The following is a 72,089-nucleotide window of genomic DNA, read 5'->3' on the forward strand; positions in this document are numbered from 1 at the left end:
GAGGAGAAGGATAGGGAGGGGGGGTTTGGGAAGACTCGGAAGGTGCTCTGCGGTGACAGAAGCAGACCAACCCCACCACCTTTACGACCGTTGGGCCTGGGTGAGTGGGTCCAGGTGAGACCTCCGTAGGAGAGTGCAGCAGGGGAGGTAGAGTCAGTGGGCTGGATCCAGGTTTCTGTGATCACTAGGAGGTTGAGGGAGCGGGAAACAAAGAGGTCGTGGATGGCGGTAAGCTTGTTGCACACCGATCGGGCGTTCAGGAGTGCACATGAAAACGGGGGGGGGGGAGATTTTAGGGAGCAGGGGGACAGATACTAAGTTGCGGGGGTTGCGGCGAGACGTGGAGGCGGGAGGGTGTTGTGCGGGTGAGGGAGGTGGTGGAGGGCCAGGATTCGGGGAGATGTCCCCCGCGGTTATGAGGAGGAGAAGGGTGAGAAAGGTGGCATGGGAGCGGGATGTGCAGGAGCGTGAGAAACTACTAGTGGAGGTGTTCGGGTCAGTGGGAGAGTGGAGTAATAGGAGGAGATGGTGGGTGCCGTAGAGGGGCGAAGGAAGCAGTGAGGACACAATATACAATTGTTTGGGAGGAGCAGAGGGATATAGTGAATGGATTTTGGGAACGGAGGAGAGGAAAATGAGAAGGAGGAGTGGAAGAGGCATTTTGGGGAGGTGATGAGAGCAGTAGTAGGGAGATGGTAGCAGTGAGGGTGAGATGTACAAGCTATGGGGTGGAGCAGAGGGGTAAAGAAATGAGATTTGGGAACAGAGGATAGTAATATGAAGAGGAGAAGAGGGGTGTATTATATAAAGGTACACAGAGTGGGACTCAGGCATGTAAGAGAAGTTTCCCGGGGTGTTTGCTTGCAGCCTGTCCAGCGTGCAGTAGAGTTTCTTGCTGTTGTTGAGTCTTCCTGCTGCTTAAGTTCTCCGGCTTTAGTTCAACTGCTGTGTTTAACTGCTTGGCACTCCTTCAAGGCAGCACTCAATCAGAAGCAGCACCCCCATCAGAGACTGTGCCCCCCATCAGTGATCTCCCCCCATGACCTGATCTAAATTTATAGGAGTTATTCAACTCCACCCCAATTAGAAGCTGATAAGGATCACATGAATAGTGGGGGATGTTTCATTGGGAACTGGCTACAGTCGTAAACCTGAGTGCAGCTGGAGGTGAGGACTGGTCAACATATACACAAATATAAATACACCATTTGTTCTGAATTTGACAGGAGTCAGTGTTTATCTAGTTAAGAGCAGAGATAGGAGACAGGTGCATTTACCCAGAGAAAAGCAGCAGGAGTCAATGCGTTTATATATAATGTGTTTATATATATTGGAGTATAGTAGCACTCCCACCACTGTCCTATACACTGCCGTATATACTGGACTATAGGAGCACTGCCACTACTGTACTTTACACTGCTGTATATACTGGAGTATAGGAGCACTCCCCTCACTGTCCTTTACACTGCCGTATATACTGGACTATAGGAGCACTCTCACCAGGGTACTCTACACTGCCGTATATACTGGGATATAGGAGCACTCCCAGTACTGTACTGTATGCTGCTGGATATAGTAGACTACGGGAGCACTCCCACCACTGTACATTACACACCCATGTATATACTATAGAGTATAGTAGCACTCCAACCACTGTCCTGTACACTGCCGTGTATACTAGACTATAGGAGCGCTCCCCCTACTGCACTTTACACTGCCGTATATACTGGACTATAGGAGCACTCCCCCTACTGCACTTTACACTGCCGTATATACTGAACTATAGCATTCGGTTTGTTTGCAGGCTGTTTGGCAAGTTGAGCTTGGAATTTTTCTCTTTTGTTGTTTGACATGCATCGCCCTTCCATGTGCTTCTTGATTTTAAGGCCAGTTATAGTTTGGGGCAGTGACCATTATTTGTACTGTTGAATTGTTGGTTAGGGGGCGCTCTGGACACCTTATCTGCTATTGTGCTGCATGCTGGGTGTCCAGTGCACTCCTGTACCTATACTTTGTAGGCTCTGAAAATTTGCAGAGTTAGGCTGGCCATACACTATACAATTTTCTGTCCAATTTCCTTTAGATTTACCTTCAACTATGTAGTGCAAGGGCCTGCCTAATTGGATATAATTGATAGTGTTGTTCAGGTTTGACCTCATATTATATGGTTTTTGGTAAATCTAAAACAAAATTCTCAAAAAAATAGTATAATGTATGGCCAGCCTTAGGAACTACAGAATATCGGGGTGCTGTGACGAGGCTCTGTAGCTTACACATGTATTTGCAAATCTGTGCTAACTAAACCCACGTTTTTATATTCAAAATGTTTTTATTGAGGTTTTCAGATAGCATGACAAACATAACATTGTATAGAAAAAGTCAAGTACAAGGTTCACATTAGGAGATTAACAGTATTTGCAATGCAAAAAGAGGTAACCGACCTCCTGTTACTGGCTGGGAGCCCGATTTTCCGTAATCATGTTTACATGAGAGGTATGCTCATTGGTTTGTGAACCGTACTAAGAGAAAAAACCGTGAAACTTAAGGGACTAGGTAGTAATAGGGAGAGGGAAAAGGGAAAAAAGAAAAAAAAAAGGAGGGGAAAGGAGGGCACCGATGAGCTACAAATATAGGATCCTATAAGAATTATGATTAGCAATCAGGTAACTGAGCAATTGGGGTGTTGCAACCATCGAGACCAGTGTAGTATAAATTTATGGTAGGAAGAGTTTCTGAGGGCCGTTCTGCGTTCCATCTCACATTGTGAGTTGAGATCAGCAACTAGACGGGATAGTAGGGGAGGTGACGTAGTTCGCCATAGTTTTGTAATGTTGGTCTTTGCTGCTACTAGGATGTGTATTATAATGATGCGTGAACGTACGGGAAATTTTTCTATTGTTAAATGAAGGAGTGCTATAGCTGGATTTGGGGGTGTTGGTAAATTTGAGACTGACGAGATTATTTGGAACACCTTATTCCAATACGACTTGAGGGATTTGCATGACCAGAGCAAATGAAAAAGCGAGTCACTTTCGCCACAATGTCTCCAGCAGGATTGTGATTGATGTGGATAGTATAAAGATAATTTGGTAGGGGTTAAATAGCATTGGTGTAGAATTTTCAAATATGCTTCCCAGTGGGAACTACATTTTGAGGCTTTGTATGTGATGGTAAAGGTTGTTTGCCAAGATTGCGGGGTTGTTGGGAGGATCAGAGTCTTCTCCCAGTTAGTTAAGGATGATGTATGGGTTATAAAAAGTGCTTCGGTTAGTAATGTATAGAAGGTAGAGATTCCTTTCTTTGGGTAAATAGTTTTGTGAAAGAAATGGTGCGCAGTAGCAGGGAGGTCAATTTCAAGTGGTATGTTTATTCTATGGAGTAGATGGGATATTCTCATAAAAGTAAATAGCTCCGTATCCGGAAGATGAAATTTCTTCTGCAGAGTTTGGAAAGAATCTGGTGCATGAATGTTGTAGATATCTTGGATATACTGTATGCCAAACGCTCTCCAAGAGGTGAGGTTCAAATGGGGGGATAGGAGCTGCAGAGAAGATATTGGGGTAGGCATTCGTATGTTAGTCTTGTGTGAATGAGTATGTGTTAGGAAATCATGCCAAGCTATCAGAGAGGCCTGGATACAAGGGTGTGTGTGTAGAGGTCCAGTTTGCGTCGTACGTGGCGTAAATAATAGATCTGACAGGGCACCTGACTGGTACATGGAAGCTTCCATGATTGTCCACGTTTTGTCATGGGTAGGGTGCCACCAGTAGAAGAGCTGGTCCAATAAGACCGCTTGGTAATAGGATTTTAAATGCGGGAGGCCGGCTCCTCCTCTGGAAGGAGGACGGATCAGGAGGTTTGTGGAACATCTAGCCCGTTTGGAGTTCCATAGGAATTTATTTAGAATTTTTTGCAGTGTAGAGAAGAAAGAGGAGGGTATAGGAATAGGTAATGTACGGAAGATATATAATATTTTAGGTAATATACACATTTTGATAGCAGCTATTCTGCCTAACATTGATAGAGTGGTTGTACGTAAGTTCTTAATCTCCCGCGGAATTGTGTCAAGTAACGGTTTAAAATTGGCTGCGTAGAGCTGGTTGGTTTTAGGAGTTAGTTTAATTCCCAGATAGGGTATATTATGTGGTTCCTATTTAAAAGGGAATCGTTTTGTAAGCAGGGTTTGGGTCGGGGCAGGTGTGTAGAGGTTTAAGATAGAAGACTTGGGTTCGTTAAGTTTATAATATGAAACATCTGCATAGGCATGTATGTGTGAGCGTATTGAAATAAGCGATTTATAGGGGTTTGTGATCATTAATATAATGTCGTCTGCAAAAAGACTGATTTTGTATTCATGCATGAGAAATTTAATTCCCGAGAAATTGGGGTCATTCCTAAGGTTGGATGCTAGTGGTTCAATGAGTAAAGCGAAGATTATGGGGGAGAGAGGGCAACCCTGTCTAGTGCCGTTAGAGATTTGGAATGGTTGTGAGAGCGTGCCATTGGTGAGGACTCTAGCTGAGGGTTTGGAGTATAAGGATAGAATTGCTGACAGCATCCAGTCTGTGATTCCGAATTTTTGGAGAGTAAGAGTCATAAATTGCCAGTGAATGCGGTCAAATGCTTTTTCTGCGTCAAGTGAAAGGAGGAGTGAGGGTTGGTTGTTTGATTCAAGATGGTGTAATAGTGATATAATTCGTCGAGTTGCGTCAGGAGCTTGTCTACCTGGTATGAATCCCACTTGGTCAGAATGGATTAGCGTGGGAAGGTATGGGAGCAGTCGTTGAGCTATTATCTTGGCATAAATTTTTAGGTCTGTGTTTATTAATGAAATTGGTCTGTAATTCTGAACTAATTGAGGGTCTTTGCCCGGTTTGGGGATAGTGGAGATTATTGATTGTAGCATGTCAGGGGGAAATTGCCCTTTAGAAGCGACATAGTTATAGAGATCAGATAGGTGTGTTTTGAGATTGGACGTGAACGTTTTATAAAATTTATTGGTAAAGCCGTCATTACCCGGTGACTTATTCATGGGAAGTTTCTTAATGGCGTTTTCGATCTCCGTGGGAGAAATTGGCACAGAGATTGAGGCTAATTGAGAAGGCGTAAGATGGGGGAGATCGGTATGACGTAGGAAATGTTCGATCGACGTGTTTGTAGGTTGGGTCGTGTTTGCGTCATCCTTAATATTGTATAGAGACTGGTAGTAGCACGCAAATGCGTTAGCAATATCTTGTGGGTTGGACAATGAAACATTTGAGATTGGGTGTTGAACCTTCGCAATTTTGTTTTTAAGCCGTTTTTTTTTAATGGTTTTGGCAAGGAGAGAGTTTGCTTTGTTACCCAGCGCATAGAATTGGGATTTCGTTTTTTGGAGGTTCGTGTCATAAGTATGTAATAGGATGGAGCGTAGTGTATTCCTATCTCGGTTTAAAGCCGCGGTTGTAGCGGGGTTCGGATTTTGTTTATTAGAATCTGCGTTCTGGCGTATGGAAATTAGGAGTTGGTCAATTTGCTGGGATCGTTGTTTTTTAAGGCGAGAATTTAATTGAATGAGGATACCTCTCATATAAGCTTTATATGTTAACCAAAGTGTAGTAATAGTAATGTCCGGGGTGGTGTTGGTTTCAAAAAAGAGGTGATGGGCATCCAGAATAAATTTCTGGTTTTCCGGATGATTCAAAAGAGTAGAATTTAGTCTCCAGATAGGTGGGATCGCTGATCGTCGGCAATCGTCCAAGGATATGGTGATCGGTGCATGGTCAGACCATGTTATAATTCCAATGCTGGATGATAAAACGTGTTGCAGCGTCCATTTGTCGGCTAGAAACATGTCAATTCTAGAGTACGAGAGATGTGGAGGTGAGAAGTAGGTGTAGTCTCTTTCTGTGCCATGTTGGCATCTCCAGATGTCATATAGATCATGGTCGTGTAAGAAGTGGTTGAGGTCAAGATTAATAGATTTCTTTTTAGAAGAGGAATCCAAGAGTGAATCGCTAAGAACATTGAAGTCTCCGCCAATGATGAGTCTGCCTTGTTTGTGTTGGGAGATAAGGGTGTAGAGTTTATGATAAAATCTTATTTGCTTGTTGTTCGGACCGTAAACATTCACCAAAGTGTAAGTAATCTCATTGATTTGGCATATCAAAATAATATATCGACCTTGTGGGTCGATTACAGTGGAAGTAGGTTGGAAAGAGAGAGCGTCATTAACGGCAATAATTACCCCATTTTTCTTTTTCGTGTTCGTTGCCAAGAATAGCTGTGAGAATCGGTGCAGATAGAGTTTAGGGGTCTTTTCTGTGGCAAAGTGGGATTCTTGTATGAAGATTAGATCTGTTTGAGTCTTTCTAATTTCTTTTGAAAGCATTGATCTCTTGAAAGGGGAATTGAGGCCTCGCACATTAAGAGATGTGATGGTAATCATTTGTAGGCAGGTTTTCTGAGTAGAAACAAATGTGGGAAATTTTTTTGGTGGTAATCAGGATCACAAGGTTGAGATCTTGTGCCAAGGATATATATTTGATGGTGCCAGGGGAAGGAACAGGTGTAACGGAAAGCAAAAACATTAAAAAAACACTTGCTCATAATGCAAGTACGCTATGTAGCCAAGAATGCTACTTCAAAACTGGGGGAGTCAAACCGGTTGTGACCTCTGGGAGGGTCACACCTACACAAAACTGTAAAAGTGGTGGTCAGAGAACGCCACCAGGGAAAACAATTAAGTAGTATAGACGCAGCATGTGCCGCACAGTCTTTCAAGTTGCTTCCATGTTTTGGACGGATCCAGGGTTGTTGTTCTGTGGGTCTGCAGGCAAAATACTCCAGGCCTTAAGGAAGTCCAGACCGGCCTCCAAGCTTTTAATAGTATAGACTCTGCCTTGGTGTCGTACTATTAATTTAGTGGGGAATCCCCACTGATAGGCCATGTTGTGATTTCTGAGCGCTTTCGTAATTGGAATCATTTTTTTTCGATTGGAAAGTGTTGCCTTAGATAAATCGGCGTAGAGACGCAGATTCGCGTGTGAGGATGGAAGTGGAGGTGGATTTCTAGCCGCCAACATAATTTTCTCTTTAATATGGTAGAAGTGTATTCGAACGAGCACATCTCTAGGGACGGATGCTGCTAGGAATGAAGGCTTAGGTAGTCGGTGGGCTCGATCGATTATGGCTTCTACTTCAGAGAGTGTTGGGATTAGAAGTTTGAGGAAATGATGCAAATACGGCACTAATGCGTCATTGGAGACCGTTTCTGGGATCCCCCTAAATTTAATATTATTGCGGCGCGAACGATCCTCCATGTCGGCCAATTTTAGGTTGAGTTGTTCGATATCTGATGCGTGGTCTGTATGAGCATCAATCAAATCATTGTGCGCTTCTACTATGTCTGCTATATTGTTTTCAATATGGCGGATTCTGCGTTCTTGTCTTTGCACCAGTGTGGTAATTTGGGTAAGCGGCGCCGATATATCATTATGCAGAGTTTGGCGCAGTGACGTCAGCATGTTCTTCATGCAGATTTCCGTCAATGGTTGGTCAGAGGCTGGGAATGCGTCAATATCAGTCAAAGTGGCATGTGGTGGCTGAGGTGGAAAGTTTAGGGCCTGGCAGGTGTCATCAGGGTCACTATCTAAGCGTGGCCTTGATTTAACTGGGCTGCAGGTCGTGGGTGAGAGTGGGGGTGAGAACTCACCAGGGTCCCCTGGATAGAGCTGATGCTGTAGCCTGGGATCGACAGGCTGGGACCTGTAGTCCTCCTCCTGGCCTCTGCTTTCTCCCTGTGTGCCTGCATGGCGGCCGCCATCTTGGATTCCCGGCACAACGGCCGGGAAGAAGTTAGTAAGTTTCCCTGGTTGCCCCGGGCTTTTTTTCCTGCGGGGCATGTCTAGTGGACTGCAGGCACCTTCCGGTAAGTGAATTTGTGTGTTTGTTTTCCCTGGGGCCGTAGTGTGCCGCTTCTCTGCTGGCGGGTGGACGGAGCTGTCTCTAAAGCGCGTCCATCCCGTGCCGGCCGCGCATGCGCCCTAAACCCACGTTTTTAACACATACTGTTAGACATGTTAAATTGGTTTGTTCGAAGGCTGTTTGGCAAGTTGAGCCGGGAATTTTTCTCTTTTGTTGCTTGACATGCGTCGCATTTCCATGTGCTTCTTACTGTGAAGGCCAGTTATAGACTGGGGCAGGGGCCATTTTTTGTAATCTCAAACCATGCAGAGCTTATTATGAATATCCATATAAAAGAACATCTAGGTAGCAGCGACCATAACATGATTTCATTTATTGTTAGCTGTACACATCAAGCATATATGGGAAAAATAAAAATGCTCAATTTTAAGAGAGCTAATTTTCCAAGGCTGAGAGCTGCTCTTCAAGACTTACACTGGGAGGGAATATTGGCATCAATGAACACAACACAGAAATGGGAGTTCTTAAAAAACCTGTGTGTGAACACTCTGCAAAGTATATTCCCATGGGCAACACATTTAAAAGGCTAAAAATCAAACCTATGTGGCTTACGGCCAAAGTTAAAAAAGCTATAAATAATTAGAAAAGAACTTTTATTAAATATAAAAATGAAGGAACGTGATCATCGTTTACATATTACAAAGAATATAACAGAATATATAAAAAGGAAGTCAAGGCCGCAACAATTGAAAACGAACGACAGATTGCAAAAGATAGCAGGACGAACCCCAAAAATTCTTTACAAAATTACAAAATAATCTAGGGGGGGTGACTGGGGACAAAGAGGAGGCAAATTTATTAAATCCCTTCTTCAGCTCTGTGTATACAAAGGAGCATGGGGGGGCTCTTGTCCATAATGGGGGGTGGTACTGACACAGCTCCAGATGATTCACATTGGCTCACAACTGATATGATCCAGAAATACTTAGATAGAATAAAGGTGAATAAAGTCCCTGGACCGGATGGCATACACCCACTCTTTAATGACTGGCATAGTACCACTGGATTGGCGTAAGGCCAATGTGGTGCCTATATTTAAAAATATTTTTAAAATATATAAATACATTTAAACAAATGTATAGTTGGGAAGATACTGGAGAGTTTAATAACAGACCACATAGATGAGTTCTTGCTGGAAAAATTTTTTAAGCAACAGACAGCGTGGATTCATGAAAGACAGTAGTTGTCTAACTAATCTGATTTCTTTTTATGAGGAGGTGAGCAAGACCTTGGACCGAGGGGTGGCAGTGAACGTGGTATACTTGGACAGAGGGGTGGTGGTGGACGTGGTATACTTGGACAGAGGGGTGGCGGTGGACGTGGTATACTTGGACAGAGGGGTGGCTGTGGACATGGTATACTTGGACAGAGGGGTGGCTGTGGACGTGGTGTACTTGGACAGAGGGGTGGCGGTGGACGTGGTATACTTGGACAGAGGGGAGGCGGTGGACGTGGTATACTTGGACAGAGGGGTGACGGTGGACGTGGTATACTTGGACAGAGGGGTGGCGGTGGATATGGTATACTTGGACAGAGGGGTGGTGGTGGACGTGGTATACTTGGACAGAGGGGTGGCGGTGGACGTGATATACATGGACAGAGTGGTGGCGGTGGAATACTTGGACAGAGGGGTGGCGGTGGACGTGGTATACTTGGACAGAGAGGAGGCGGTGGACGTGGTATACTTGGACAGAGGGGTGGCAGTGGACGTGGTATACTTGGACAGAGGGGAGGTGGTGGACGTGGTATACTTGGACAGAGGGGTGGCGGTGGACGTGGTATACTTGGACAGAGGGGTGGCGGTGGACGTGGTATACTTGGACAGAGGGGTGACGGTGGACGTGGTATACTTGGACAGAGGGGTGGCGGTGGATATGGTATACTTGGACAGAGGGGTGGTGGTGGACGTGGTATACTTGGACAGAGGGGTGGCGGTGGACGTGATATACATGGACAGAGTGGTGGCGGTGGAATACTTGGACAGAGGGGTGGCGGTGGACGTGGTATACTTGGACAGAGAGGAGGCGGTGGATGTGGTATACTTGGACAGAGGGGTGGCGGTGGACGTGGTATACTTGGACAGAGGGGAGGTGGTGGACGTGGTATACTTGGACAGAGGGGTGGCGGTGGACGTGGTATACTTGGACAGAGGGGTGGCGGTGGACGTGGTATACTTGGACAGAGGGGTGGCGGTGGACGTGATATACTTGGACAGAGGGGAGGCGGTGGACATGGTACACTTGGACAGAGGGGTGGCGGTGGACATGGTATACTTGGACAGAGGGGAGGGGGTGGACATGGTATACTTGGACAGAGAGGGTGGCGTTGTCGGACAGATTGTTATTTTTGTTGTTTTTACAGCAGCAGCAATTATAGCTACAAATACCAGCGAGTTATTATGAGGACCAACAATGGGGCAGAAGGACAGAGCGCACTACACAGGCCCGGTGTTCTTAAATGAAGTGTTTTTGGCCGTGTGTAGCAATCCGAGTGTCAGCTAATGGGTAGTAACGCCAAACCACAAATAACAAAATGTTTTTCACAGCCCAACTTTAGAGTCTATGATGTGTCCAGGACTCCAGCACGGGATTTGTTGTACATCGAAGATCCTGATGAGGTTTGTTCCATAAATATTACAGATTCATTTATAACTCGCTTGTTCCATCTTCTCCATAAACTGGGTTTATCTCCTGAAAATGAACACACGTGTTATTTGTTAAAGTCTCTTGTAACAGAACAGGGTACAAATAGATCTGGTAATCTGGATGGAGGTGTTTGTGTTTTTAATACTGCGCCATTTCTTGTCTGTATTGGGCTAAAGGTGCCTGCTATCCTCTGCTTGTCAATAGTACAATATTGTTCACCTAACGAGGGGCGTTCAAGTCAATCCGGAACTTTTGAGTTTATATAATAAAAGAACAAATTTCATGGAGTGGAATCTGCATTTATTTTTTTTAAATACTCCCCTGCTACATTTATCCCAGTGTGTAACTAATGCCTTGACACCTTCGGTATAGAAAGATTTGTCAGCCTGACCCATCCTAGGACAGCCGGCTTCATTCCTCATCATTATGTTCACCGTTCACACAGAAAGATTCGTCTCTTTATTAATTTTTTTCTTATTTTATTACATTTTTTTTCTTTACGATTATTTTTTAACAGACTGTTAGCAGAGCAATACGGTGTTACCATACCTCTTCACAGAGGAGAAACACCACAAGGACAGTCTATAGGGTGAATATTCACTGTGATAGTTAATCTCAGGCTATCACAGTGATCATGTGATCAGAATCTGGTTCCCCCGGGTCCCCCGCCCCTTGTGACGCCATCATGCGCTGTGATTGACCAAAGCAATGTACAGCTATTCATTATATATATAAAAAGTGTAGTGTAAAAAGTGACAGCAGAGAGTCTTTGACAAATCCTTTATTAAAAACAAAAATCAGCAAAATGTCCCCCGAAGTAGACCCAACGTTAATCACGATGCCCGCCGCCACCGCCGACCGAAAAAAAGGAAAAAAAACCCGCTCCGCTCTCAACGCTGGCTACTGGACGTCTGACAGCTGCAACCCTGATGACAGTTCCTAAATACTGGCATGAGGTCTCAAAGGGGCGGGTTCACACCTGCCCCCTTGTGATGTCATCATGCACGGTGATTGACCAAAGCATGGCACCTGACTTGTGGTCAGGTGCATTGCTTTGGCCAATCACAATGCTTTGTCAGGGTGCAGTGCATTGTGGGGCGCGGCAGGCGAACACACAAATGTTCCACTTGAACATACAGCCTATCCCTACTTGTCACCATCAGAGCTTAATACCTTTCTGGTAGGAATGATGGCCAGGGGTTAGGAGGCACAAGGTTTTCTCGGTGATGTACCCCTTGGGAGTGGTCCCTAAGGGGTGCCAAGAAGACACTTTAGATATTTGCACACCATTGAGTTTTCATTGGCACTTGGTCACATGACTTTATGCTTTTCTTGCACATTTCTCTCTTGCATATGTCTGTGGCTCTCTGCCCCCTGCTGTGCTCTTTGGCCCCCTGTGCTCTCTGAACCCTCTGCTCTCCATCCCAGTACTCTTAGCCCCCCCCCCATTTTCTCCACCCTTCATGCTCTACACTCCCCCCCTTTTCCCCTGCAACTCTGCCGGGTTCCCCCCTTCCCTCTCCCGCTTGCTGCTATGGCGGGGAATCTGTCAGGTTGGAGAGCGGCAAAGAGGCTGGTAAACGTGTCATTTACTGACCCCTTTCTTTTCCGAATGCAGAGCCAATGATTGGTACCGATCTCTGACTCAGTACAGAGCTATTCCTGTTCATTCATTCTATGCAGCTGAGGCTGCGGAGATAGAGATTGAGGACTGTGTCCTCAATCTCCTTTCTCGGTCCCAAAGGTGGAACATCAGGGGTCTGTTTCACCAAAGCCCCCCAATGAGGCTCCTAAAATTGGAATAAATAATTTTTTAAAAATATAATAACAAAAATAAACAAATGTAAAAAATGGTAATAAAGAAATACATAGACAAATAAATAAAATAACCAGGGTCACAAAGGTCGCACTTGCGACCAGGCCTTGGCGTACCGCCACCAGGCTTGGAGGGAAGGGCCCCGACTGAGGATCAGGGGGGCCCTTCATGGTTGCTTGGGCCCTGAAGCTTCTAGTTACGCCACTGAGATGACATGACTTTGGCAACATGACAGTCAAACACAACTGCATCGAATATTGAGGGATTTTCTTTAGATATTATGTTCATAGTGTAAATATTCTTTCACAAACTCCCCCTATAGAAGTATGGGATTGTTTAGGCAAATGTAAAACACAACATTGTAAGTAGTCTTTATTATATAATATCTAAAATATATACAAGTGATTTATAACATTCAACAATGGTGAAGCGCTATGCTTAACATAATTATAAAGTGCAATACGTGATGAATAAATAAAAATAATAATAAATGCACACTATAGTAATGTGTGCAAAATTAATGTGCCACAAAAATACCAGATTAAATTCCCATACTCAAAAATAAATCATATAATATATATACAATAAACATGATATACACAAGTGCAATATAAATAAATAAATAATCATCACAGTGATATAGTGTTGTAAACCCACACTTGTGGTGTTGTGCAAACACTAATTGTATCTGATATGCCAATCAAACAGCTAACCAGACCGATTATGTGAAATAATACAGTGATGTGGCACTCAATCTATTCACACAAAGGGACAGGTGCTCACAATGTATAAAAATATATATTCAAAAATTCAGTCCACAATAAAGTGCAAACAATAATAAATGTGCAAGTATGCAAATGAAGTGCTTCACTTCTCCACTCCACGCTTGATGTCTGCTCAGGTGACACTCTAGTGTATCTATCCTTAAGTGGTTAGAGTGCCTCCTCACCTCCTTAACGCGACCCCTAGGGACCACAGCTCATTTAGGTTATTGGAAGTTCCACCTGGCTCCACATAGACTCCACTGACAGAACTGGTACTCCTCTATATATACAGTCAGGTCCATAAATATTGGGACATGGACACAATTCTAACATTTTTGGCTCTATACACCACAATGGATTTGAAATGAAACAAACAAGATGTGCTTTAACTGCAGACTGTCAGCTTTAATTTGAGGGTATTTACATCCAAATCAGGTGAACGGTGTAGGAATGACAACAGTTTGCATATGTGCCTCCCACTTGTTAAGGGACCAAAAGTAATGGGACAGAATAATAATCATCAAACTTTCACTTTTTAATACTTGGTTGCAAATCCTTTGCAGTCAATGACAGCCTGAAGTGTGGAACGCATAGACATCACCAGACGCTGGGTGTCATCCCTGGTGATGCTCTGCCAGGCCTCTACTGCAACTGTCTTCAGTTCCTGCTTGTTCTTGGGGCATTTTCCCTTCAGTTTTGTCTTCAGCAAGTGAAATGCTCAATCGGATTCAGGTCAGGTGATGGACTTGGCCATTGCAGAACATTCCACTTCTTTGGTTGCTTTTGCAGTCTGCTTTGGGTCATTGTCCATCTGCACTGTGAAGCGTCCAATGAGTTGTGAAGCATTTGGCTGAATATGAGCAGATAATATTCCCGAAACACTTCAGAATTCATCCGGCTGCTTCTGTCAGCAGTCACATCATCAATAAATACAAGAGAACCAGTTCCATTGGCAGCCATACATGCCCACGCCATGACACTACCACCACCATGCTTCACTGATGAGGTGGTATGCTTAGGATCATGAGCAGTTCCTTCTCCATACTCTTCTCTTCCCATCACTCTGGTACAAGTTGATATCGGTCTCATCTGTCCATAGGATGTTGTTCCAGAACTGTGAAGGCTTTTTTACATGTCGTTTGGCAAACTCTAATCTGGCCTTCCTGTGTTTGAGGCTCACCAATGGTTTCCATCTTGTGGTGAACCCTCTGTATTCACTCTGGTGAAGTCTTCTCTTGATTGGTGACTTTGACACACATACACCTCCCTCCTGGAGAGTGTTCTTGATCCGGCCAACTGTTGTGAAGGGTGTTTTCTTCACCAGGGAAAGAATTCTTCGGTCATCCACCACAGTTGTTTTCCGTGGTCTTCCGGGTCTTTTGGTGTTGCTGAGCTCACCAGTGCGTTCCTTCTTTTTAAGAATGTTCCAAACAGTTGTTTTGGCCACGCCTAATGTTTTTGCTATCTCTCTGATGGGTTTGTTTTGTTTTTTCAGCCTAATGATGGCTTCACTGATAGTGACAGCTCTTTGGATCTCATTTTGAGAGTTGACAGCAACAGATTCCAAATGCAAATAGCACACTTGAAATGAACTCTGGACCTTTTATCTGCTCATTGTAATTGGGATAATGAGGGAATAACACACATCTGGCCATGGAACAGCTGAGAAGCCAATTGTCCCATTACTTTTGGTCCCTTAACAAGTGGGAGGCACATATGCAAACTGTTGTAATTCCTACACCGTTCACCTGATTTGGATGTAAATACCCTAAAGCTGACAGTCTGCAGTTAAAGCACATCTTATTCGTTTCATTTCAAATCCATTGTGGTGGTGTATAGAGCCAAAAATGTTAGAATTGTGTCCATGTCCCAATATTTATGGAGCTGTCTGTATGATCAGCGTAGTAGGACTCAAACATATGCGGTGAATACCAAGACCATAACGAGATAGACCTCCATAGTGTAATGCTGCTTATTCCAAATATCAAAAAAACAAAAAACAAAAAAAAAACACGTCAAATAGAACACACATTTAATCAGGTACAGACCAGCGGTTTCCCATGCACATGGTATCACACATGGGAACAATACCATACAGGTCTCTCTCCTGTCAGTATGGACATGCTGCTTTGTATGATGTCTCCCTAGTAACACAGCACACAGTTAACCCTTAGATCGCCTCAGATGTTAACCCCTTCCTGTCCAGTGCCATTAGTACAGTGTCAGTGCTTTTTATTAGCACTGATCACTGTATTGGTGTCACTGGGGATGTCAGTGGCAGTTAGTCAGTTCCTCCCCCCAGTGTCAGAATGCCCGCCGCAGTCCTGCTATAAGTTGCTGATCGCCGCCATTACAATTATAAAAAGAAATGTCAGTATATATACCACCATTTATAGACACTATAACTTTCAGGTAAACCAATGAATTTACACATTTTGGCATAAATTTGTGCTGAAATTTGTTTTTAAATTTTTTTTTTACTGGACGCGTTTAATAGCAAAAAGTCAAAAATATTGTTTTTTTTCAAAATTGTAGGTCTTTTGTTTACAGCAAAAAAAATTAAAAACACAGAGGTGATCAAATACCAAAAGAAAGCTCTATTTGTGGGAAAAAAGGGCATAAAATTCATTTGAATTGCAGCGTTGCATGACCGCGCAATTGTCAGTTAAAGTAACAGCAGCGCTGTATAGCAAAAAATGGCCTGGGCAGGACGGGGGGGGGGAAAACCTCTGGAGGGCGAGGGGTTAATAGTACTCACAGTTCAATCAAGATAAGGAATTGCTGAGAGCAGTATGACCAAATAACACCACATTAGAATCCCCCCCAAAAAAATAAAGGGGTAGGAAGGAAGGGGTCTCCACGTCCCCCCCCCCCCGCCCGGAAATCTCTGCAGGTAAGCACTGGCACCACGTAGAAACCAGCAAAGAGGAGAGAGACAGAAGGTGTGGCTTGTCTATGTCTATTATATATATAAACCACAAACTAATGTATTCATCCCACCGGATTGGATGACAGAAAACGCAAAACACCCAAATAGAGGGGAAAGGATGAAATATTGTACAGTCCTCAGCTGGGTAAGTCTTCCTCACCATACGGCCCCCACAGAAATCTATAAAGAGGTGCAACTCAGCAAAATAATAAATAATCCCATTTCCTCACAAATCGCACACTTATATAGGGGGGTTTGTGGCTGAATTCTGTAATAAGGATGTCGGCAAACATATCGGAAACCTCCCACAATTTCTGCAATAGTTTATATATGATATATACAGAAGATGGTAAATGTTTTGTTTCCTTAGGATGGCTGGATCCCCATTAATCTAATAAATCTCTCCCTATTGATACCCTTACACTCCATATTGTTTGTATAAACTGTCAGACACTTACCTGTAATGAAATCTCTCCAGAAAAATATCCAATATGCAAGCAACATTGATAAAATTAAAATGATGAATAGAAGAGAAAATATCACAATTATCGTTCCTACAAAAGAAAAGCAGAAGAGATGTAATATTAGTCACTCCCCAACATACTGACTATAATAAACCTATTGCTGCAATCACACAGCATTTATTTTACTGCAAGACGACGTTCACACGGAGGAGTTTTTGAAGCATTTTTGCGTTAAAAAAAGCACCTGAAAAAGCTCAAGAAAAATGCTTCTCTATGTGTGTGTGTGTGTGTCTATGTATGTCTGTGTGTGTCATGTCTGTGTCATGTCTGTGTGTGTCATGTCTGTGTCATGTCTGTGTGTGTCATGTCTGTGTGTGTCATGTCTGTGTCATGTCTGTGTGTGTCATGTCTGTGTGTGTCTATGTATGTCTGTGTGTGTCATGTCTGTGTGTGTCTATGTATGTCTGTGTGTGTCATGTCTGTGTGTGTCTATGTATGTCTGTGTGTGTCATGTCTATGTGTGTCTATGTAGGTCTGTGTGTGTCATGTCTGTGTGTGTCTATGTAGGTCTGTGTGTGTCATGTCTGTGTGTGTCTATGTAGGTCTATGTGTGTCTATGTGTGTCTATGTAGGTCTGTGTGTGTATTTGTATGTCTGTGTGTGTCTATGTGTGGGTCTATGTGTGTCTGTGTATGTTTTCCGCTGGGCATGTTTGTTAAAAAAAATCCCCAAAAATCAATGGAAAACGCCTGAAAAATGCCTCCGAGAAGCATTTTTGGTGCAGTTTTTAACCAATTCCGCGCCACCCTAAAGCAGAAATACAGCTACAGGGCAGCACGGGTGCACAAAATCATGCAGATATATGTGATTTTGCAGTTCCAGGTTATGGCCTTGGCTGTCAATCATTGGACCCACCCCGGTGATTTCTCACCAGCATCTGGTGTTCACCCGAGTATCTCCAATGGGGATGAGACCTGTGTATAAACAACACAGATCTCTCCCGTCAGCTCTGGCACACTGCTTTGTATGGCTCTGCATAGCAGCATGCTTACAGTGAAACACACACAGTTAACCCTTTGATCACCCCTTATGTTAACTTTTTCTTGCCCAGTGCCATTAGTACAGTGTTGGTACTTTTTATTTGCACTAATCACTGTATTGGTGTCATTGGGATGTCAGTGACACCAAGTCAGTTCCCCCCCCCCCCCCCCAGTGTCAGAATGTTTTTTTTTCTCAAAATTGTCGGTCTTTTTTTGTTTATAGCACAAACAAAATAAAAAAAAAAAAACACACAGGCGATCAAATACCACCAAAAGGAAGCTCTATTTATGAGAACAAAAGGACATAAATCTAATTTGGGTGCAGCGTTGCATGACTGCACAATTGTCAGTTAAAGTAACGCAGCGCCATATTGCAAAAAAATGGCCGGGTCAGGAGGGGGATGCTCAGGAAGGCAAGTGGTTAAGTCACATGTCCTTTATAGTGAATAGGGGGGAAAGAAAGATATACCTAGAGGAGGCAGGTCTACCGAAATTAAGAGAAACACAACTGAACTCTTTAGAGGAAGAAATAACTTCAGAGGAAATAAAAATTGCCTTAAAAAGCAGGGAAAAGTCCGGGTCCAGACGGATACACAGTTAAATACTATAAAAAATATAGAGAGCTTTTAATACCCAAGATGAAGAGTTATATGAACGCCTTGGGGAATGGGATGGAGATGAGGGGAGAATCGTTACAGGCTAATATAGTATTGATTCAGAAGGAAGATAAAGATCCCTCGCAATGTGTAAGTTATCGACCAATAGCGCTATTGAATGTAGACACTAAAATATTTGCAAAGGTTCTGGCAAATATACTAAAAGAACTGATGCCGGAGTGGATACATAGAGATCAAGTGGGGTTTGTTCCAGGAAGAGAGGGTAGAGACAACGCTCTGAGATCACTGCTGCTTATACAAGAGGGTAAAAAAGGGAAAACCCCAATGATACTGATGTCGATAGATGCCGAGAAGGAATTTGACAGAGTGAGCTGGGGTTTTATGATGGACACCCTGGAAGCGTTAGGAATGGGAGATAGAATAAGAGGGTGGATTGGAGAGTTATATAGAGGGCCTACCGCTACCATAATGGTAAATGGAGGAAGATCTGAGTATTTTAAGATGTCAAATGGTACAAGACAGGGATGTCCATTGTCTCCACTGTTATGTGTGTTATCACTGGAGCCCTTGCTGTCTAGGATCAGGAAGAACATAGACATAAAAGGAATAAAGATAGGAGATAGAGAAAATAAGGTAGCGGCGTATGCGGATGATTTGATGTTCTATGTAGGACATCACATCCAAATCTAATGAAAGCATTGAGAGAGTATGGAGAACTGTCGAATCTGAAAATAAACCCGACAAAGACTGAAATTTTAAATATCAACCTTAAAAATGGTGAAAAGGAAAAACTAAAAGAGGAATTTCCTTTCCTATGGAGAGATAAAGACTTAAAATACTTAGGAATAAAATTATCAGCCTCAACCACGAACTTATATAAAGCCAATTATATAGCACTATTAAATGAGATAAAGGCGGAGCTGAGGAGGGTGGGAAATGGAAATCCATCGTGGATGGCACGCATAAACCTGATAAAGATGATAATTGTCCTTAAAGTATTATACAAATTTCAAATGATCCCAATTAAACTCCCAGAGACATATTTTAAAGAACTCAGGAAAATGATGATAAAATATATATGGAGAAATAAAAAACCTAGAATAGGTTATGAGATATTGACTAGAAGTAAAGAGAGAGGAGGATTGGGAGTACCAGATTTCAGGAGATAATATAGAGCGGGGATCATTGCGAGAATTTTTGACTGGATCCATAATCCGGAGAAAAGTTGGGTTAAAATTGCGAAAGCACTGAGTGGAATAAGTTTAAGTAAAAGTATTTGGGTACCAGCACAATATAGGGAATTAGAGGAGAGCACCAGTAAGTATACTTTGAATGTTTTAAAAGAATGGGATTTACTACACAGACAAAAGGGATGGGTTTTTAATTCACAATTAATACCACTTAGGAACACAAAATATTTCATCCCGGGTATGGAAAGTATAGCAGGGAAATGGATCATAAAACAGGAGGCGCAATTGAGAGATATAATGGTCGGGGAAGAAATTGGGTCATATAAGGATATGGAAGACAGAAAGGGAGAAGTTTTTAACAAGATGGATAGATTAAGATATTACCAACTGAAGTACTTTTTTGAGAGTCTCCCAAAGCCCATAAGAACTAGAAAAGAGTGGAACCCATTTGAGAGATTATTTGAGTCACGGGGAAATGGTAGACACGGAATGGCAAAAATACACAAGATATTATTGGAGATTGACACTGACACAAAATTAATGCACATTGAGAAATGGGAAAGAGACATAGGAAGAAAAATAGAGGAGCAGGAGAAGAGGAAAATGTTCACATTAATTCATGAAAATATTAGTATGAGGGAAGTAGAAATAAATTATAAGTGTTTGAATAGATGGCACATTACCCCTAATATAGAGCACAAGATGAATACGGAGTTGTCACGGATGTGTTGGAGAGGATGTGGCGAGGTTGGCACGTGGTATCACATGTGGTGGGAGTGTTCAGAAATACAGGTGTATTTGCGGAGGATAGTCTATTTAATAAGGAAAATTACTAAAATCAATATAGGATTGGATCCAGAACTATGCCTCCTACATATCTCAGAGCTCTCTACGAAAGTTTACAAGAGTTCCGGGATATGGTATTACTTGACCGCAGCAAAGAGTCTGATCCCCAGGTTCTGGAAGAAAAGAGAGGTGCCAACTGAGGAGGATTGGATAAGTAGAGTAAATCAGCTATCCGGGACAGAAAGATTGTATTACACGTATGAGGACAAGTTGGAGATATATAATAAAAAATGGAAAGTCTGGGAAGAATATAAAGTAAAGGTGAAATATATGATGAGATAACATTCCTGGAAGTTGAATTAGAATAGGGTTTAGGAATAACAGAAAGACATGGAGTTTAATGAGAGAAAAAAAAAAGAAAGTGGAGCGTGGGTGGGAGAGGGATGATGGGGAGGGGGAGTTTGGGAGGGGGGATGGTATGAAAAGGAAGTTATATATATGGTCAAATAAATTTTATATAAATTACTGTTTTGATAATTATAATAATAGAAATGTTGAAATGACATGTATAAGACTTGAAAATAAATAAATATTTATAAAAAAAAAAAAAGTCACATGTCCTTTAAAAGACGCTCAGAAAGCACGGCAAAGCGTGTCAAAAACACATATGCACTTTTGCTGTGTTTTTGTGGGGGATCAGTGTGCAAGAAGCCTAACAGCCAACCAGTCACAGGTTACGATCCAATTGAAAAATGCATCAAAAATGCAACTCACCTGGGGGAGGTTCGCAAACCGCCATTTACATAATCGCATGACAAGGGAATTCACATTATATTCAGTGGTACCCTTCTAATCAACCTGGCGCAGTGCGATTTTGGAAAAGGTTCCTGGTGAGAATTCAGTCCCATAGACTTTCATGTTATCTCACAGAAGTCGCATCAGCATAGATAAGAAGCATTCCTATACACTTCCTTTATAGTTCACTATATGTACCACTGATGTATTATACATGGAGATCATATCCCCCCCTTATGTATTATACATGGAGATCATATCCCCCTTATGTATTATACATGGAGATCATATCCCCCCTTATGTATTATACATGGAGATCATATCCCCCCTTATGTATTATACATGGAGATCATATCCCCCCTTATATATTATACATGGAGATCATATCCCCCTTATGTATTATACATGGAGATCATATCCCCCCTTATGTATTATACATGGAGATCATATCCCCCCTTATGTATTATACATTGAGATCATATCCCCCCTTATATATTATACATGGAGATCATATCCCCCTTATGTATTATACATGGAGATCATATCCCCCCCTTATGTATTATACATGGAGATCATATCCCCCCTTATGTATTATACATGGAGATCGTATCCCCCCTTATGTATCATACATGGAGATCATATCCCCCCTTATGTATTATACATGGAGATCATATCCCCCCTTATGTATTATACATGGAGATCATATCCCCCCTTATGTATTATACATGGAGATCATATCCCCCTTATGTATTATACATGGAGATCATATCCCCCCTAATGTATTATACATGGAGATCATATCCCCCTTATGTATTATACATGGAGATCATATCCCCCCTTATGTATTATACATGGAGATCATATCCCCCCTTATGTATTATACATGGAGATCATATCCCCCTTATGTATTATACATGGAGATCATATCCCCCCTAATGTATTATACATGGAGATCATTACCCCCCTTATGTATTATACATGGTGATCATATCCCCCCTTATGTATTATACATGGTGATCATATCCCCCCTTATGTATTATACATGGAGATCATATCCCCCCTTATGTATTATACATGGAGATCATATCCCCCCCTTATGTATTATACATGGAGATCATATCCCCCCTTATGTATTATACATGGAGATCACATCCCCCTTATGTATTATACATGGAGATCATACCCCCCCTTATGTATTATATATGGAGATCATATCCCCCCTTATGTATTATACATGGAGATCATATCCCCCCTTATGTATTATATATGGAGATCATATCCCCCCTTATGTATTATATATGGAGATCATATCCCCCCTTATGTATTATACATGGAGATCATATCCCCCCCTTATGTATTATACATGGAGATCATATCCCCCCTTATGTATTATACATGGAGATCATATCCCCCCTTATGTATTATACATGGAGATCATATCCCCCCTTATGTATTATACATGGAGATCATACCCCCCTTATGTATTATACATGGAGATCATACCCCCCCTTATGTATTATACATGGAGATCATATCCCCCTTATGTATTATACATGGAGATCATGTCCCCCTTATGTATTATACATGGAGATCATGTCCCCCTTATGTATTATACATGGTGATCATATCCCCCCTTATGTTTTATACATGGAGATCATATCCCCCTTATGTATTATACATGGAGATCATATCCCCCCTTATGTATTATACATGGAGATCATATCCCCCCTTATGTATTATACATGGAGATCATATCCCCCCTTATGTATTATACATGGAGATCATATCCCCCCTTATGTATTATACAGGGAGATCATATCCCCCCCTTATGTATTATACATGGAGATCATATCCCCCCTTATGTATTATACATGGAGATCATATCCCCCCCTTATGTATTATACATGGAGATCATATCCCCCCCTTATGTATTATACATGGAGATCATATCCCCCTTATGTATTATACATGGAGATCATATCCCCCCTTATGTATTATACATGGAGATCATATCCCCCCTTTTGTATTATACATGGAGATCATATCCCCCCTTTTGTATTATACATGGAGATCATATCCCCCCTTATGTATTATACATGGTGATCATATCCCCCCTTATGTATTATACATGGAGATCATATCCCCCCTTATGTATTATACATGGAGATCATATCCCCCCTTATGTATTATACATGGAGATCATATCCCCCCTTATGTATTATACATGGAGATCATATCCCCCCTTATGTATTATACATGGAGATCATATCCCCCCTTATGTATTATACATGGAGATCATATCCCCCCTTATGTATTATACATGGAGATCATATCCCCCCTTATGTATTATACATGGAGATCATATCCCCCCTTATGTATTATACATGGAGATCATATCCCCCCTTATGTATTATACATGGAGATCATATCCCCCTTATGTATTATACATGGAGATCATATCCCCCCTTTTGTATTATACATGGAGATCATATCCCCCCTTTTGTATTATACATGGAGATCATATCCCCCCTTATGTATTATACATGGTGATCATATCCCCCCTTATGTATTATAAATGGAGATCATATCCCCCCTTATGTATTATACATGGAGATCATATCCCCCCTTATGTATTATACATGGAGATCATATCCCCCCTTATGTATTATACATGGAGATCATATCCCCCCTTATGTATTATACATGGAGATCATATCCCCCCTTATGTATTATACATGGAGATCATATCCCCCCCTTATGTATTATACATGGAGATCATATCCCCCCTTAATCTCCTCTTCTCAGTGGAGAATACATTCAGTTCCTCTACTCTTTCCTCATAGCTGATCTCATCCATGCCTCTTATTAGTTTGGTTGCCCTTCTCTGTACTTTCTCCAGTTCCCCAATGTTCTTTTTGTGAATCGGTGCCCAAAACTGAACTGCATATTCTAGATGAGGTCTTACTAATGATTTGTACCGGGGGAAGGGGGGGATGGTAATATGATATCTCTCTCTCTCTGGAGTCTATACCTCTTTTAATACAAGAGAGGATTTTGATCGCTTTAGAATCCGCAGCTTTGCATTGCTGCCATTATTAAGCTGGTGATCTACCAGAACCCCCAGATCCTTCTACACCATTGACCCCCCCAGATCCTTCTCCATTGACTCCCCCAGATCCTTCTCCACCATTGATTCTCCCAGTTGTACCCCCCGTAGTATGTATGATGCATATTCTTAACATCCAAGTGCAGAACCTTACAATTATCAACATTGAACCTCATTTGCCCCATAGTCCCCCAATTACACAGAGCATTGAGGTCGGCTTGTAAGTTGGAGACATCCTGTAAGGACATTATTCCCGGCACAGCTTGGTGTCATCTGCAAAGACTGAAATTATATTATTTATAAATATGTTAAAAAGTAAGGGTCCCAACACTGAACCTTGGGGTACACCACTAATAACACTGAACCTTGGGGTACCCCATTGATGACCCCAGACTATTCAGAGTATGAATCATTAACCACTACTCTCTGAATACGATCTTTTAGCCAGTTTTCTATCCATTTACATACAAATTTTTCCAAGCCTGTAGACTTTACCTTACACATTAGCCGTGTGTGGGGCACTGTGTCAAATGCTTTTGAAAAATCCAAGTATACCACGTCCACCGCCACCCCTCTGTCCAAGTATACCACGTCCACCGCCACCCCTCTGTCCAAGTATACCACGTCCACCGCCACCCCTCTGTCCAAGTATACCACGTCCACCGCCACCCCTCTGTCCAAGTATACCACGTCCACTGCCACCCCTCTGTCCAAGTATACCACATCCACCACCACCCCTCTGTCCAAGTATACCATATCCACCGCCACTCCTCTGTCCAAGTAAACCACGTCCACCGCCACCCCTCTGTCCAAGTATATCACATCCACCGCCACCCCTCTGTCCAAGTATACCACATCCACTGCCACCCCTCTGTCCAAGTATACCACGTCCACCGCCACCCCTCTGTCCAAGTATACCACATCCACTGCCACCCCTCTGTCCAAGTATACCATATCCACCGCCACTCCTCTGTCCAAGTATATCACGTCCACCGCCACCCCTCTGTCCAAGGTTTTGCTCACCCCCTCATAAAAAGTAATCAGATTTGTTTGACAACTTCTGTCTTTCATGAATCCATGCTGTCTGTTGCTTAAATTATTTGTTTCCAGCAAGAACTCCTCTCTGTGTCTTTTATTAAACTCTCCAGTATCTTCCCAACTATAGAAGTTACACTAACAGGTCTATAATTACTTGGTAAAGATTTTGACCCATTTTTAAATATTGGCCCCACATTGGCCTTATGCCAATCCAGTTGTACTATGCCAGTCATTAAAGAGTCCCTAAAAATTAGAAAAATGTGGATCATCTGGAGCTGTGTCAGTACCACGCCCATTATGGACAAGAGCCCCCCCATGCTCCTTTGTATACACAGAGCTGAAGAAGGGATTTCATGCATTTGCCTTCTCTTTGTCCCCAGTCACCCCTCTAGATTATTTTGTAAGGGGCCTACATGCTCGGACCGGACCTTTTTACGATTAATATATTTGAAGAATTTTTGGGGTTGGTTCTGCTATCGTTTGCAATCTGTCGTTCGTTTTCAGTTTTTGCGCCTTTATTTCCTTTTTGCATATTCTGTAAATTTTTTTGTAATGTGTAAACGATGATCGCGTTCCTTCATCTTTATATTTAATGAAAGCTCTTTTCTTATTATCTATAGCTTTTTTAACTTTGGCCGTAAGCCACATAAGTCTTTTATACTTGTTGCCCATGGGAATATACTTTGCAGTGTGTTCACATGCAGTTTTTATGAAGAACTCCCATTTCTTTGAGGTCCTTCCCTTCAACTTGCAGCTTAGTTCTTTTAATTGATTCTTAAGGAGCCTCCACCTTCCATGTATTTTGTCATTGGTTCCAATATGAACCAAGACAGCTGGGTCATGCCCAGCCCCCTCCCAGTAATTTATCAACCCGGTCCACCACATGCCGAACCCTGGCACCAGGGAGACAGCAAACCATTTGGTTGAGGCGATCCAGGCAACAAATTATTCTATCAGTCCTTCTGATTATAGAATCCCCTACTACCACCAGCTGTCTAGGCCTTCCTGCACTACCTTCACCACCCCTCCCAGATGGTCTGCCCTCCCTGCTGTTAGGGATAGCAGTGACATCCAGGGCTGCCACCCCTGAGCTTGCCACCCCAACATCTTCACCCAAATTGGCAAATCTGTTTGGGTGCTCAAACCCAGGGCCAGCCTTCCTTTTCTGTGAGCCCCTCCCACTCCCTCTCATTACAGCAACCCATCTTCCTACCTGATAATCCTGATTAGCCCGTCCGCCGTCCACATCAATCCCATTAGCTACCTGCTCAGAGAAGAGAAGACCCCTTTCATGGTTGTCAGTTCTGCCCGGTGTTGCAACTTGTTCCTCCAGATCTCTAACGCGAGATTCCAGAAGGGCAACCGGCTCCCATCTGTCGCAGCGGTATCCATCCTGGAGCTGTTGCTCCATTGCTGCATACATGCGGCACACTGTGCGCGGCACAAACCCTTCTACATACGTGTGGCACACTGTGCATGGCACAAACCCTTCTACATACATGCGGCACACTGTGCACAGCACAAACCCTTCTACATACGTGCGGCACACTGCGCACGGCACAAACCCTTCTACATACGTGCGGCACACTGCGCACGGCACAAACCCTTCTACATACGTGCGGCACACTGCGCACGGCACAAACCCTTCTACATACGTGCGGCACACTGCGCACGGCACAAACCCTTCTACATACGTGCGGCACACTGCGCACGGCACAAACCCTTCTACATACGTGCGGCACACTGCGCACGGCACAAACCCTTCTACATACGTGCGGCACACTGCGCACGGCATAAACCCTTCTACATACATGCGGCACACTGCGCACGGCATAAACCCTTCTACATACATGCGGCACACTGCGCACGGCATAAACCCTTCCATCCTGCTAGCACTCATATCCCAGTTACAATATTAACAGGAAAGATCAGTTGTCAGGTTAGTAGACTCCTGTTATAATCTCCTGTTTTCCACTCCGGTTTTTTAACTCCACTTAGCAAATGTCCACTTGGTCAAAGGTCCGGCAAGCAAAATACAGGCAAGCTCAAAAATGAGCATGCTCAGAGTGAGCTCTACAGCAAGTTATATAGGACCTGTATCACCTGGGACCAATTAGCCCCTCCCCTTAATTAGCAGAGTGAAGGAAGACAAGGAAAGGAAAAGAGAAAAAAAACCTGGTACACACTTCTTAACATTTGGTAGACGTGCTATTTGCTTTGCTCCACATCAAAACTGGGACTAAATTTTCATTATACAGAGTTTTGGATATTTCCGAATTACAATAGAAATTTCAACGAATCCAAAATAACGAAACAAAATTTAGTCCGAAATAATTTGAATTGAATTTGAAAACAAATTCGAACTGTAAACATATTGCCGATTTCCTTTAAAGACTGTGTATTAGTGTTTTTGAAAAGAATAGAATAGAGTAAAATAGAATAAAATACCATAGGAAAGAATAGAAAATAAAAAACAATAAAATAAAAATAGAACAGAAAGAATAAAATGGCCTTACAAAATTTGAATTTCAAATAGAATAGAACCAGCTATTTTTCACAATGAATTTGGATCGATTCGTTATTTTTTATTCAAATTCGGTTTAAATCCATTGGAAAAAAATTAGAATTCCGTTTTAAAAAAAACTAGACTAAACAAATTTAATTACAAATGCTGCAAAACAAAAATTATTAACACTCCCAAATGAAACACATTTTATTTGTTCTGCCCTATGTGAAAAAGTAATTGCTTCTCCCCTCCCTTGCTAAATCATGATTGAACTGTGATTAACCGCATTTATTGGAAAGTTGAGTTAAATTTCACTTGCCACGCCCAGGCCTGATTACTACCAGACCTGTTGAATCAAGAAATCCATTAAACAGAAACATTTAAAGGGACCCAGGATGCTCTAGGCTTACTTGATAATGTGCTGCTGAGCATGGAGTTTACCAACCCAAAAATGTGTTGCCTTTGGTCTGAGATCATCATAAGCATGCATGTTATCATTTCTATGATCGTTGGTGAAGTAACTGATATTTCTTTGTAAAAAACAATCAGTTTCAAAAGAAATGAACAAAATAACAATCTCATGTGACATCACTAAACACCCGCCCCCTACATGCCTTTAGGACTTCTTGCAGAAGGCTCCTCTGGTCCACCAACATTCTGGTGTTACACCAACTCTACTACCTGGGGCTGTACAAGAGGCCTGTTGGCTGATGCATGGCTTACATTGTACACCAGATTGTGGACATATCTGGACTTTCACAAACTTACCAACAAAATTCCTCAGGAAGTGCAATGACAAACCAAACAAGACCAATGATGTGATGGATGATACCGTAAAGATTACCCCCAAAACAGCTTTCATCCTTGGACCCGATCCTATAAAAGAAAAGCACAATAAGTGTAATTGTATTTCTGAATGTCTGGAAAACAATTCAACAACATTTCTGCTTTTCCCGACTATAAACCGATGTCTACGATGTATCTGTCACTTTAACAGCTCCGCATCTTAACCTCCCCAAATGTGAGGATTGGATTGTACAACTCTCTATATTCTCCTCAAGCAAGTGTTTGCTTTTTTTTTTCATTTTCTGCCCCAGGATGCTTCCTGACTGGTGATGAATGAACTGGTCTGGGTTCAGATTAGACATCTGCAGAATGAAAACATTTGTTTTGTTGCATTTGTAACGAATTTCATTTCAATTTGATTTGTTGATTTGTTTTTAACCAAATTCAATTCCTCTCCTTTCCCTCTCCTTTCCTTTCCTCCCCTCTGCTTTCCTTTTCCTCTCCTTCCCTTTCCTTTTCCTCTCCTTTCCTTTTCCCTTCTTTTTCCTTTTTCTCTCGTTTCCTTTCCTTTCCTTTCTGTTCCTTTCCTTTCATTTCCCTCTCCTTTCCTTTCTTTCTCTTTTCCTTTCCTTTTCCCTTTCCTCTCCTTTCCTTTTCCTTTCCTTTATAGTCCTTTCCTTTTCCTCTCCTTTCCTTAGTTACTAATTTTGTTTTGTTGCATTTGTAACAAATTTTGTTTCAATTGGATTTGCTGATTTGTTTTCAACCAAATTCAATTCCTCTCCTTTCCTTTCCTTTCCCTCTCCTTTACTTTCCTTTCCCTCTCCTTTCCTCTCCTCCCCTCTCCTTTCCTTTTCCTCTCCTTTCCTTTCATTTTCTTTTCCTCTCCTTTCATTTTCCTCTCCGTTCCTTTCCGTTCCTCTCCTCTTCTTTCGTTTTCCTCTCCTTTCATTTTCCTTTCCTTTCCATTCCTCTCCTTTCCTTTCCCTCTCCTATTGCTCTCCTTTCCTTTCCTTTTCCTCTCCTTTCCCTCTCCTTTTTTTCCCTCTCCTTTTTTTCATTTCCTTTCCCTCTTCTTTTTTCCCTTTCCTTTTTCCTCTCCTTCTCTTTACTTTCCCTCTCCTTTCCTTTCCTTTCCCTCTCTTTTCCTTTCCTTTTCCCTTTCCTCTCCTTGCATTTTCCTCTTCTTTACTTTCCTTCCCTTTTCCTCTCCTTTCCTTAGCTACTAATTTTGTTTTGTTGCATTTGTAACGAATTTTGTTTCAATTTGATTCGTTGATTTGTTTTCAACCAAATTCAATTTCTCTCCTTTCCTTTCCCTCTCCTTTCCTCCCCTCTCCTTTCCCTTTCCTCTCCTTTCCCTTTCTCTCCTTTCCCTTTAATTTCCTTTTCCTCTCCTTTCCTTTCCCTCTCCTTTCCTTTTCCTCTCCTTTCCTTTCCCTCTCCTTTCCTTTCCCTCTCCTTTCCTTTCCCTCTCCTTTCCTTTCCCTCTCCTTTCCTTTCCCTCTCCTTTCATTTTCCTCTCCTTTCCTTTTCCTCTCCTTTCCTTTCATTTCCTTTTCTTTTCCTATCATTTTCCTCTCCTTTCCTATCATTTTCCTCTCCTTTTCCTTTCCCGCTCCTCTCCTCTTCTTTCCTTTTCCTCTCCTTTCATTTTCCTTTCCTTTCCATTCCTCTCCTTTCCTTTCCCTCTCCTATTGCTCTCCTTTCCTTTCCTTTTCCTCTCCTTTCCCTCTCCTTTTTTTCCCTCTCTTTTTTTCCTTTCCTTTCCCTCTTCTTTTTTCCCTTTCCTTTTTCCTCTCCTTCTCTTTCCTTTCCCTCTCCTTTCCTTTCCCTCTCTTTTCCTTTTCCTTTCCTTTTCCCTTTCCTCTCCTTGCCTTTTCCTCTCCTTTCCTTTCCTTTCCGGTCCTTTTCTTTTCCTCTCCTTTCCTTAGTTACTAATTTTGTTTTGTTGCATTTGTAACGAATTTTGTTTCAATTTGATTTGTTGATTTGTTTTCAACCAAATTCAATTCCTCTCCTTTCCTTTCCCTTTCCTTTCCCCACCTTTTCCTCTTCTTCTTTCCTCTCCTTTCTTTTCCTTTCCCTCTCCTCTCCTTTCTTTTTCTTCTTCTTTCCCTCTCCTTTCCTTTCCCTCTCCTTTCCCTTTCCTCTCCTTTCATTTCATTTCATTTCATTTTCCTCTCCTTTCTTTTCCCTTTCCTTTCCATTTCCTCTCCTTTCATTTTCCTCTCCTTTCATTTTATTTTGCTTTCCCTCTCCTCTCCTCTTCTTTCCCTCTCCTCTTCTTTCCCGCTCCTCTCCTTTCCTTTCCCTCTCCTCTCCTTTCCTTTTCCTCTCCTTTCCTTTTCCTCTCCTTTCCTTTTCCTTTTTTCCCCTCTTCTTTCCTTTCCCTCTTTTCCTTTTACTCTCCTCTCCTTTTCCTCTCCTTTCCTTTTCCTCTCATTTTCCTCTCCTTTCCATCTCCCCACTCCTTTCCCCTGAAACATGATGAATCTTCAGCTACATCCTATTCTTTTATATTCAGGTGTGCAGAACCACCTGGCCACCTCTGATTGGTTGCTGCTATGAGCCTAGTGGGAATGGAAAACTTTTCTGGATTTCTCCTTCCAGTGCAACAAACTGCTCTTCTGACCATCTTGGTTTGGGAAAATCATTTTGTTCCTCACATTTAGGTACTGAAAATGTGATCACTTTCACTTTGTGACTATAATAAACATACATTATAACTCATGATAATTTGTGACGTCATCAATGTCTCTTATATTCACATTTTAAAAAATAATAAAATAGAATAAATCAGAATAAAATAGAAACAGAATAGAAAAAAAAATAATAGAATAGAAAATAAAGGAAAAATGATGGAAAAGATTAGAATAGCATAGAAAAGAAAGAATATAGCCATCTTTTGAAATTTGAATTTTGATGGAAGAAAATAGAATATAGCTGTCTTCTGAAATTCACGTTTCAAAAAGAATAGAATAGAAAAGAATAGAATAAAGCAAACTAAAATAGAAACAAATAGAATAAAAAAATAAAAGAATATAATAGAAAAAGAAATAGAATAGAAAATAATAGAATAGAATAGAATTGAAAAAAAAATATTGCCATCTTTTGAAATTTGAATTTTGAATAGAATAGAAGAAAATAGAATATAGCTGTCTTCCGAAACTAAATTCACATTTCAAAAAGAATTGAAAAGAATAAAACATAATAAAATAGAAACAAATAGAATAGAATACAAAATAAAAGAATAGAATAAATATAGCCATCTTCCAAAATTCAAATGTTTGTTTTTGATTCAAATTAATTTCCAGTTCATTTAAAATTTGACTCAATTCGAATCCATTGTAAAGTAATTGAAAAGTAACTGGTCAAAAACAAAAAAAAACTAAATTAAATGGCATGAATTTAGTAACAAATGCAACAAAACAAATTTAGTGACCTAAAATAGAATTTGAAACTAAATGAATGTTTTTGTTCTGCACGTCTAATCTGAGGTTCTAATGACATATACACACCTTGCAGCATTTATTTACTTCCAGATAAAATAGCAAAAACTTACTGTGATTAAAAACGATCCTCAAACAGTATGTGAAAACTGAGATGATGAATGCAACAGCTGAAGCCATAGAAATACCTATCTCTGGATTCCGTCCTATAAAAGAAAAACACAACAGATATTATCTCAGTCCTGCATGTCTGGAGAACCCAACACTTCTATATATACTGACTGTACATTTATCATTGCAGGTGAAGCATTTATATTACTGGATTAGAATAGGTAGAATAGGAGGCTACTAGTGTTCAAGGTATCCGCCCACTAAATATACACTATACTGCCTGAAGTATTGGCCCCGCCCTCCCAATCATGTGATTCAGGTGCTCCAATCCCCTCCCAATCATGTGATTCAGGTGCTCCAATCCCCTCCCAATCATGTGATTCAGGTGCTCCAATCCCCTCCATATCCAGTGATTCAGGTGCTCCAATCCCCTCCATGGACACAGGTGTATACAATCAAGCCCCTAGGCATGCAGACTGCTTCTACAAACATCGGTGAAAGAATGGGTCGCTCTCAGGAGCTCAGTGACTCCAAGCGTGGTCCCGTGATAGGTGGCCACCTGGGCAATAAGTCCATCCGTGACATTTCCTGGCTACTAAATATTCCACGCTCAACTGTTAGTGGGATTATAACAAAGTGGAAGCAACTGGGAACAACAGCCACTCAGCCACCAAGTGGTAGGCCACGAAACATGACAGGGCGGGGTCAGCGCATGCTGAAGCGCACAGTGCGCAGAAGTCACCAACTGTCTGCAGAGTCAATAGCTAAAGACCTCCAAACTTGGTGTGGCCTTCAGATGAGCACAACAACAGTGCGTAGAGAGCTTCATGGAATGGGTTTCCATGGCCGAGCAGCTGCATCCAAGCCTTCCATCACCAAGTGCAATGCAAAGCGTCGGATGCCGTGGTGTAAAGCACGCCGCCACTGGACTCTATAGTAGGAGAGACGTGTTCTCTGGAGTGACCAATCACGCTTCTCTGTCTGGCAATCTGATGGATGTGTCTGGGTTTGGTGGTTTCCAGAAGAATGCTACTTCCCTGACTTCATTGTGCCAAGTGTAAAGTTTGGTGTAAGTTTGGTGGAGGGGGGATTATGGTGTAGGGGTTGGGCTTGGCCCCCTAGTTCCAGTGAAAGGAACTCTTAAGGCGACATTTTGGACAATTTCATGCTCCCAACTTTGTGGGAAGAGTTTGGGGATGGCCCCTTAGTGTTCCAACATGACTGCCCACCAGTGCACAAAGCAAGGTCCATAAAGATATGGAGGAGCCAGTTTGAGGTGGAGGAACTTGACTGTCCTGCACAGAGTCCTGACCTCAACCCCTATTTAAGCTGGGCTTGAACTTTGCATTGGTGCTGTTTGGTCTATTACTTTTGAGCACCTGTGCATCCTGTTACCTGTGATTCCATTGCTGATCTGACCTGTTATTGATCCTGCTTGAACTCTGCCTGCACTGACCCCTGGCCTGCCCTCTGACTATTCTCTTGCCTGCCGTTTCTGCTTACTCTGCCTGTTAGTTGCTGACCCGGACCGCCTGACCTTGCCTTACTCTGCTCCTGCACCTGAACCGGCTTCTCCTTGCCAGTATCCTGCTCCTGCACTTCTGCCAGTGTGCCATCCACCAGCTGCTCCTGCATTCCTGACGCACGTCAACATCCATCCACAGAAGTCCTACCAGTCACTCGTGCACCTCTGTGCTCCGGTGCTCCCTGTTACTCTGCCAGGGCCCCTGAGCCAGAGCTGTAAGGGAAGCCTTCCTCTGCACTTCAGGTTCTACCACCAGGTACCTTACAGGTTGTTTCACATTGTAAACACAATGGCAGGGGTCCTGCATGATGTCATTGATCAAAAGTGGCCATGACCATTGGTGAACAACATCACCCAGCATCCACGTCAGTTTGTTGACATTTAGCAGGCTGCCATTGTGGTGGGGCAGCATTGTCATTGTGGTGGGTTGTCACTAGAGTTACTTTACAAGACGCACTTTAATACAACACACATGTGATGGGAATACTGGATATTGTTTTATTAATAAATGTCTTGTAAGGATAAAGCTCTATGTTTTGGTCATGTGTTTTCGGTGCATATTTGATGGAGGAGGAGAGCTAAGAGAGTGGAGGAGATTCATGCCCATTGGACACAAGACATCAGTCCATAGAAGGGACACGTGCCATTGATGACCTCACTTAGCGGTTTGGTCATATACAGTTGTGTTCAAAATAATAGCAGTGTGTTAAAAAAAGTGACTAAAGCTTGAAATCCTTCTAATAGCTTTTATTTCCATCCACACAAATGCATTGGGAACACGACACATTCTATTCCAAATCACAACATGAAGAAAAATACATCAAATTTGTGTTGTTCCTCTAGAAAAATTGAAGAAAAGTGAATATTAGACGGTTCAAAAAAATGGCCGTGTTTGTATTCTTCTTAACAAACTCAAACATTCACTATATAAACTGAGAAATGTTTGAAGATTTTGCTTTCCTTTGAATGACTTCATGAATATTTGGTTGTAGTCGCACTGTTTCTGAGAACTGCTGTACATCTGTGTTGCATGGAGTCCCCCAACTTCTGGCCCCTGTGATCAGGTATTCCAGCCCAGGATGATTGGACCACATTCCACAGTTCTTCTCTATTTCTTGGTTTGGCCTCAGAAACGGCATTTTTGATGTCACCCCACAAGTTTTCTATTGGATGAAGATCCGGGGATTGGTCTGGCCACTCCATAACGTCCATCTTGTTGGTCTGGAACCAAGCACGTTTACTGGTGTGTTTGGGGTCGTTGTCTTGTTGGAACACCCATTTCAAGGGCATTTCCTCTTCAGCATAAGGCAGCATGACCTCTTCAAGTATTCTGATGGATTCAAACTGATCCATGATCCCTGGTATGCGATAAATAGGCCCAACACCGTAGTATGAGAAACATCCCCATATCATGATGCTTGCACCACCATGCTTCACGGTCTTCACAGTGTACTGTGGCTTGAATTCAGTGTTTGGGGGTCGTCTGACAAACTGTCTCCGCCCACTAGACCCAAAAAGAACAATCTTACTTTCATCAGTCCACAAAATGTTGCCCCATTTCTCTTTAGGCCAGTCAATGTGCTCTTTGGCAGATTAAAACCTCTTCAGCACACGTCTTTCCCAACAGTGGGACTTTGCGGGGACTTCTTGCAGATATCTTGGCTTCATATCGGGGTCTTCTAATTGTAACAGTCCTCACAGGGAACGTCACACCTTCTTTCATCTTCCTGGAGCTGATTGTTGGCTGAGTCCTCACAGGGAACGTCACACCTTCTTTCATCTTCCTGGAGCTGATTGTTGGCTGAGTCCGCCCCATTTTGGCTATTCTTCTATCCATTCCAATGGTAGTTTTTCCCTTTCTTCCACGTCTTTCAGGTTTTGGTTGCCATTTTAAAGCATTTGCCATCATTTTAGCTGAGCAGCCGATCATTTTCTGTACTTCTTTATATGTTTTCCCCTCTCCAATCAACTTTTTAATCAAGGTACGCTGTTCTTCTGAACAATGTCTGGAACGACCCATTTTCCTCAGAATTTCAGAGAGAAATGCACTGTAACCAGCATGTCCAACATTTGCTGCCTTCCTTCCTTAAATAAGGGCAATAATTGCCACCTGTTTTTCAAAGAATGAATGACGTCACTAATAGAACTCCACACGGCTATTATTTTGAACACGCCCCTTTCAATGAGTGATCCAATGACACAGAATCAGCAGCATGCATGTCATGACTGTCGGGTCTGTTGGATTTCTATTACAGTTGTGACCAAAATTATTCAACCCCCACTGAAATTGAGTGTTTTGGCCAGTTTGACATTGCTTTTGATCATTCAGTCATCTTGCTTACATTTACATTAAAGAGGCACTTGTAGGTCAGACAAATATAACATAACAGTTATAATGAAATAACCACAAATGTCTTTTCTGTGCTCACAGCATTATCAGTTTTATTCAACCCCCAAGTGACATTCAATCTTAGTACTTAGTACAGCATCCTTTTACAGTTATAACAGCTTTTAAACGTGAAGCATAGCTTGACACAAGTGTCTTGCAGCGATCTACGGGTATCTTCGCCCATTCTTCATGGGCAAAGGCCTCCAGTTCAGTCACATTCTTAGGCTTGCGCACTGCAACTGCTTTCTTTAAGTCCGACCAGAGGTTCTCAATCGGATTTAAGTCTGGTGACTGCGATGGCCACTCCAAAATGTTCCAGCCTTTCCTCTGCAACCATGCTCTAGTGGACTTGGAGGTATGCTTGGGATCATTGTCCTGTTGAAAGGTCCAACGTCTCCCAAGCCTCAGGTGTGTGACGGACTGCATCACGTTTCCATCCAATATCTCCTGGTACTGAAGAGAATTCATGGTACCTTGCACACGCTGAAGCTTCCCTGTACCTGCAGAAGCAAAACAGCCCCAAAGCATGATTGACCCTCCACCATGCTTCACAGTAGGCAAGGTGTTCTTTTCATCATAGGCCTTGTTCTTCCTCCTCCAAACATAGCGTTGATCCATGGGCCCAAACAGTTCTAATTTTGTTTCATCAGTCCACAGAACACTATCCCACAACTTTTGTGGTTTGTCCACATGGCTTTTGGCATACTGCAGTCGACTCTTCTTATTCTTTGGAGACAGCAAGGGGGTACGCCTGGGAGTTCTGGCACGGAGGCCTTCATTACGCAGTGTGCGTCTTATTGTCTGGGCTGAAACTTCTGTACCCACATCTGACAAATCTTTTCTCAGTTCCTCAGCAGTCACACGGGGACTTCTCTCCACTCTACGCTTCAGGTAGCGCACAGCAGTCGAAGTCAGCATCTTCTTTCTGCCACGACCAGGTAGCGTTTCAACAGTGCCCTTTGCCTTGAATTTGCGAATGATGCTTCCTAAGGTGTCTCTTGGTATGTTTAACATCTTTGCAATCTTCTTATAGCCATTGCCCTTCCTGTGAAGAGAAATCACCTCTTCTCTTGTCTTCCTGGACCATTCTCTTGCCTTCACCATGTTTGTAACCACACCAGTAAATGTCTAGAAGGAGCTGAGTATCACAGTCATTTTAAAGCTGCCTAATTGGTGCTTATTATGCTTGATTGCTGCTCGGTGACATCCACAGGTGTTTTCAATACCTGATGGAAAGCACCTGTATGAACCTCTGTTCTTCAGAGTGGTAGTCTTTAAGGGGTTGAATAATTGTGGCAATGAAGAAACCACATAAGAACCATTTACTACTGTATTACATAAACAATTGATGTCATTTTAGTTGCATTTGGGTAGTTACAACGTCCTTGTAGGATTTGATTCTGAATACAATTCCAAATGTACACTATAGTCCCTAAACCCCTTTACAGCATTGGGGGTTGAATAATTTTGGTCACAACTGTACTCTACTACACCTGCTAGGAAATTATTTGCCATGTAGAAATATCATTTCCACCAAAAACAGTGATTGATCCGGTTAGTGATGTCTGACTGCTATTATTTTGAACATACATCAGGTGAGAGCACATCCGGTGAAGGTGTACAGACACGCTTATTGGTTTGCAGTGTATAGAAGCACGGAGGGTTCCAAGAAGTAATTTGGAATTTAAGCATCTGAGAAGATACACTATATTGCCCCAGGTATTGGTCTGCCGGCCTTTCCACACGCATGAACTTTAATGTCCTCCCAGTCTTAATCCGTAGGGTTCAATATTGAGTTGGCCCCGCCCTTTCCACGCACATGACCTTTAATGGCACCCCAGTCCTAGTCTGTAGGGTTCAATATTGAGTTGGCCCCGCCCTTTGCAGCTATAACAGCTTCACCTCTTCTGGGAAGGCCGTCCACAAGGTTTAGGAGGGTGTCTATGGGAAGGTTGGACCATTCTTCCAGAAGCACATTTGTCAGGTCAGGCACTGATGTCGGGGGAGGAGGCCTGGCTCTGCAGTCTCCGCTCTAATTCATCCCAAAGGTGTTCTATGGGGTTGAGGTCAGGACTCTGTGCAGGCCAGTCAAGTTTCTCCACCGCAAACTTGCTCATCTATGTCTTTATGGATCAGTGGTGGCGTGCTTTACACCACTGCATCCAACGAAAAGAATAGACTAAAACAGAATAGAATAGAAAATAAAGGAAGAGTATAGACTAGAATAGAGAATAAAAGAATAAAAAAAGAATAGAATATAGCCATCTTCTGAAATTCAAATTTGAAAAAGAATAGAATAAAAAAAGAATATAGCGGTCTTCCAAAATTAAAATTTAAAAAATAGAATAGAAAAGAAGATAATAAAATAGAATAGAATAAATTAGAATAGAATATAGATGTCTTCCAAGTTTCATAAAGAATATAATAGTATAAAATAGATTAGAAAAGAATAGAACAAAAAATAAAATAGAAAATAAAATACAGTAGAATAGAAACATATAGCAATCTTCTGAAATTTGAATTGTGAATAGTATAGAATCAGCTATTCTTCACAATTAATTTGGATCGATTAAATATTTTTGATTATGAATTTGATTCCAATTTGAATTCAGTTCGAATCCATTGGAAAAACTTGAATCTGGTCGAAAGTAAATAAACAAAACGAATTTTGTTATTTATGCGACAAAATGAAATGAGTAATTTAACGATTTGATCCGAAATAAAACAAAACTAATGATTTTGTTCTGCACATGTCTAGACTTCAGTGGGAGTGCCTGAATATATATTTTTTAAAACATAAATAACCTTCTCCTCCTCCTAGTAACTAGCTTTGCATTGGCTGAAATAAAATTGCCCAAGCCTGAATACATCTGAAAAAAAAAATACAGGAAAAAAAAACATTCCAAAAATCGCCTGTAAACACTTTTCCTGGGGGGTGAATGCAGCCCAAGTATTTGGTGTTTTGGAAACATCACGCTGAGAAATCTCTGGATCTAATCTGAAAGATCTGGGATTTGTGGAAGGCAGTCGGAGCCGAATTCTGCTGATATCCTATTCTAAGGCTGGCCATACATTATAGAATTATCTTCCAATTTTCTGCCCAATTTCCTTTAGATTTACCTTCAACTGTGTAGTGCAAGGGCCTGCCTAATTGGATACAACTGAAAGCGTTGTTTAGGTTTGTCCTCCTATTATATGGTTTTTGGTAAATCTAAACCAAAAATCTCCAGATAATTGTATAATGTATGGCCAGCCTTAGACTACTTACTTGGCATGGTAAAGCTGAGAGTCATTTCCTCCTCCAGGGATCTGTGGCTGACAATACAGAAGAATACATCTCCGGGTTCAGCGTCTGTAGTCGGCTCCACAGTCAGCACACTGGTCACATTAAATGTCCCATCGCTGTTCCCCAATTGAGTTGTGAAATAAACGTCCTTGTCCCAAGGTGAGCTCCTGTTGTTACTTTTACTGGATTTAACCCATCGGATCTTCACAGCTTCTGGGTAAAAATTGCTGACTTCACAACGGACAGATCCCGTGATTCCATCTTCAATCTGTTGATCATGGCTCAGCACCGTCTGCGGCTTAACTGTACAAGGAAAGACACAATTATTCATTATTTCTATATTAAAGGCTAATTCCACTTAAAGTGTTACTGAACCCCCAACAGTACAATCAGTCTGTAGATGCAGTAAAGCGTGCTTGTTATACTCACTGTGGTAATAACAGGTAAGGTGTGGCAGCTTAGTTGTGCCCACCAGTAGGTAAATTACTACACCTTCTACCTTCATCCATCAGGAGGCGCCGTGCTGTGCAGCACAAGGGTCTCAGCCAGGCTGTGGGTATGTAAATATATTGTATGTTCCCAGCATTTGTGGTTGTGTTTATTTGCTACATCTAAGTAAAATTCTGTTGTGACAAAAGCTGGTGTTGGGGTTGCTTTCCTCGTTCGTGACTTCACTGTATCCTGGGGAGCCCACCCCGGTACACGGCTTACAAATGCAGGGTCCGGGGAGATTGGATATAGTGAATGCAGGGTCTGGGGAGAGCGGATATAGTGATTGCGGGGTCCGGGGAGAGCGGATATAGTGAATGCGGGGTCCGGGGAGAGCGGATATAGTGAATGCGGGGTCCGGGGAGAGCGGATATAGTGAATGCGGGGTCCGGGGAGACCGGATATAGTGATTGCGGGGTCCGGGGAGAGCGGATATAGTGAATGCGGGGTCTGGGGAGAGCAGATATAGTGAATGCGGGGTCCGGGGAGAGCGGATATAGTGAATGCGGGGTCCGGGGAGAGCGGATATAGTGAATGCGGGGTCCGGGGAGAGCGGATATAGTGAATGCGGGGTCCGGGGAGAGCGGATATAGTGAATGCGGGGTCCGGGGAGAGCGGATATAGTGAATGCGGGGTCCGGGGAGAGCGGATATAGTGAATGCGGGGTCCGGGGAGAGCGGATATAGTGAATGCGGGGTCCGGGGAGAGCGGATATAGTGAATGCGGGGTCCGGGGAGAGCGGATATAGTGAATGCGGGGTCCGGGGAGAGCGGATATAGTGATTGCGGGGTCCGGGGGGAGCGGATATAGTGAATGCGGGGTCCAGTCAGAGTGGATATAGTGAATGCGGGGTCCGGGGAGAGCGGATATAGTGAATGCGGGGTCCGGGGAGAGCGGATATAGTGAATGCGGGGTCCAGTCAGAGCGGATATAGTGAATGCGGGGTCTGGGGAGAACGGATATAGCGAATGCGGGGTCCGGGGAGAGCGGATATAGTGAATGCGGGGTCCGGGGAGAGCGGATATAGTGAATGCGGGGTCCGGGGAGAGCGGATATAGTGAATGCGGGGTCCAGTCAGAGCGGATATAGTGAATGCGGGGTCTGGGGAGAACGGATATAGCGAATGCGGGGTCCGGGGAGAGCGGATATAGTGAATGCGGGGTCCGGGGAGAGCGGATATAGTGAATGCAGGGTCCGGGGAGACCGGATATAGTGAATGCAGAGTCCGGTCAAAGTGGATATAGTGAATGCGGGGCCCGGGGAGAGCGGATATAGTGATTGCGGGGTCCGGGGAGAGCGGATATAGTAAATGCAGGGTCCGGGGAGACCGGATATAGTGAATGCGGGGTCCGTGGAGAGCGAATATAGTGATTGCAGGGTCCGGGGAGAGCGGATATAGTGAATGCAGGGTCTGGGGAGACCGGATATCGTGAATGCAGAGTCCGGTCAAAGTGGATATAGTGAATGCGGGGTCCCGGGAGAGCGGATATAATGAATGTGGGGTTCGGGGAGAGCGGATATAGTGAATGCGGGGTCCGGGGAGAGCGGATATAGTGAATGCGGGGTCCGGGGAGAACGGATATAGTGAATGCGGGGTCCGGGGAGACCGGATATCGTCAATGCAGGGTCCGGTCAAAGTGGATATAGTGAATGCGGGGTCCCGGGAGAGCGGATATAATGAATGTGGGGTCCGGGGAGAGCGGATATAGTGAATGCGGGGTCCGGGGAGAGCGGATATAGTGAATGCAGGGTCCGGGGAGAGCGGATATAGTGAATGCGGGGTCTGGGGAGAGCAGATATAGTGAATGCAGGGTCCTGGGAGAGCAGATATAGTGAATGCAGGGTCCGGGGAGACCGGATATCGTGAATGCGGGGTCCGGGGAGAGCGGATATAGTGAATGCAGGGTCCGGGGAGAGCGGATATAGTGAATGCGGGGTCTGGGGAGAGCAGATATAGTGAATGCGGGGTCCAAGGAGAGCGGACATAGTGAATGCGGGGTCCGGGGAGACCGGATATAGTGAATGCGGGGTCCGGGGAGAGCGGATATAGTGATTGCAGGGTCCGGGGAGAGCGGATATAGTGAATGCAGGGTCTGGGGAGACCGGATATCGTGAATGCAGGGTCCGGTCAAAGTGGATATAGTGAATGCGGGGTCCCGGGAGAGCGGATATAATGAATGTGGGGTTCGGGGAGAGCGGATATAGTGAATGCGGGGTCCGGGGAGAGCGGATATAGTTAATGCGGGGTCCGGGGAGAGCGGATATAGTTAATGCGGGGTCTGGGGAGAGCGGATATAGTTAATGCGGGGTCTGGGGAGAGCGGATATAGTTAATGCGGGGTCTGGGGAGAGCGGATATAGTGAATGCGGGGTCCGGGGAGAGCGGATATAGTTAATGCGGGGTCTGGGGAGAGCAGATATAGTGAATGCAGGGTCCGGGGAGAGCGGATATAGTGAATGCAGGGTCCGGGGAGAGCGGATATAGTGAATGCAGGGTCCGGGGAGAGCAGATATAGTGAATGCGGGGTCTGGGGAGAGCGGATATAGTGAATGCAGGGTCCGGGGAGAGCGGATATAGTGATTGCAGGGTCCGGGGAGAGCGGATATAGTGAATGCAGGGTCTGGGGAGACCGGATATCGTCAATGCAGGGTCCGGTCAAAGTGGATATAGTGAATGCGGGGTCCCGGGAGAGCGGATATAATGAATGTGGGGTCCGGGGAGAGCGGATATAGTGAATGCGGGGTCCGGGGAGAGCGGATATAGTGAATGCAGGGTCCGGGGAGAGCGGATATAGTGAATGCGGGGTCCGGGGAGAGCGGATATAGTGAATGCGGGGTCCGGGGAGAGCGGATATAGTGAATGCGGGGTCTGGGGAGAGCAGATATAGTGAATGCAGGGTCCTGGGAGAGCAGATATAGTGAATGCAGGATCCGGGGAGACCGGATATCGTGAATGCGGGGTCCGGGGAGAGCGGATATAGTGAATGCAGGGTCCGGGGAGAGCGGATATAGTGAATGCGGGGTCTGGGGAGAGCAGATATAGTGAATGCAGGGTCCGGGGAGAGTGGATATAGTGAATGCGGGGTCCAAGGAGAGCGGACATAGTGAATGTGGGGTCCGGGGAGACCGGATATAGTGAATGCGGGGTCCGGGGAGAGCGGATATAGTGAATGCTGGGTCCGGGGAGAGCGGATATAGTGAATGCGGGGTCCGGGGAGAGTGGATATAGTGAATGCGGGGTCCAAGGAGAGCGGACATAGTGAATGTGGGGTCCGGGGAGACCGGATATAGTGAATGCGGGGTCCGGGGAGAGCGGATATAGTGAATGCTGGGTCCGGGGAGAGCAGATATAGTGAATGCGGAGTCCGGGGAGACCAGATATAATTTTGATTCGAAACAAAACAAATCGCATGTGCCTAGAGTAGATGTGGAGCCTGTACATGGTCATAGGATGTCTGTGTTACTTCTGAGGTCTTGGCTGGATTATATGGCTGCTCGGGTTGCAGTCTGGTCTCCTCATCCCCACATACTATATAGTAGTGAGGGAGTCCAGATTTTTTTTACAATTTTACACCTGGTGAAGACAGATCTCTGTGAATGGCCCATGCACTGTTGGGATGATTTACTAAAGGCAAATAGACTGAGCACTTTGCAAGAGTAGTTGCTCCAGAGCTTAATAAATGAGCAAAAGCTCTGATGACTTCCATCATCCAATCATGTGCAAGCAAACGTGCATTTTTTTCAATTTTCCTTGCACATGATTGGGTATTCCTTGCAAAGTGAATCTTTATCTCATTTACAAAGCTCTGGAGTAATTGCACTTGTAGTGTGCAACTACACCTTGTATGGTGCACAGCCTATTTGCCTTTAGTAAGTCAACCCCCATGTGTGAGTATAATTATTTTTATTCCTTTCATTATCAATAAATGGATTATCGGCACTGTCTAGTGCACCTAATTTTCCTCTTTCCTTGCGGATCTCACTGTGTACCTGATACTTGCAGAGTAGATGTAGCGGAGCCGGAATCCGGAGTGAAGATAACAAAGCAGCGATAGTCCCCTTCATCTGTGATCTGAATGTTGGGTATGGAAAGACTGGCATTGCCTTGTTGGAGGTCTTCTTCATTCATGAGAGATCCGATCCTCGATGGTGTATGTTGGTAACTACGAAAAACATAAACCTCACGTTCAGTTCCATTTTGTAATCTGAGAGTCCAGACAACTGATAGTTTCTCTAGATTCAGCGGTATTGGGACACCAGACAGCAGACAAGGGATGGTGACATCTTCTCCTCTAAGGGCTTCAGTAGGAACATCTTTCCCAGTAACTCTCAGCCTCTGAACCTGAAAATCACCTAAAAAATTAGAACAAAAAAGAGTGATGACAATTGTACAGGATCTCTTGTGACAGAGGAACCTAAACTGCTAACGTAATCCAGAATAACACTGCAACGGCACCCAAACCACTTATGGACCCCCCCCCCCCCGCAATGTACTGTGGACAGGCGGGCCGTGCAGGCAAAGCGACATACTGGTCTGTCACTGCCTGCTTTTGGGTTTAGGGCGCACACATGCGCGCCCCCACCACCGACACCTGCTGTGATTGTACACAGCGGGAGTCTGTTAGCAAGTCCGACTGGTTCCACAACACGATTCAGGACTGGGACCTGCTGATCAGCTGTGTCCAATCACAGCCCAGAGCTCTGTGTTGAACAATCTGTACACAGAGAAAGATCTGTGGTTCTTATTCCTGCAAAGCAGGGATGAGAAACAAAGAGATCTGTTAGTAAAAGCAGCACATAATACACACATTACCCATTGTTGGGTACATATTTATTCCCTTTATCACCCCTAGATGTTAACCCCTTCCCAATTTTGGTCTTTTTTGTATCGCAAAAAATAAAAAACCCCAGTAGTGATCAAATACCACCAAAAAAAATTGCTATATGTGTGAAACAATTATATAAATTTAATTTGGTTACAGCGTTGCATGACTCTGAAATTACCAGTTAGAATAGCGTAGTGGCGAATAGCAAGAAATGCCCTGGACATGAAGGGGGTAAAACCTTCCAGAGGTCAAGAGGTTAAACCGGGATCCAGCGAGGTGCTTTGACAATGGAATCAGTAATGGTAACCCTCCAGTCAGAGGCATCCCTAGGATTGGTGTCACCCGGTACGGTACCATGTGGTTTCACCCCTCCTGAGAGGAAGGAGCGGTGCCGGTGTAGCAGTAAAATGAGTATCCCATGAAGATATGTATCCCCTGAAGCAACTGCACATGTACCGATCTCCGACTTTAGCACAGAGCTGCCACAGTTAACCCCTTACAGGCTGCAAACCGCTGAAGCTGATCCCTATGGGTTGCAAGATCAGTTAACCCCGCATAGGTTGAACAGCTTCAGCATTTTGCAGCCTGTAAGGGGTTAACTGTGGCAGCTCTGTGCTAAAGTCAGAGATTGGTGACCGGCTTCTTCGGGCTGAAACCAGCACATGCGCAGTTGCTTCAGGGGATACATATCTTCACGGGATTCTAATTTTACTGCTACACCGGGGGCAGCTGATACTGCTGGCATCCTGCACCCCCTGTGATGGTGTCACCCGGTGCGGCCCGCACCCCCCGCACCCCCTAATGATGCCACTGCCTCCAGTATGCTTCAACCTGAGGTTCTACACTCCTATAACCCCTCTGAATCCAAGATGTGGTGCAGATGCAGACAATCAGTTGGCGTTCTCTTTCATATATTCTGGCTATGACCCATGATTCAGCCTTTCTGAGAGAAGGTAGAAGATTTACAGTGTCAAATCTAGGGAAGGTTACTCCATTTGGACCGTGTCCTCAACCTTCTTGGCCGCCCTTTCACAGATATACCCAAAACCTCTAAAAAATTGACCACCCATATCCTAACAGCAGGTACGAGACCTATCCCTCTCCACTGGAGGAAACTGTTGTCCTGTCTCAGACAGACCTACTGGATACAGTTATGGAAATTAGGAGGATAGAATACGTGATGGATAATATTTGGGATAGACTGGAGACACCCTCTCAGATATGGGCACTGTGGGATCAGCCATCTTTTAGAGCTTTCTTTTGGTGGTATTTAATCACCACTGGGTTTTTTTTTTATTTTCTGCTATATAAACAAAACAATACTCAAAATTTTGAAAACAAAAATCCATTATTAATTTATGTTTTAAACTTTTGCAAGCAAAACATCTTTCCTCTTAAATTTAAACCAAAATATATTCTGTTACAGCTCTTTGGTAAAGATACCCCAAATCAGTGTTTATTATTTAGTCTGTAGCAAAGTTACAGAATCTACGAACTATTAGATATACAGTATATTTGAAAATTGAACTATTCTGCTTTACTGACTTCGGGTTTCAAATCTTGAGGCCCTAAAATGTCAGGACAGTACAATACCCCCAAATGCCAGGACAGTACAAATACCCCCTAAATGTCAGGACAGTACAAATACCCCCCAAATGCCAGGACAGTACAAATACCCCCCAAATGTCAGGACAGTACAAATCCCCCCAAATGTCAGGACAGTACAGATATCTCTCAAATGTCAGGGGAGTACAAATACCCCCAAATGTCAGGATGGCACAAATACCCCCCAAATGTCAGGATGGTACAAATACCCCCAAATGTCAGGACAGGACAGATACCCCCAAATGTCAGGATAGTACAAATACCCCCCAAATGTCAGGACAGGACAAATACCTCCCCCCCAAATGACCCCTTTTTTGGAAACTAGACAGTCTTAGGTATTTAATCATGTGATTGCTATGATTGGTCATAACGCTCACATGATACCCCGGCTCACAGCAGCTGGGTATTGAACTCCGTGATCCACTGCATCCATAGGATGGCAGATGAGTTCCTACTTACCATTCAAAGGGAACATTTTGACATCCTGGGTCACATTACGTGGAATTACAAGTGTTTCTTTGACCTTCCTGGATGTAGGGTTCATATCATACACATAATCTGCTTTCCATGGTGGTGAGTTGGAATGCACAGATGTATTTTTGAACATGAGTGGTGGTGACGCAAGATTAAAATGACTTCCATTATGACTGACACTGATTATACATGTTAGTTGTTATAAAAAATAACAGGCTTTATGTATGTATGTTTATGTATGGTTGATATGAGGTATAATCACTTGGGAGGACTTCCTATTTTTTGGGGAGGTGTCCATGCTGTACGTAAGAAACATCTTAATAAAAAGACAACTTTGAAGTAGGTAGTTTTTGCCAAAAAAAAATTGATTGTTTTGTGTAGCAGCAATAATTGATGTGTTGGAAGCAGTAGAGGCAATACAGCCAAAAACTAAAAGAATACACTTTAAAACAAGAAAGCTATTAACATCATATACACTGCCAAACCGGGGCAAAGAAAGTCAAAGCGCATAGCTTGTTGGGATCTTCTAGTCAGTAGCACACTGTATTGTGTACAAACCACAAATCATAATCCTCAAACCCACATTGCAGAGATGACGCAGTTAAAAAAAATGAAGCAAGAACAAAAAAAAACAATGCCATGTTTCAGAGGCAAAAGCAAAAGTTTTAAAACACAGCTGGAGAGCATGCAAACAATTGGAATGGGGCCCAAGGCAGCGATGTAAGAGATAGAAATTATTTTTTTTCTCTAAAAAAAAAAACAATCAGGGTAAAATATTACAAAGTATCCTTAAATATTGGCCATAAAGCAAGCATCTCCACTTGGACATTACGTCAGAAGAATAGACGAGGCATATTTTATTTAGATAAAACAAATTTTGGCTTAAAAAATGAAAGGAAGACTTTGAAAACCCATCAGATACTGACATGGATGGGGTAATGTGTTAGAACGTAAGGATGCCCCGATCATTTGACAGAAATGAAATTTATCAACCTACAAAGGAATGAATTCAAAGACATCCGAAAATCAAAGTGAAAAAATAATGCAGCAGGCTAGTCCATTTCATTGCAGCAACTCAAAATGGTCCTCAGTAGTCTGTGTGGCCCCCATGTGCTTCTATGCATGCCTGATAATGTCGGGGGAGGCTCCTAATGAGATGACGGATGGTGTCGTGGGGGATTTCCTCCCAGATCTGGACCAGGGCATCACTGAGCTACTGGACTGTCTGAGGTGCAACCTGGCGGCGTCGGATGGACCAAAACATGACATCCCAGAGGGGTTCTATTGGATTTAGGTCAGATGAGCATGGGTTTCAATTCCTCCATCTTCCAGGAACTGCCTGCATACTCTCTCCACAGGAGGCTGGGCAGGAGGAATCCAGGACCCACTGCACCAGCGTAGGGTCTGACAATGGGTCCAAGGATTTCATCCCGATACCTAATGGCAGTCAGGGTGCCATTGTCTAGCCTGTAGAGGTCTGTGCATCCCTCCACGGATATGCCCCCCCAGACCATCACTGACCCACCACTAAAACGGTCATGCTGAACCATGTTACAGGCAGAAGAACGTTCTCCACGGCTCCTCCAGGCCCTTTCACGTCTGTCACATGTGCTCAGGGTGAACCTGCTCTCATCTGTGAAAAGCACAGGGTGCCAGTGGTGGACCTGCCAATTCTGGTGTTCGATGGCCAATGCCAATCCAGCTCTATGGTGCCGGGCAGTGAGCACAGGGCCCACTAGAGGACATCGGGACCTCAGTCCACCCTCATGAAGTCTGTTTCTGATTGTTCGGTCAGAGACATTCACACCAGTGGCCTGCTGGAGGTCATTTTGTAGGGCTCTGGCAGGGCTCATCCTGTTCCTCCTTGCACAAAGGAGCAGATACCAGTCCTGCTGATGGGTTAAGGACCTTCTACGGCCCTGTCCAGCCCTCCTAGAGGAACTGCCTGTCTCCTGGAATCTCCTCCATGCTCTCGAGACTGTGCTGGGAGACACAGCAAACCTGGCAATGGCACATATTGATGTGCCATCCTGGAGGAGTTGGACTGCCTGTGCAAGCTCTGTAGGGTCCAGATATGGCCTCATACTACTAGTAGTGACACTGACCCGAGCCAAATGCAAAACTAGTGAAAAAGAAAAGATGAGGAGGGAAAAAAATGTCAGTGGCCTCCATCTGTAAATCCATTCCTGTTTTGGGGGTCGACTCATTGTTGTCCATCTAGTGTACCTGTTGCTAATTTAATTAACACCAAAGCAGCTGAAAGTGATTAACACCCCCCTCTGCTACTTCACTGACCAGATCAATATCCCCGGAGTTTCATTTATTTAATGCTATACTTGGATTAACCACATGCAGCCCAGCCACTGTAGAAATATGGCGGCAGGGTGGCACGGGCAGGCAAAACCACGTTTTAAAACGTGTGTTTTGTAAACAGGTAGGGGGCGCGCGCGAGGCACGCCGCCGCCCTACCTGTCCCGCCAATCAGAGCCGCGGATGTCAGTCGCCGGGTCACAGCCGATCGTTACCGGCTATGTCCCGGCGATCAGCGGCAATAGCTGACAGAGAGCAGGGCTGCAGTAGCTGTGCTTTCTGTCAGTTCCCTGACAGCTCCAGGACAAGCTGATCGGAACAGAAGAGTTTCTCTCTCCCGATCAGCCGTGTCCCCTGCAATACACACCCCACCCCCTAGTAAAACACTCCCCTCACACAGATAACCCTTCCTGAAAAATAAACTTAACCCCTTCCTCCCCAGTGCCATTAATACAGTGTCAGTGTTTTTTTTTGCACTGATCACTGTATTGGTGTCACTGGAGATGTCAGTGACCCCAAGTCAGTACCCCCCAGTGTCAGAATGTCTGCCGCAGTCCCGCCATAAGTCCCTGATCGCTGCCATAAGTCGCTGATCGCCGCCATTATTAGTATAAAAAAAACCTAAAAATCCCAGTATCTTTCCCGCCATTTGTAAACGCTATAACTTTCACGCAAACCAATTAATTTACACGTATTGGGATTTTTTTTTAGCAAAAACATGTCGCAGAATGTGTTTTGGCAGAAATTTATGACTAAATTTGATTTTTGCATTTTTTTTTACTGGACATGTTTTACAGCAAAAAGTCCAAAATATTGTTTTTTTTCCCCTCAAAATTGTCAGCCTTTTTTTTTTTAATAGCGCAAAAAATAAAAACCGCACAGGGGATCAAATACCACCAAAAGAAAGCTCAATTTGTGGGGAAAAAAAGGATGTAAATTTCATTTATGTACCGTATTGCATGACCGCGCAATTGTCCGTTAAACTAGCGCAGCGCTGTATAGCAGAAAAATGGCGTAAATTGCAGCATCTATACCATAGTTTGTAGACGCTATAACTGTCACACAAAGCAATAAATATACACTTATTGGGATTTTTTTTTACCAAAAACATGGAGCAGAATACATTTTGGCCTAAATTTATAACCAACTTTGAGTTTACTATATATTTTTTATAGCTAAAAGTAAAAAATATTGTTTTTCTTCAAAATTTTTGGCCTTTTTTTGTTTATAGCGTGAAAAATAAAAAGCACACAGGTGATCAAATACCCCCGAAAGAAAGCTCTATTTGTGTGAAAAAAAGGATGTAAATTTTGTTTGGGTGCAGCATTGCATGACCGCGCAATTATCAGTTGAATTAGTGCAGCGCCGAGTAGCAAAAAGAAACGTGGTCATTAAGGGGGGTAAATCCTCTGGAGGTCAAGTGGTTAAAAAGTCTTCCTTTAATTTTTTGAGCAATGTATATCATAAATCCTCTGAGCACAAAGCAGAGATGAGCGCCTTGGTGAAACCATGGGGAGCAGTGGAGAAGCAAAAGGGGAGGGTGAAAAATTGGAAAAGGTTCTGGAAAACACAGATACTTCTGATGAGGTGGAAAGTTTGTAATCTGGAAGAAAGTCACCTGGATGTCTATTGAGGTCATAAAATCCCCCCGAAGGAGGGAGGCAATACCCGACCTGGCAGTTCTCATTTGTACCTGTAGAGTGTTCAGGTCGAGGAGTCAGACACCTCCATTAGCGATCTGCTTCAGGGGGGTCAATGTTTCCCAAAAACACACTAAACACAGGCTGTAAGTGCTTTGCGTTTGCCTGAACTGGATCACATGATACCATAGTGATGTGCGTTCTGGTGTGCACAGCGTTTTTAACTGTTAGATTTTCAGGGTTATGAAAAAACTCTATTAGTATTTCTAGGTTCTTGTAGATGGTTGTGGGAAGAAATCCTTATGGAAGCCAGTTCAGAATAAACAGTGTGACTTTATTTGATCACACACCAAAAAATACAAAGTCAATAAAAAACAGTAAATTCAGATATATGTAGCTTAAAATGAAATAAAAATAAAGAATATAAGTTGCTTGTTCCTTGGATATTAGAAGAAAATGTAGTTCCTTTGAATAGCTTAGATAGAAGTTTTTGGCCTAGCTTAAAAGTTGTCCATGTGCTATTCTTTTGTTCTTTGTTAGCATGCCATGCTTTGAGTAAGAGTGTGTGAAAGAATGTCTCTGTGTGTGTGTGAAGTGAAGAGATAGAAGCAACTGCCTCTCTTTCCTTGAAAAGCTACATACTTAAAATGCATGAGAAATTAAGTCCTCCCATTAACCTTTGTTTCAAATTCGCGGGCTCCTTAAACACTCCCCTAGTCACTCCCAGCCTAACTTAAACATGTGTTACTTATTCAAACCACCAAGTCATTATCATGATTGACATGCAGACTATGAAAGAGGTCTCTGAAGTTCTTATGTTACATACAACTGTCTGAATACGTGATTTATGAATACAATTTAAACTCTCAGACTCATTATAAGAATTCAAAATAAGGTGTACGTTACATAGACTCGGCTTTAAAGAAAACATGAATTTAAACCTCTACTGATTACCTAACTCAGACACAAATAATTCACATCTGTGACCACTCAATTCAAAACCTCGCATTCACATCCAATTAAGAGGGTATTTTCTCTGCCAGGCATATATCAGAACTTACTAAAGACCGAATTAAAGTTTGGATATTAACCATTAGCCGCCCGGCCAATGGCCGTTTGGCGGCTTCAAATGTGTCCCTGTATTCTGGGTGCACGCCATTTGGCGTGCTCCCGCACATGCGCCGTTTGCGCTAATGCAGAGCAGCTCAGCAGTGCGATCTGTCACCGGCCGTGCACCTCGGACACGGCCGATGACAGATCCGAGTACCGGCTCCCGTTGCTGGTACCATGTGACCTGCTGTGACCAATCACAGCAGGTCACATGACAGTTGTATACAATGGATGGCTTCATTCATGATGCCATCCATTGTATACTAGTGCCTAGCTGTGAATGGTCACAGCTAATCACATGCACATGTCATGTGATTAGCTGTGACCAAATCACAGCTAAGCACAAAAAAAAAGAAAAAAAAAAGAAAAGCTGAATGAATCGATTTCATTCAGGTAAATGCTTGCTTATAGCAAAGTAATTCTTTGCTATAAGCAAATTGTGTAAAAAAAAAAAAAAAAAAATACTGATCACTTCCCCAAAGTAGTACAATGTTACTATGGTAACATTGTACTACTTTGGTCATAGTAAAATATGAAAAAAAAATCTTTAAAAAAATAAAAAAAAATGTAATAAAAAATTAAATATAATAAAAAATTAAAAAAAATTAAAAAAAAAAAAAAAATATATATATTTTTTTCATACTGTCACCAGTCAGTGTCCCTGTTCACCGCCATGCCAGTTATATGATGACGCTGTACTGCACTGGTGACAGTATGTAAAAAAACAATTGTGAAAATAATTTTTTTAATTTTTTCATTTTCTGAAAAATTATGACAAAAAAATACAACTTCAAAAAACTCGCCATGCCTCTTATGAAGTACGTCGGACTGTCTACTCTGCAAAAAGGGGTCATTTGGGGATATCTGTACTGTCCTGACATTTGGGGGATATCTGTCCTGTCGAGACATTTGGGGGATATCTGTACTATTCTGACATTTGGGGGATATCTGTCCTGTCGTGACATTTGGGGGATATCTGTACTATTCTGACATTTGGGGGATATCTGTCCTGTCGTGACATTTGGGGGATATCTGTCCTGTCGTGACATTTGGGGGATATCTGTCCTGTCGTGACATTTGGGGGATATCTGTACTGTCCTGACATTTGGGGGATATATGTACCGTCCTGACATTTGGGGGATATCTGTACTATTCTGACATTTGGGGGATATCTGTCCTGTCGTGACATTTGGGGGATATCTGTACTATTCTGACATTTGGGGGATATCTGTCCTGTCGTGACATTTGGGGGATATCTGTCCTGTCGTGACATTTGGGGGATATCTGTCCTGTCGTGACATTTGGGGGATATCTGTACTGTCCTGACATTTGGGGGATATATGTACCGTCCTGACATTTGGGGGATATCTGTACTATTCTGACATCCTTGGACCTCAAGAAATTAGATTGGCTGTCAGTACTTCAGGATTGATCAATTTTCAGATCTATACCATAGTTTGTGAACTCTATAACTTTCCTACAAACTAAAAAATACATCCTAATTTGGGTTATTTTCACCAAAGACATGTAGCAGAATACATCTCGGCCTAAATTTATGAAGAACAATTATTTATTTGTAAACTTTTATAACAGAAACAAAGTAAAATGTGTTTTTTTTCAAAATTTTTGGTCTTTTTTTGTTAATTTAGCAAGAAATAAAAACCCCAGCAGTTATTAAATACCACCAAAAGAAAGCTCTAGTTGTGTGAAGAAAATGATAAAATTTTAGTTTGGGTACAATGTTGTATGACCGCGCAATTGTCATTCAAAGTGTGAGAGCGCTGAAACCTGAAAAATGGCCTGGGCAGGAAGGTGTAAAATTGCACGGTATTGAAATGGTTAAAAATTAATATTACATTAACCACTTCAGCTCCGGAAGATTTTACCCCCTTCACGACCAGGCCATTTTTTGCTATACCACACTGTGCTACTTTAACTGGTAATTACTCGGTCATGCAACACCTTAGGTTCAGGACAGACTCACTAATATGTGAGAGAGAGTTTGCAGAAAGTCGCTGGTGAGGATCCTATGAGGCACAGCAGTGAAGGTGTGGAGGAGGCCAAATAGGAGGAGTATCAGAGAGGTACCAAACCAGGATTCTTGAGGGTCCAGGGTGATCCTAAAGGCTTGTGGGCCCCTAGGGGTCGCTGGAAGGAGGTGAGAAGGCATTGCAGCCGAAGTGGAAAGGAGTGTGTTTTTGACGAGTGGCACTATATATACAAAGACACACTGCATGTATATAAATATCACTTGGAATATATTGGTTTGGATTTGAACATTGGACGTTGAATTAAGTTGAAGTGGCACCATCACATGATATTGATTTATTTATTCATTTATTTATTTATTTATTTTTGAAGTGGCACCATCACATTATTTATATATAATCAATGGAATATGAGTTTATATTGAATTTTGGGATATAGGAATATATGTGTATGGATTAAGTGGCATACAAGAGCACTGAGAGGATTATAGTATTAATCACAAAAGTATATGTATTATATATGAATTTTTTTTTGTTTTTTTTGTTTTTTGGTTTAATGAATGCTTAGCGCTACACTAACTTAAATATATATTTTAATGCCCATTTAGCTGCCTAAATTGCCCCTTCATGTTCTATATCAGTGTATAGTGCTAATACATCAGCTGTACTAAGGACAGTTTGTTGTGTTACCTCTATATTCTGAGTTAATTGTATGATGTGTTTGGTATCCTTCGTATACGCTGGTGTCTGCGCTTCTAGTGGTTGTAAGAAACAATCCACATACTCCCCCATTGTAGCTGATAGAGAATCTATCCCATTAATAACTGGCCTTCTGGGGGGTTGTCTGCTATCTTTATGAATTTTTGGAACCATGTAGATGACCGGTAGTTTACATAAAGATGGAATTAGATTTTCTTTTCTTCTTTTTAATTTAGTATGCCCTTCCTACTTCCATATTTCACAATTTTTTCCAATGCTTTTTTATATTGTTTAGTAGGATTTTCTTACAAGATAGCGTTATGTATTACTATTACTCAACATATTACTTATTTCCTGTTCATAATATTCTTTTAGATAATATAACTATTCCTCCCCCTTTATTCACAGGGCAGATGACTGTCTTTCCTTTTTCCTAACGTCTCAACGCCACTCCTGATTTTTATAGTTTCTCTATGTTTTTTTTATGGGTAATCTATCTAAATCCTCTATAACTAATGTATTGAACATATCTATGTATCTGTTGTCTGTAGTCACTGGGTTGAAAGTAGACTTGTTACTAAGATGTGTATGATATTCTCCCTTTCTTACATCATTTTGAATAGGGCTGGATTGTGGATTTTGAGCGTAATATTTTTTAATGTTAAGATTCCTCACTAATTTTTGAATACCAACATAGGTTTCAAACTTATTGAGGCTTTTGGTTGGAGCAAATTTTAATCCTTTATCTAGGACCTGTATCTCTTCCTCTGTGAGTGCCACCCCACTAAGGTGGAAAATACCTTCACCTGTTATTCCCTTCTTCTTTTTCTCTTCTGTTCTTTTTCCTCCCCTAAACCCTCTGTAATCAGCAGGATACACATTTCTAAAAAGAGCTACTTTTGGCATGTGATATCAGCTGGAAAGGAAATCACTGGAAGTTCTCTTTGTCGCTGTCGTGCACGCCAATTGTTTATTTAAACACAACTCAGGCAGGGCAACGCCTTCCAGCACCTTCACATGCAGCACAGACCACAGCTATTAAAAGGTAACCTGAACTTCTATCTATATGGTCACAGCCTGATGAAAAATCTATATATTATTATTTATTTCAGGTACCTATATAGCGCCATCAATTTACACAGCGCTTTACATATATATTGTACATTCACATCAGTCCCTAACCCTCAAGGGGCGTACAGTCTAAGGTCCCTAACTCACATTCATACATACACATACTAGGGACAATTTAGATAGGAGCCAATTCACCTCCCAGCATGTCTTTGGAATGTGTATATATATATAGACAGCGTTTTGTAATTTTAAATATATATATATACACACACACTATATTGGTTTGTGGTGCTCAGATTCAGTGCGTTTCCCCTTTAATTTCTCCACACCCAATGGGGAATAAACACCACCAAAAGAAACCTCTATCTTTCTCTAAAAACAGATATGAAATTAATGTGTGAACAGTGATGTATGACTGAGTAATTGTCATTCAAAATGTGACAGTTTAGCATTCCGGTCATCAAGTGGTTAAAGCCTCCGGCCTCCAACTCCGGTAGGGTGGCCACCTCATCCCTTGAAACCTGAACATATATTAATTACACAGGTTCTGTGGCTGATTAAGGTGGTAATTAAACTCACTCAGTGCCTTATCTGTATTAAATTAGACTCAGAATCTGTGTCATTAATATGTGTTCGGGTGTAAAGTGATGAGGTTCTCCCTTGCAGTGGGACGGCACCCGCACTGCAAGAGTTAACTGTTCCTTTTAGTCTAGAGGATGTATAAAGCATTTCCCGATTCTCCAGCAAACGGCACTCCCCTTGGCTCCAACTGTGGACTGTCTTTCGGTTTCCTAACATCCAGCTAGGGTTGGGGTCTCTGCATTGGTCTTGATGACTACAGAGGGCCTCAGACCACCAGGGAATGGGGGAGCAGAGGCTGCAGAGACCAGTATAGCAGTGCAGAGGAATCTGGGGGGGAGCGGACGATCAAAACTGTTCCCCCCCCCCCATCCCCCTAGACATAAACTAGCTGGTAGCAGGTGCAAGGAGGATTTTTACTTTTCCTGGAGTTCCGCTTTAACTTTTTATGTATGGATTGCAGGTCATAGAGGGAAGGGCCGTGAGAATCCCTCCTAGGAGGACACAGGCCAGAGAACCTCCATTGTCCTTCTCTGTAATGTATCCTCAGGTACAAGGACATTATACACAGAAGAGTGACACTGACCTGATCCCAGGAGGAGAAGAAAGCAGATCACATGTGCAATTTTCAGCCCGGTCCTCATTGTTCCATCCATCCCAGATCCACTCCAAGAGAACTGTGAAAGACGTCCGAGTTGTGGGAAATGACCAAGATGTTCTGAACCTTGTTCCACTTTCACTTTTTAGAAATCAAAAATTCCAATCACGGGATTCCAGATTCATTTCCGTCTCCAACCCACACATACACCACAAATAAGAGCAGAGACAACCAAAATCTAAAATCTAAAAACGATATGTCACATCCCTAAATCTATTGTAGTATCAAAAAGAATAATCAGATGGGACTTTTGAGGCACAACATATTTTATAAAACACATTTGTATATCATCCATATATAAAGAGAGAAGGTATTTAACATTAATTACATTAATGGATGAAGTATGTTGGTTAAATACCTTCTCTATGGATGAAGTAAAAATGTGTTTTATAAAATATGTTGTGCCTCAAAAGTCCCATCTGATTATTCTTTTTGATACTATAAGAGCGCAGAGACATGAGAAGTCCAGCCTACTCCAAAATGTGTTCATATTGTACAAGCAAAGCGAAGATTAAAAAACAAAAAAACAACAAGTTGAAAGATAAGTTACACAACAGTTATTTGTTACTTTGTTTGTTTTCTACAGCTTTTAAGTGTTACTTCCCCTTCTACACTCACTGGCCACTTTATTAGGTCCACCTTGCTAATGCCACAAAAATATCCCCCACACCATGACACCACCACCAGCCTGAACCATTGATACAAGGCAGGATGGATCCATGACACCATGACACCACCACCAGCCTGAACCATTGATACAAGGCAGGATGGATCCATGACACCATGACACCACCACCAGCCTGAACCATTGATACAAGGCAGGATGGATCCCCCACACCATGACACCACCACCACCACCAGCCTGAACCGCTGATACAAGGCAGGATGGATCCCCCAGACCATGACACCACCACCACCATCCTGAACCATTGATACAAGGCAGGATGGATCCCCACACCATGACACCACCACCCTGAACCATTGATACAAGGCAGGATGGATCCATGCTTTCATGTTTTTTACACCAAATTCTGACCCTACCATCTGAATGTCGCAGCTGAAATCCAGACTCATCAGACCAGGCAATGTTTCTCCAATCTTCTATTGTTCAATTTTGGTGATCCTGTGCGAATTGTAGCCCCCGCTTCCTATTCTTAGCTGACAGGAGTGACACCCAGTGTGGTCTTCTGCTGCTGTAGCCCATCTGCTTCAAGGTTGGACGTGTTGTGTGTTGAGAGATGGTATTCTGCACACCTTGGTTGTAACGAGTGGTTATTGGAGTTATTGTTGTCTTTCTATCATCTGGAATCAGTCTGCCCATTATCCTCTGACCTCTGACATCAACAAGGCATTTTCCTCCACACAACTGCCACTCACTGGATATTTTCTCTGTTTCAGACCATTCTCTGTAAACCCTAGAGATGGTTGTGCGTGAAAATCCCAGTAGATCAGCAGTTTTTTAAATATTCAGACCAGCCCATCTGGCACCAACAACCATGCCACGTTCAAAGTCACTTAAATCCTCTTTCTTCCCCATTTCGATGCTCGGTCTGAACTTCATGAAGTTGTCTTCACTACGTCTAGATGTCTAAATGCATTGAGTTGCCGCCATGTGATTGGCTGATTAGCAATTTGTGTTACCAATCCATTGAACAGGCGGACCCATTAAAGTGGGCGGGGAGTGTATGGTTTGTTAGGTTTTATCTTCTGAGAGATAGCGTTGTAGAATTGTAGATTTTACTTTACAATAAAGGTCTTCCGATCTTATTTTCACCACAGATACACTTTATCAGTCAGGGGAATAAATATTTCTGCATGGTTTAATGGGATTTACCATGGGCCTAGTTTTGGATGGAGTGGGCAAGGGTTGAGCTTCCTGTCGGGTTTTTATTTCTGTCTGTACCCCCATTGAGATGATTCGTCCTCTCTATTTGTCCCGGAGAATTAATGTACAGATTTTGACCACTAGAACAGGAGCAGAGGGGAAATCTTCAGTTGGGGAAAACCTTTCTAGTGACTACTGTCCCCGAGAGTAAGGGGGTCAGATTTTCAAAATGAAATCTGGGGACCACGCCCACAAACACTCCCCCCTATACTTACCACATCTTCGAACAATTGGCTTTTGAAACAGGAGGCAGCCATTTAAGGTGTATAGACTGAACAGACTGAACAGATTTTAGTTAGGAGGCACCAAGATGTGCATGCATAGTTTGAGGGGGTGCATTGAAGGCACAAGGGAGAGAAATGCAGTGGACCACCCATAGAAGTACACGTAAAACCCCCAACAGTACAATCAGTCTGTAGATGCAATAAAGCGTGCTTGTTATACTCACTGTGGAATCTAAGGGGTTAATCCTCTGCATCGTGTTAAAAGGCTGTTTGATTCTGTCTTCTCTGATCCTCCCCTTCATCTACTGTCCCCAATCCATCTGCTGATAGTACAGAGCCCTAGGAGTCACTCTGCACATGCTCTTCCACTAAGGTGGAAAATACCTTCACCTGTTATTAAGTGTTGTTGCATGGCGACCACTTCCCGTTATCTCACATATATATTCTTATTATTACAGCCAAATTTACCCCCCTAACTCCTCCCACAGTTTTTACACTACATAGACAGTAATAAACCGAAACGTGCGGATTGTTCCCGATTGGTGTGCTATTACTTTGTGGAACGTTTCGCCAAATGGTTCAAGAAATATGGGCGTTTTTGTGGTGAAATTGGTCCCATAGGAAGGAATGGCGGAATGTTCAAAGCTAGAGTGTGAGCTGAAAAATCAGGACATGATTTCTAAACTGCCATCACTCCCTCATTTTCAAGCCCACCTACACAAATCTTATATCAAAACGTTCATCTATACCTGCTGCCACTAAAAATGCGGCTAAGCCATAGTCCTGATAGTTTTCACAATATGATCATTTTTTTGCAACTCACGCCGCCCATTGACATTGAAACTCCACAATAACCACCTCAAATTTGAAGGGCAATATCTAAACTGCGACTGTGCCTTCATTTAATATTTCAGAGACATGCAATGCATCAAAATGTAGGTCTGAGTCTTGTGATTCTCACAATATAAAGCTCTTCGGTGTAGGATTTATAATTTTTAAACTACAACCATTTGAAAATGGCAACCGCCAGTGAAGTGAGCAAGTTGGAGCAGTTTGTTTTTAACCGTTCTTCTCTGCCCTTGCTGTAGAGTGAGTTGCCATAGGAACCCAGGTGTGTGAGCAGGCAGCAGAGTGACAAGCCACTCCACCCAGTTACTCCGCCCACTCCAGTTGTAGACTACTGGTGGAGGCAAGAACACTTCACACAATTTCCCCAGAAATTGGAGCTTTTCTATTTCTCTTCTTTTTCTCTTGTGTTCTTTTTCCTCCCCTACATCCTCTGTAATCAGCAGGATACACATTTCTAAAAAGAGCTACTTTAGGCATGAGATATCATCTGGAAAGGAAATCACTGGAAGTTCTCTTTGTCGCTGTCGTGCAGCCAATTGTTTATTTAAACAAAACTCAGGCAGAGCAACGCCTTCCAGCACCTTCACATGCAGCACAGACCACAGCTATTACAAGGTAACCTGACCTTCTATCTATATGGTCACAGCCTGATGAAAAATCTATATATTATTATTTATTTCAGGTACCTATATAGCGCCGTCAATTTACACAGCACTTTACATATATATTGTACATTCCCATCAGTCCCTAACCCTCAAGGGGCGTATAATCTAAGGTCCCTAACTCACATCCATACATACACATACTAGGGACAATTTAGATAGGAGCCAATTCACCTCCCAGCATGTCTTTGGAGTGTATATATATATATACACAGCGTTTTGTAATTTTAAATATATATATATATACACACACACTATATTGGTTTGTGGTTCTCAAATGCAGTACGTTTCCTCTTTAATTTCTGCACACTCATTGGGGAATAAACACCACCAAAAGAAAGCTCTATCTTTCTCTAAAAACAGATATGAAATTAATGTGTGAACAGTGTTGTATGACTGAGTAATTGTCATTCAAAATGTGACAGTTTATCATTCCGGTCATCAAGTGGTTAAAGCCTCCGGCCTCCAACTCCGGTAGGGTGGCCACCTCATCCCTTGAAAGCTGAACACATATTAATTACACAGGTTCTGTGGCTGATTAAGGTGGTAATTAAACTCACTCAGTGCCTTATCTGTATTAAATTAGACTCAGAATCTGTGTCATTAATATGTGTTCGGGTTTAAAGTGATGAGGTTCTCCCTTGCAGTGGGACGGCACCCGCACTGCAAGAGTTAACGGTTCCTTTTAGTCTAGAGGACGTATAAAGCATTTCCCGTTTCTCCAGCAAACGGCACTCCCCTTGGCTCCAACTGTGGACTGTCTTTCGGTTTCCTAACATCCAGCTAGGGTTGGGGTCTCTGCATTGGTCTTGATGACTACAGAGGGCCTCAGACCACCAGGGCTGGGGGAGCAGAGGCTGCAGAGACCAGTATAGCAGTGCAGAGGAATCTGGGGGGGAGCGGACGATCAAAACTGTTCCCCCTCCCCCCATCCCCCTAGACATAAACTAGCTGGTAGCAGGTGCAGGGAGGATTTTTACTTTTCCTGGAGTTCCGCTTTAACTTTTTATGTATGGATTGCAGGTCATAGAGGGAAGGGCTGTGAGAATCCCTCCTAGGAGGACACAGGCCAGAGAACCTCCATTGTCCGGCTCTGTAATGTATCCTCAGGTACAAGGACATTATACACAGAAGAGTGACACTGACCTGATCCCAGGAGGAGAAGAAAGCAGATCACATGCGGAATTTTCAGCCCGGTCCTCATTGCTCCATCCATATCAGATCCACTCCAAGAGAACTGTGAAAGACGTCTGAGTTGTGGGAAATGACCAAGATGTTCTGAACCTTGTTCCACTTTCACTTTTTAGAAATCGAAAATTCCAATCACGGGATTCCAGATTAATTTCCGTCTCCAAACCACACCACAAATAAGAGCAAAGAGACAACCAAAATCTAAAATCCAAAAACGATATGTCACATCCCTAAATCTATTGTAGTATCAAAAAGGATAATCAGATGGGACCTTTGAGGCACAACATATTTTATAAAACACATTTTTATTTCATCCATATATAAAGAGAGAAGGTATTTAACATTAATTACATTAATGGATGAAGTATGTTGGTTAAATACCTTCTCTATGGATGAAGTAAAAATGTGTTTTATAAAATATCTTGTGCCTCAAAAGTCCCATCTGATTATTCTTTTTGATACTATAAGAGCGCAGAGACATGAGAAGTCCAGCCTACTCCAAAATGTGTTCATATTGTACAAGCAAAGCGAAAATAAAAAACAAAAAAACAACAAGTTGAAAGATAAGTTACACAACAGTCATTTGTTACTTCGTTTGTTTTCTACAGCTTTTAAGTGTTACTTCCCCTTCTACACTCACTGGCCACCTTATTAGGTCCACCTTGCTAATGCCACGAAAATCTCCCCCACACCATGACACCACCACCACCAGCCTGAACCGTTGATACAAGGCAGGATGGATCCCCCACACCATAACACCACCACCAGCCTGAACCATTGATACAAGGCAGGATGGATCCCCCACACCATGACACCACCACCACCAGCCTGAACCAATGATACAAGACAGGATGGATCCACGCTTTCATGTTGTTTACACCAAATTCTAACCCTACCATCTGAATGTCGCAGCTGAAATCCAGACTCATCAGACAGGCAACGTTTCTCCAATCTTCTATTGTTCAATTTTAGTGATCCTGTGCGAATTGTAGCCCCGGCTTCCTGTTCTTTACTGACAGGAGTGGCACCTGGTGTGGTCTTCTGCTGCTGTAGCCCATCTGCTTCAAGGTTGGACGTGTTGTGTGTCCAGAGATGATATTCTGCATACCTCGGTTGTAACGAGTTGTTATTGAAGTTGCTGTTGCCTTTCTATCATCTGGAATCAGTCTGCCCATTCTCCTATGACCTCTGACATCAACAAACCATTTTCCTCCACACAACTGTTGCTCACTGGATATTTTCTCTTTTTCAGACCATTCTCTGTAAACTCTAGAGATGGATGTGTGTGAAAATCCCAGGAGATCAGCAGTTTTTTTAAAATATTCAGACCAGCCCGTCTGGCACCAACAACCATGCCACATTCAAAGTCACTTAAATCCCCTTTCTTCCCCATTCTGATGCTCGGTCTGAACTTCATCAAGTCGTCTTCACCACGTCTAGATGCCTAAATGCATTGAGTTGCCTCCATGTGATTGGCTGATTAGCAATTTGTGTTCCCAATCCATTGAACAGGCGGACCTAATAAAGTGGGCGGGGAGTGTAGGTTTGTTAGGTTTTATCTTCTGAGAGATAGCGTTGTAGAATTGTAGATTTTACTTTACAATAAACGTCTTCCGATCTTATTTTCACCACAGATACACTTTATCAATCAGGGGAATAAATATTTCTGCATGGTTTAATGGGATTTACCATGGGCCTAGCTTTGGATAGAGTGGGCAAGGGTTGGGTCCTCTGTCGGGTTTTTATGTCTGTTTGTACCCCCATTGAGATGATTCGCCCTCTCTATTTGTCCCGGAGAATTAAAGTCCCCATTTTGACCACTAGAACAGGAGTAGAGGGGAAATCTTCAGTTGGGGAAAACCTTTCTAGTGACTACTGTCCCCGAGAGTAAGGGGGTCAGATTTTCAAAATGAAATCTGGGGACCACGCCCACAAACACTCCCCCCCCCCCCATACTTATCACATCTTAGAACAATTGGCCGCAAACTTTTGGAACAGGAGGCAGCCATTTAAGGTGTATAGACTGAACAGATTTTAGTTAGGAGGCACCAAGATATGCATTCATAGTTTGAGGGGATGTATTGAAGGCACAAGGGAGAGAAATGCAGTGGACCACCCATCAAAGTACACTTAAAACCCACAACAGTACAATCAGTCTGTAGATGCAGTAAAGCATGCTTGTTATACTCACTGTGGAACCTAAGGGGTTAATCCACTGCATTGTGTAAAAAGGCTGTTTGATTCTGTCTACTCTGATCCTCCCCTTCATCTACTGTCCCCAAGCCATCTGCTGATGGTACAGAGCCCAAGGAGTCACTCTGCACATGCTCAGTTTAGTGTGTATGGCTACAGAGTTTTTTTTTACTTTGGGAGAGAGCATCTGATCAGCACAGGGTCAACCAGTGCTGTTCAAACAGAGAGTCAAGGGTGATGCAGCCTCATAGGACAGTCAGAGGAGAATGAAAACTCTTCCTACAAGCTTTAACCAGTGCTCAGCTGGACACTGATAGAAGTCAAAAGACTTCTATATACTGCTGATGAGAAAAGGGATTTAGCAGTTTATAATTACTAAAATAATTATTTTTCCATGTTCTGTGTACTGCGGGAGACCAGATATAGTGAATGCAGGGTGCGGGGAGAGCGGATATAGTGAATGCGGGGTCCGGGGAGAGCAGATATAGTGAATGCGGGGTCCGGGGAGAGCGGATATAGTGAATGTGGGGTCGAGGGAGAGCGGATATAGTGAATGTGGGGTCCGGGGAGAGCAGATATAGGGAATGCGGGGTCCGGGGAGAGCGGATATAGTGAATGCGGGGTCCGGGGAGACTGGATATAGGGAATGCGGGGTCCGGGGTGAGCGGATATAGCGAATGTGGGGTCCAGGGAGAGCGGATATAGCGAATGCGGGGTCCGGGGAGAGTGGATATAGCGATTGCGGGGTCCGGGGAGAGCGGATATAGAGAATGCGGGGTCCGGGGAGAGCGGATATAGCGAATGCGGGGTTCGGGGAGAGCGGATATAGGGAATGCAGGGTCCGGGGAGAGCGGATATAGTGAATGCGGGGTCCGGGGAGAGCGTATATAGCGAAATCGGGGTCCGGGGAGAGCGGATATAGTGAATGCGGGGTCCGGGGAGAGCGGATAAGGTGAATGCAGGGTCCGGGGAGAGCGGATATAGTGAATGCGGGGACCGGGGAGTGCGGATATAGTGAATGTGGGGTCCGGGAAGAGCGGATATATGGATATGTCACTCGGGGGCCAAATATCCATTAATCAAAGTTCTCTGGTTCATGAGGGAGCCAATCAGAGGAGATAGAGCCAGCAGGAGGGAGAGAAGAGCTGGCTTTCAGCTGCTGCAGAGAGAACCATAGAGGGGATCAGTTCCAGTAACTGCCGCCCCCCCTTGCAGATCACCCTCCCTACCCACAACTGATTCAGTCAGCTGCCTGCCTGGACCCCCCTGCTGGCCTGGGCCCTGTACAGAAGGACTGGTGGTACCCACTTATCCACGGCCCTGACTATGAGTACTATGACCCTGGGCAGAGGAGAGACTGTAGGTAGATAACTGCTGAAGTGCTGCACATGCTTTCATTTGTGACTACTGCGGACCATCTGCTAAATGTGACTGACTGGGTAATGTCAAGTGATTCCGGAATGTATGTCCTGTAATGTGACTGTAATGCGGCTTCCTGAATGCCATTAATAAAGTGCAGCAAACCTATTTCTTGTGTGGACATTCCTTCCTTTGGATATAAAGGTCAATGGCCTGGAATGTCGTATGGAGGTCTATGGCAGGGCACAACATGGCGGAGGGTTCGGCCTCAGCTGGGGGGACAGTGTTCTTGCAGGGCTGGAGCAGCCAATCACAAAGCCTCTCTTGCATGGGGCCCCCAGGGATCCCAGTTAAAGCTTTGTTCAGATTTTCACCCCCTTGGGAGACCCTCAGAGTAATCCAGCCATACCTGACCTGAACCCCGTGCTCCATCCAACCCACTACGGTCTCACTAGCAACAGATCCTATTGTCACCCCAATACAACTGCTTCAAGAGAAGATCCCGTGAGACGAGAATCAGCAATCAGTCCACACACAAAGATATTCCTTATTACTTCATTACTGAATACCTTCAGGCCCGGTCTAGAGCAGATTGATGGGCGGGCGAGACACTCCTCCTTCTGAGTGGGTGTCATATGGTGTCCTATTAGAAGGTGCCACACACACGGTTGCGGGGGGCAGGAAAGTGGCGTGATTTGTCACCGGCTGTTTCCACGGGACACAGCCGATGACAGATCACTAAACTGACCCACTGCCAGTGTCATGTGACCGCTGTGACCAATCACAACAGATCACATGATAATTGTATACAATGGATGGCTTCCTATCATGCCATCCTTGTATACAATTGTGTTGTTAGCTGTGATTGGTCACAGCGGTCACATGGTACAGACAGGGCCAATTACAGCTCATGACTAATGCACCATAGATAGGCTTGTCCACTCCTACTTCCACCATTACCTATCCATACCACTCCACACCCCCCTTAACCAACTAAACTTTACAAAAAACATGACACCATTTTGGAGTAAATGGCCAACATGGCCTTTTATTAACAACTTCACATTTTAACATACATCAACCGTTCCTTAACGGAAACCAAAGAATTGTTGTTGGTCTTCAAAGGCACCCACAAACAATCCAAAATGCACCTGTGGACAACCCTATACACCAGGCCTCCAGCCGCAACCAACCAGCTCGGAGACAACCATACCGTCCGCAGTGCAGCACCACCACCTTCCAGTTAAACCTTGGTTAACTGGGAATATCCACCGGGCCCCCCATACCACGGATGGGGTCCCACACCATTGTTTTACCTTCCAAGATGAGAACCGCCTCCAAAGACCAACAACCGCCCACGAACCAACGGAAAAACCCCCTTTCCAACCGGTGTCCATTTTTTTTTTTTTTTTTTATTCTCACCTGCCCCCGGACGAGACCCTATACCCAACCAAACAGGGAGGGCGGGAGGGAAGCTCTGGTCCTTGCCACGTCCACCTCCACTGATGCCCCTTCCGCAGAACCCCCCACCCTAAAGTACCACAAACCCCTCCTACACTCCACATCTGCCAATGCTATAATTCCCCAATCAATTCCCCACCCCCTGGTGCTAAATTTAACCGTTTCCGTTCCCTACACCACTCTGGGCCTAGTCATGTATGCCCTGCGCTATTTTCCATTCTTCCCTATTCGCTACGGGCATTTCTTTTGTATCATGTGATGAGCTTTGCCCAACCACAGCTAATCACAACAAAAGACTGAATGAATCCGTTTCATTCAGTAACAATGGTTGCTAATATCAATGAAATACATCGGTATCAACAATCCTAATGTGTGGGGAAAAAATATCCTGATCCCTCCCCCAGAGTAGTACAATGTGATTAGCAAATGTTTTCCTTAATTACTGACATGGAAACCCGATGATGACAGGACACCAGGCATTGCTTCTTTAACCACTTCCGGTCCGGACACTCCCCCCCCATCCAGTCCGGACACTTTCACCCCCATTCCAGTCTGGACACTTTCACCACCATTCCAGTCCAGACACTTTCACCCCCTTCCAGTCCGGACACTTTCCCCCCCTTCCAGTCTGGACACTTTCACCCCCATTCCAGTCTGGACACTTTCACCCCCATTCCAGTCCGGACGCTTTCCCCCCTTCCAGTCCGGACACTTTCCCCCCTTCCAGTCCGGACACTTTCACCCCCTTCCAGTCCGGACGCTTTCCCCCCTTCCAGTCCAGACACTTTCACCCCCCTTCCGGTCCGGACACTTTCCCCCCCTTCCGGTAGGGACACTTTCCCCCCCTTCCGGTCCGGACACTTTAACCCCCATTCCAGTCCGGACACATTCACCCCCCTTCCAGTCTGGACAATTTCACCCCCTTCCAGTCCGAACACTTTCCCCCCATCCAGTCCGGACACTTTCATCCCCCTTCCAGTCCGGACACTTTCCCCCCATTCCAGTCCGGACACTTTCACCCCCTTCCAGTCCGGACACTTTCATCCCCTTCCAGTCCGGACACTTTCCCCCCCTTCCAGTCCAGACACTCTCACCCCTTCCAGTCCAGACACTTTCAACCCCTTTCCAGTCCGGACACTTTCACCCCCTTTCTAGTCCGGACACTTTCCCCCCCTTCCAGTCCGGACACTTTCACCCCCCTTCCAGTCTGGACAATTTCACCCCCTTCCCGTCCGAACACTTTCCCCCCATCCAGTCCGGACACTTTCATCCCCCTTCCAGTCCGGACACTTTCATCCCTTCCAGTCCGGACACTTTCCCCCATTCCAGTCCGGAAACACTTTCACCCCCTTCCAGTCCGGACACTTTCATCCCCTTCCATTCCGGACACTTTCCACCCCTTCCAGTCCAGACACTTTCACCCCCTTCCAGTCCGGACACTTTCCCCCCCTTCCAGTCCGAACACTTTCACCCCCTTCCAGTCCGGATTCTTTCACCCCCTTCCAGTCCGGACACTTTCACCCCCCTTCCAGTCTGGACAATTTCACCCCCTTCCAGTCCGGACACTTTCCCCCCATCCAGTCCGGACACTTTCATCCCCCTTCCAGTCCGGACACTTTCATCCCCTTCCAGTCCGGACACTTTCCCCCATTCCAGTCCGGACACTTTCACCCCCTTCCAGTCCGGACACTTTCACCCCCTTCCAGTCCAGACACTTTCACCCTCCTTCCGGTCCGGACACTTTCCCCCCCTTCCGGTAGGGACACTTTCCCCCCCTTCCGGTCCGGACACTTTAACCCCCATTCCAGTCCGGACACATTCACCCCCCTTCCAGTCCGGACAATTTCACCCCCCTTCCAGCCCGGACACTTTCACCCCCTTTCCAGTCTGGACAATTTCACCCCCTTCCAGTCCGGACACTTTCCCCCCCTTCCGGTCCGGACACTTTCCCCCCCTTCCAGTCCGGACACTTTCCCCCCCTTCAGGTCCGGACACTTTCCCCCCTTTCCGGTCCGGACACTTTCCCCCCCTTCCGGTCCGGACACTTTCACCCCCTTCCGGTCTGGACAATTTCACCCCCTTCCAGTCCGGACACTTTCCCCCCTTCCAGTCCGGACACTTTCACCCCCTTCTAGTCCTGACACTTTCCCCCCCTTCCAGTCTGGACACTTTCACCCCCTTCTAGTCCTGACACTTTCCCCCCTTCCAGTCCGGACACTTTCCCCCCCTTCCAGTCCGGACACTTTCACCCCCCTTCCAGTCCGGACACTTTCACCCCCCTTCCAGTCCGGACACTTTCACCCCCTTCCTGTCCGGGCACTTTCCCCCCCTTCCAGTCCGGACACTTCCCTCCCCTCCGTGTTCGGACACTTTCACCCCCCCCTTCCAGTCCGGACACTTTCACCCCCCCTTCCTGTCCGGACACTTTACCCCCCTTCCGGTCCGGACACTTTCCCCCCCTTCCGGTAGGGACACTTTCCCCCCCTTCCGGTCCGGACACTTTACCCCCCTTCCGGTCCGGACACTTTCCCCCCCTTCCGGTAGGGACACTTTCCCCCCCTTCCTGTCCGGACACTTTACCCCCCTTCCGGTCCGGACACTTTCCCCCCCTTCCGGTAGGGACACTTTCCCCCCCTTCCGGTCCGGACACTTTCCCCCCCCCCCCCGGTCCGGACACTTTCCCCCCTTTCCGGTCTGGACAATTTCACCCCCTTCTAGTCCTGACACTTTCCCCCTTCCAGTCCAGACACTCCCCCTTCCAGTCTGGACAATTTCACCCCCTTCTAGTCCTGACACTTTCACCCCCTTCCTGTCTGGGCACTTTCCCCCCCTTCCAGTCCGGACACTTCCCCCCCCCCTTCCTGTCCGGACACTTTCACCCCCCCCTTCCAGTCCGGACACTTTCACCCCCCCCTTCCGGTCCGGACACTTTCCCCCCCTTCCGGTCCGGACACTTTCCCCCCCTTCCGGTAGGGACACTTTCCCCCCCTTCCGGTCCGGACACTTTCCCCCCCTTCCGGTCCGGACACTTTCCCCCCTTTCCGGTCTGGACACTTTCCCCCCCTTCCGGTCCGGACACTTTCACCCCCTTCCGGTCCGGACAATTTCACCCCCTTCCGGTTCGGACACTTTCCCCCCCTTCCAGTCTGGACAATTTCACCCCCTTCTAGTCCTGACACTTTCCCCCCTTTCAGTCCAGACACTCCCCCTTCCAGTCTGGACAATTTCACCCCCTTCTAGTCCTGACACTTTCACCCCCTTCCAGTCCGGACACTTTCCCCCCTTCCAGTCCGGACACTTTCACCCCCCTTCCAGTCCGGACACTTTCACCCCCTTCCAGTCCGTACACTTTAACCCCCATTCCAGTCCGGACACATTCACCCCCCTTCCAGTCCGGACAATTTCACCCCCCTTCCAGTCCGGGACACTTTCACCCCCTTTCCAGTCCGGACACTTTCCCCCCCTTCCAGTCCGGACACTTTCCCCTCTTCCAGTCCGGACACTTTCCCCCCCTTCTAGTCCGGACACTTTCACCCCCTTCCAGTCCGGACACTTTCACCCCCCTTCCAGTCTGGACAATTTCACCCCCTTCCAGTCCGGACACTTTCATCCCCCTTCCAGTCCGGACACTTTCATCCCCTTCCAGTCCGGACACTTTCCCCCCATTCCAGTCGGGACACTTTCACCCCCTTCCAGTCCGGACACTTTCATCCCCTTCCAGTCCGGACACTTTCCCCCCCTTCCAGTCCAGACACTCTCACCCCCTTCCAGTCCAGACACTTTCAACCCCTTTCCAGTCCGGACACTTTCACCCCCTTTCTAGTCCGGACACTTTCCCCCCCTTCCAGTCCGGACACTTTCACCCCCCTTCCAGTCTGGACAATTTCACCCCCTTCCAGTCCGGACACTTAACCCCCCATCCAGTCCGGACACTTTCATCCCCCTTCCAGTCCGGACACTTTCACCCCCCTTCCAGTCCGGACACTTTCACCCCCTTCTAGTCCGGACACTTTCACCCCCTTCCAGTCCGGACACTTTCACCCCCTTCCAGTCCGGACACTTTCCCCCCTTCCAGTCCGGGCACTTTCCCCCCCTTCCAGTCTGGACACTTTCCCCCCCTTTCAGTCTGGACACTTTCCCCCCATCCAGTCCGGACACTTTCATTCCCCTTCCAGTTCGGACACTTTCATCCCCTTCCAGTCCGGACACTTTCCCCCCATTCCAGTCCGGACACTTTCACCCCCTTCCAGTCTGGACACTTTCCCCCCCTTCCAGTCCAGGCACTTTCCCCCCCTTCCAGTCCGGACACTTTCACCCCCTTCCTGTCCGGGCACTTTCCCCCCCTTCCAGTCCGGACACTTCCCCCCCCCTTCCTGTCCGGACACTTTCACCCCCCCCTTCCAGTCCGGACACTTTCACCCCCCCTTCCGGTCCGGACACTTTCCCCCCCTTCCGGTCCAGACACTTTCCCCCCCTTCCGGTAGGGACACTTTCCCCCCCTTCCGGTCCGGACACTTTCCCCCCCTTCCGGTCCGGACACTTTCCCCCCTTTCCGGTCTGGACACTTTCCCCCCCTTCCGGTCCGGACACTTTCACCCCCTTCCGGTCCGGACAATTTCACCCCCTTCCGGTTCGGACACTTTCCACCCCTTCCAGTCTGGACAATTTCACCCCCTTCTAGTCCTGACACTTTCCCCCCTTCCAGTCCAGACACTCCCCCCTTCCAGTCTGGACAATTTCACCCCCTTCTAGTCCTGACACTTTCACCCCCTTCCAGTCCGGACACTTTCCCCCCCTTCCAGTCCGGACACTTTCACCCCCCTTCCAGTCCGGACACTTTCACCCCCTTCCAGTCCGTACACTTTAACCCCCATTCCAGTCCGGACACATTCACCCCCCTTCCAGTCCGGACAATTTCACCCCCCTTCCAGTCCGGACACTTTCACCCCCTTTCCAGTCCGGATACTTCCCCCCCCTTCCAGTCCGGACACTTTCCCCCCCTTCCAGTCCGGACACTTTCCCCCCCTTCTAGTCCGGACACTTTCACCCCCCTTCCAGTCTGGACACTTTCACCCCCCTTCCAGTCTGGACAATTTCACCCCCTTCCAGTCCGAACACTTTCCCCCCATCCAGTCCGGACACTTTTCATCCCCCTTCCAGTCCGGACACTTTCATCCCCTTCCAGTCCGGACACTTTCCCCCCATTCCAGTCCGGACACTTTCACCCCCTTCCAGTCCGGACACTTTCATCCCCTTCCATTCCGGACACTTTCCACCCCTTCCAGTCCAGACACTTTCACCCCCTTCCAGTCCGGACACTTTCCCCCCCTTCCAGTCCGAACACTTTCACCCCCTTCCAGTCCGGACACTTTCACCCCTTTCCAGTCCGGACACTTTCACCCCCCTTCCAGTCTGGACAATTTCACCCCCTTCCAGTCCGGACACTTTCCCCCCATCCAGTCCGGACACTTTCATCCCCCTTCCAGTCCGGACACTTTCATCCCCTTCCAGTCCGGACACTTTCCCCCCATTCCAGTCCGGACACTTTCCCCCCATCCAGTCCAGACACTTTCATCCCCTTCCAGTCCGGACACTTTCACCCCCCTT

The 72,089-nt window shown here is 44.4% G+C and overlaps 2 protein-coding genes across 2 annotated transcripts; both read right to left on the reverse strand.

The window, feature by feature from the left end:
• Nucleotides 1-8,541: 8,541 nt before the first annotated feature.
• LOC149464634 (uncharacterized) lies at nucleotides 8,542-16,681 on the reverse strand. Its single transcript, XM_089674299.1, has 2 exons — nucleotides 16,578-16,681; nucleotides 8,542-10,655 (listed from the first exon to the last, which is right to left on the reverse strand). The coding sequence occupies exon 2, from the start codon at nucleotides 10,262-10,264 to the stop codon at nucleotides 9,173-9,175; it is 1,092 nt and encodes a 363-aa protein (XP_089530425.1). The 5' UTR covers nucleotides 10,265-10,655; nucleotides 16,578-16,681; the 3' UTR covers nucleotides 8,542-9,172.
• Nucleotides 10,525-56,700, reverse strand: LOC149464635 (natural cytotoxicity triggering receptor 3 ligand 1-like). Its single transcript, XM_089674300.1, has 6 exons — nucleotides 56,587-56,700; nucleotides 43,689-44,051; nucleotides 39,193-39,513; nucleotides 32,013-32,105; nucleotides 28,430-28,537; nucleotides 10,525-10,655 (listed from the first exon to the last, which is right to left on the reverse strand). Exons 1-6 carry the CDS (start codon nucleotides 56,654-56,656, stop codon nucleotides 10,525-10,527), a joined length of 1,086 nt encoding a protein of 361 aa, XP_089530426.1. The 5' UTR covers nucleotides 56,657-56,700.
• Between the last annotated feature and the right edge of the window lie 15,389 nt (nucleotides 56,701-72,089).

Source organism: Staurois parvus, unplaced genomic scaffold, assembly GCF_062004578.1.
Source record: "Staurois parvus isolate SC_StPar_1 unplaced genomic scaffold, SC_StPar_1.0 ptg000150l, whole genome shotgun sequence".
Lineage (NCBI taxonomy): Eukaryota > Metazoa > Chordata > Amphibia > Anura > Ranidae > Staurois > Staurois parvus.

Coding starts and splice junctions, on each gene's coding strand:
- LOC149464634 (XM_089674299.1), bottom strand. CDS start 10,264: ATGTCCACCCCCTCCCCTCTGTCCAAGTATACCATGTCCACCGCCACC.
- LOC149464635 (XM_089674300.1), bottom strand. CDS start 56,656: ATGGATGGAACAATGAGGACCGGGCTGAAAATTGCACATGTGATCTGC. Junction 44,052..56,586: donor TCTTCTCCTCCTGGGATCAG/GTCAGTGTCACT, acceptor CTAATTTTTTAG/GTGATTTTCAGGTTCAGAGG. Junction 10,656..28,429: donor CTTCCTGAGGAATTTTGTTG/GTAAGTTTGTGA, acceptor GTTCATTTTCAG/GAGATAAACCCAGTTTATGG.